The sequence below is a fragment of the Eurosta solidaginis genome, chromosome 5 (genome assembly GCF_040869045.1).
Source record: "Eurosta solidaginis isolate ZX-2024a chromosome 5, ASM4086904v1, whole genome shotgun sequence".
NCBI classification, from domain to species: Eukaryota; Metazoa; Arthropoda; class Insecta; order Diptera; family Tephritidae; genus Eurosta; species Eurosta solidaginis.
This window is the reverse complement of record NC_090323.1, coordinates 122,920,995-122,993,083: the sequence shown is the minus strand read 5'-3', so window position 1 is coordinate 122,993,083 and position 72,089 is coordinate 122,920,995. Positions and strand designations below refer to the sequence as shown.

Genomic DNA, 72,089 nt, shown 5'->3' with positions numbered 1-72,089 from the left:
AGCACACACCGCATCCTGGAGCCACGTCAGGAACTATTCAGAGTATAACACCAGCGAGAACGAGTAACGCCAGGTACGACACCCCTGGAATTTTTCAGAGTATAAAACCAGCGAGAACGAGTAACGCCAGGTACGACACCGCTGGGGCTATTCAGAGTATAACACCAGCGAGAACGAGTAACGCCAGGTACGACACTCCTAGAACTATTCAGAGAATAAAACTAGCGAGAACGAGTACGAGAAACGCCAGGTACGACACCCCTGGGACTATTCAGAGTATAACACCAGCGAGAACGAGCAACGCCAGGTACGACAACCTTGGAACTATTCAGAGTATAACACCAGCGAGAACGGGTACGAGGAACGCCAGGTACGACCCCCTGAGAGTATTCAGAGTATAACACCAGCGAGAACGAGTAACGCTAGGTACGAACACGCTGGGGTTATACTCTGAATAGTTCCAGATTCAGAGTATAACGCCAGCAAGTACGAGTAATGCCAGGTACGGCACCCCTGGAGCCACGTCAGGAACCATTCAGAGGGTAACACCACCGAGCAGTAGTAACCACAAGCACAACAGCATTGATGATAGGATCAACAGGATCAACGTGGCCTACGATGAGGACGAGGCGGAGCGAGTGCGCGGTTTTCTGGCAAAAGAGCTCCGGAAATTCGATAGCATGAGTGGGGTGACGACAATAGCCGAGCACAAGATTATCCTGACGTACGACCGCCCTATCAAGTAACGTTACTTCCCACGCAACCCAGCTATGCAGACCATCATTAACAACGAATTCGACGAGTTACTCCAGAAAGGATGCATCGAGCCGTCCCGTAGCCCACACAGCGCACCGATCGTGCTAGCCAAGAAGAAAAACGGGAAGTGGAGGTTATGCGTGGAGTATCGGCAGCTCAACGCCCGATCCGTACCCGATGCATACCCCTACCCAGAATACAAGATATACTGGACAAGGTACGACGAGCGAAGTACATCAGCAGCTTGGACTTGAAAAATGGCTATTGGCAAATACCCCTGGAGCCCCGGAGCCGTCCCTACACAGCTTTCACGGTACCGGGACCGCGGGTTATTCCAGTGGCGCGTTATGCCGTTCGGCCTACACTCCGCACCTGCAACATTTCAAAGAGCACTAGATCAGGTTATTGGACCAGAGATGGAACCCTACTCTTTCGCATACCTCGATGACATAATCGTCATAGGATCCTTTTTGGAGGAGCACATTCGCAACTTCAAAAAAAAAATGTAGTGCTACGACTGCAGCGCGCCAACCTCAAAATAAATCCGGAGAAATGCGAATTTTTCAAGAAGGAAATCCGATACCTAGGACACGTAGTAAGCGACAGGGGAATTTACACAGACCCCGAGAAAGTTGCAGCCATCAAAGACCTGAAACCACCAAGGAACGCGAAAGAGGTGCGTCAATACCTCGGTATAGCATCTTGGTACCGAAGGTTGGTACCCGACTTCGCCACGATAAGCCAGCCACTCACAACCCTGCTGAAAAAGGGCAAACACTGGAAGTGGGGGGCCGAAGAACAGGAGGCCTTCGAGGCCTTAAAGCAAAAGCACCGATACTTGCCTGCCCGGACTTCACCAAGACCTTCGCCATACAAACGGACGCAAGCAATTTCGGGCTGGGCGCCGTATTGACACAGGACTTGGCGGGTGGAGAACGCGTGATCGCCTACGCCAGCAGGAAACTCAACAAGGCAGAAACCAACTACTCGCCCAACGAGAAGGAATGCCTCGCGATAGTCTGGGGAATACGCAAGATGAGGCCCTACTTGGAAGGATACCGATTCAAGGTAATCACGGGCCATATGTCTTTAAAGTGGCTAAACTCCATCGAAAGCCCCTCAGGGGGAAAGGGAAGCTGAACTTGGTAGCGGACGCACAATCACGACAGCCACTGGAGACCCTTCGACTGGCAACGACAACAGAGCCACAATGCAAGTGGTGGCACAAGCGCGTCGGCGAAGTACGCACAAACCCGGAAAAATATGCCGACTACATAACACAAGATGGAGAACTGTACCGCCATATTCCCTGCCGGTCACACGATGAAGAAGCGGTCCCTTGGAAATTTTGTGTACCCACACCACTGCGACAACGAGTATTAGAAGAAAACATCGACATCCCAAGCGCTGGACACATGGGCATCCACCGGACGGTAGTGCGGATTGCCAACCGGTATTACTGGCCCGGCATGTTTCGGGACATCAGACGATATGTACGACAGTGCGAGTTTTGCCAGAAATACAAGGAAGCACAGCAAAAGCCAGCTGGAAAGATGCTTACACAGGTGGTCAAAGAACCATTCGCCACGGTATGCGTCGATTTCGTCGGACCACTCCCACGATCCACACACGGGAACACGATGCTATTAATATTTTTCGACCGCTTCAGCAAATGGGTGAAATTGGTCCCCATGAGGCGTGCTACAGCAGAGGGCCTTCGCCGCGCGTTCAGAGAACGCATCCTCGCAAGGTTTGGTGCTCCCAAGATACTGATATCGGACAACGGCGTTCAGTTCACCAGCACAATTTGGCAGCGTTACCTCAGGGAAATTATGATACGACAACAATTCACGGCGCCCTACACACCGCAAGAAAACCCAACGGAACGGGCGAACAGAATAGTCAAGAGGATCATAGCGCAACTCACCAGATCACAGCACAACAGATGGGACGACTTTCTCCCAGAGATCGAGCTGGCCATCAACACCAGTGTGACCGCGTCCACCGGATACAGCCCAGCTTTCCTCGTACAAGGACGGGACACGCGACTACCAGGGGCATTGTTTGACGAAGTCAACCTGGGGACGGGCACAGCCCCTACCATGGCAGAAGAAAAATCCGAAAGAATGCAAGAGGCCTTCAGAATAGTGAGGCAGAACATGGAACGAGCGGCGGCAGACCAAGCACGGCATTACAATCTACGACGGAGAAAATGGACCCCCGTAGTCGGCGAACTAGTGCTCGCAAAGGAACACCATCTCTCCAAGGCCGGTAAAAATTTCGCGGCAAAGTTGGCCCCCAAATATGACGGATCCTACCAAATCTTAAGATATGTGTCCCCAGTGATACTTAAAATACGAAAACCCAACGGAGGAAAGGAGAAAGCGGTCAACATCGCAGAGTTAATGGCATATCATGCAGCAGAGATCATCGCGGGAAATTAAAATAAATTCAGGGAGAACAATTTTTAAATTAGTATTTAATATCAAGGATAAGCAAGCATCGGTCATTCTATCGCAAACCACCGAGCTGACAACAACTTTTTCTTTTGCTACGAATTTTTTAACCAACAATCTACAATGCAGAGGTATAACGCTAAACTGACCAACAGCGTCAAGCGTATGCGCCAGCGCTACGAGGAGCAGGAAGCAAAACGCCCTAGGGCGGTACTGCTGGAAGGAGCTACTGGCGCCGACGTCAGCAACATGCGTGCAACTATACGCGCAAACACGTACGCTGATGTCGCACGCATCATTACACCATTAAACACTACAGGCGGCGACGTCAACAATATGCGTGCAACTATACGCGCAAAGACGTACGCTGACGTCGCACGCATCATTACACCATTAAACACTACAGGCGGCGACGTCAACAACATGCGCGCAACTACACGCGCAAACACGTACGCTGACGTCGCACGCATCATTAAACCATCACAAATTACGGGCACCGACGCCAACACCACGAACACCGAATCAGCCGTGGCCAAGGCCCACAATGGGACCGGAACATCACCGCTAACAGTCACACTTGGTAGGATAGACGTGGAGGCAGGGCAGGTGCCGGCAGCCATCGAGCTCTCCTCTAGTGAGGGCACAGCTCCACCGGAAAAGCCACAGTCGCCGAAAATCATCGAGCTCTCCTCGGCAGGACCAGGCGGCATACCCCTCTATACGACTGACCTCGACACACTCAAAGGATCGAAATGGTTGGCCAACATCATCATTGACGCTTGGGCAAAGGGACTGGAAGAGTAACACGGACAACAAAATACGACTCTCAGCCCGTTCGTGATCTGGCAGCTGACCCAGAAGAGGAACACGGAGGAAGACTACCAACGCATACGCCGATGCGTCCGGAACGTCGACCTGTTTGATGCTGTGTGATCCTAGCACCCCACAACACAGTTAAACACTGGTACCTACTCGGTCTGGCAAACGCAGCAGTCATCCACCACGTTGCCGACACGGAATGCTGGCAGGAGCGATATGTATGGGTACCGGACTCAATGCACAGGGCCAAAGTTCCGCCCGCAACACACGCTTGGGCAGATTTCCTCCGGTGGGAATACATACAGCGGTATGGGAACGACGGTTTTACAGCTCAGGAGCTAATACTCGAGGTGCCACAACAATACAAAAACAACGACTGTGGCGTTTACGTAGACAAGAACATGGAGAGGATTTTACGATACACGGCGAGCGGAGAAAGAATACCCGAACTGTGTAGACAGCGGTTCACGGAGGAAATGGCGAGCAAGAAGCGCACAGAAATGCTAACACGTTTCCTATGAGACGGTTGAAAACCCCAGGAGGTCATACAAAACACTACCACCACATACCACCCTCACACTGTTCCACAACCAGTGTGAGGACCAAATAAAACACCATTAATTTGGCCCACACAAGACGACCCCACAACATATTCAACACAGCTTTTACACAACAGCCAGTCACAAAAGGCCCTAGCAACACGACAAACCAACAAGTCTCAGCAACACGACTAGCAATCACAACACTTAATAGCAACACAACAAACTAACAAGTCTCAGCAACACAACGAGCGTTCGCTACATTTAATAGCAACACGGTAACCATGGCAGCGCAACCATTTGAGCTAGCAACGCCAAACACCACAGCTATAAAAGGAGCGACACAGCAATACAGCAGTTAGTTAGCATGGAGCTGTGGTCGTGATCGGAGCTACCAGTGGAGCGCCCCCGAATGTGTCGGTTATACCACCAGGAGAGGTCGTTTCATAGGAGTGAGTCGTGGCCTCAAGTGGTGAATGTGTCGGTTATACCACCAAACACCGCTTGAGACTTCGTAAGCAACGGCGCTACCGCAGTAACGCGCACCTGCGAACAGGCGACGTCCGCCCGCCTGCGACGACGCTGGCCGCAATAGCGAACACATTACGTTGGCCCTAGCAATACGCCAACATACGACGCGGGCCACAACAGCGGTACGTAAACACACTACGCCGGCCGCAACAGCACTACGCAAACGTACTACGTTGGCCACAGCAGAGTCACGATAACCTACGACGCTGGCCGCAACAGCGCTATGCAGGCATACTACGTTGACCGCAGCAGAGTTACGCAAATACACGACGTCAACCATACTAGAGTTACACACACGCACGCAGACGCACCGACATAAGCCGCAGCAGAGACAGCACAGTCGCTAGTCATACGAGAGACACGCCGACGCAGGGCGTCACAGAAATACATTTAAAAACACACAGGCAGCGACCAGCAAGGCGTCCTAACGGGACGATCCTAACGGGACACGAGGACCGTTAGCCCACCACTAACCACAGAGCAAGCACAAATAGAAGTGAAGAATACAAATACATTTTTCTTTTATTAAATTATTTTCGTTATAGTTATAAAATATATAGAGTTAACGAAATAAAGTGAATTTTATACGAAAACGAATTGCAAGGTGTCCCGAATTACAAATTGTTTGTAAGTGAACCTTGGACACGGCGAGTATACCCCAAGCAGTTATTGAAGAAGCACCGGGGCAGGAAAAAAGCTTCGTTACACCATAACGCTAACCACAAATCATCCACAGAAGATTGCGCATTGAAGAGTTCAAAATTGCTCTTTCTGCGCATATAGGTCACACTTTACTGCTTGATCGAATGAAAGAAAGACAGAAAAAAACAAGAGCTAAAGGAAAATTACGTAAAAATTGCCCATAAAAAACAGCTGATTTTTGTTTACATGGGCAATGCGCAATCTTGTTTTGTGATCTGTGAACGCTCACAAATCACTTACCCAGATTGCGCATTCACGAGTTCAAAATTGCTTCGTTCTGCGCATCTACGTCACAGTTGACTGTTTGAGCGAATGAAAGAAAGAGAGAAAAAAATAAGAGCTAAAGGAAAATGACGTAAAATTGCCCATAAAAAAGAGATGATCTAATATTTACATGCGCAATGCGCAATCTTCTTTTGTAATTTGTGGTGAACCACGATTTGTGGTCATTCAAGAGTTCAAAATTGCTTCGTTCTGCGCAACTACGTCACACTTGACTTCTTCAGCGAATGAAAGAAAGAGAAAAAAAAAACAAACGCTAAAGGAAAATTACGTATAAATTGCCTTTAAAATAATGTTTACATGCGCAATGCGCCACCTTCTGTATTCCATCATGGTGGTGAACGCTAACCCTATAACCATTGTGGATAAGTACAAGTGTATTGACCATTGTGAATGATGACAAAGTGTGATCTCTTATCTGTTAACTGATTGACAGGCTGTTCAATATGGCTACTTTTCACCGTTTTGACAGGATGTTCAATATGGCGGCGCCTATCTTCAGCGGATGATAGAAGGAGATACAGAATGAGACAGCGATAGTCAAATACGAATAGGTGATCCAATCACTTTGGAATTTTGACGTTTATCAGAAGAGATCACACTTTGTCATCATTCACAATGGTGTTGACTTCTTTCTGACAGACACTCGCTTAAGTTAGCAAAACGGGAAAATCTGGGTTGCCATTGTTGTTTCAGTTGAAAACGGTCAGTTAGGGTTCTTTGCAGGGACGTAAAAGACTGAAACAGGGTTTATCTACTCACAAAAGTGTTGCTCCTGTTACACAGCATTTTAATTTTATATCATGGCGAAAATTATTCAGCTCAGAGTTATTGATTTTTTATTAAAATCTATATATTAATACGCTAACAAAATTTCCATACAATCAATTGACACGCTGCTTCGCATACTTAGCATACGTAAAATCATGTAAAAGTTATATGAATCGTTTCGTATGGATCAGCCGCAGTCCATAGGCCTATTTTTGTTAACAAATATTACTCTACTTGTTTATAATTAATAGAACATTTTTTTATAAATTCGAACAATTGTTCTAATGCGAATTTCAAAGACCTAAACCTTTATGTATCCGCGCTAAATTCGAAAGCACAAATGTTTCACCTACATACAAAAGTGGTTTCCCATTGTTGCCACTTACCTATAATAGCATCTACCAAAATCCTAAAAAATTGTTCCAAAATAATTTGTAGCCTACCAAAAAATCTTAAATAGAATTAATTTTTGACCGACCCATTTTTTGTGGCAAATTCCAATTACACGTAAATACATAAATAACAAAAAAAAAAAGTTAAAAAATATAACATTAAATTTTTATATTGCCTTTTATGCTAATTTATTTTATTTCTTATTTTATTTTATTATATATTGTCTTATTTCAAATTGGTTTATTATTATTTAAATGCAACTTGACTGAATCGGAAAGTTTCATGGTGTATATTAAACGAAACAAAAACAATTAAGGAAGCTTAAGTTCGGGTGTAACCGAACATTACATACTCAGTTGAGAGATATGGTGACAACATAAGGGAAAATAACCATGTAGGAAATTGAACCGAGGGTAACCCTGGAATGTGTTTGTATGACATGTGTATCAAATGAAACCCTTCAAAAAACGCCAGTACTCCATAAATAATGTAAGGAATACTCGTTTGGGAGTATAGGAGTATTCCAAAACTTATCTGTATTCATACAAAAAATGTGCTCCAATTAACATTGCGATGTCCTAGGAGAGGAGTAGGTGATCCCACTCTCGCTTTGTTTGTGAGTATTCCATAGAGTACATACGTGAGAGTACTTTCCAAAGTACTTTCACTGTAGTACTCCATTGAGCACCCACAGAGGATCATATGCCAAAGTACTAAAAAGGAATTGTGTCGGAAAGAATTATCGGAGTGAATTTAATTTAAAATGAAAGTAAATGAAGAGTATTGCCCCTCTTCAACTTTTATATTTTTTACTACAAATATTCTTATGTTATTTAGCATTTGCGTGAATAAAGAAACTAATATTTCTCTATACTATAGTATGTATACATAAAACCAGTGCGCGGTTGCATTTATAGCGGCCGTATTGCATAGGCAGTATATTACCCACTATCTATATATTAATACGCTAACAAAATTTCCATACAAACAACTAACAGGCGGTTTCGCATAGTTAGCATACGTAAAATCATATAAAAGTGATATGAATCGATTCGTATGAATCAGCCGCAGTGCATAGGCCTATTTTTGTTAACAAATATTACTCTATTTGTTTATAATTTAAAGAAACAGTTTTTTATAAATCCAACAATCTCTCCAAATATCGATATTTACTTTCTTGCACAAAAGCGCGCCATCTTTGGACCAAATATGTAAGTGCTCTAAGACACAAACCTACATAAGCATACGCGCTACACGGTGAAAGATTAAAACATGGTTTCCCATTGTTTCCTCTTACCTATAATAGCCTCTACCAAAATCCTAAAAAATTGTTCCAAAATAATTTGTAGCGTAAAAAAAAATCTTAAATAGAATTAATTTTCGACCGGCCCATTTTTTGTGGCAAATTTCACTTACACGTAAATACATAAGTCTCAAATAACATTTTTGATTTTAGGTTAAAGCGGCAACCGGCATCATAGCGGCCGTATTGCATAGGCAGTATATTACGCCCTATCTATACCTTAATACGCTAGCAAAATTTCCATACAGACAATTGACAGGCGGTTTCGTATAGTTAGCATACGTAAAATCATATAAAAGTGATATGAATCGATTCGTATGGATCAGCCGCAGTGCGTAGGCCTATTTTTGTTAACAAATATTACTCTATTTGTTTATAATTAATAGAAACAATTTTTCGTAATTCCAACAATCTCTCCAAATATCGATATTTACTTTCTTGCACAAATGCGCGCCATCTTTGGACCAATTATGTAAGTGCTCTAAGACACAAACCTACATAAGGGTATGCGCTACACGGTGAAAGATTAAAACATGGTTTCCCACTGTTGCCACTTATCTATAATAGCCTCTTCCAAAGTCCTAAAAAATTGTTCCAAAATAATTTGTACCGTACCAAAAAATCTTAAATAGAATTAATTTTTGCCCGGCCCATTTTTTGTGGCAAATTTCACTTACAGGTAAATACATAAGTCTTTATTTAACAGATTCTTTGTTTTTTATTTTAGTTGTTTTCAAAAAAACATGAAATCACAAGTAATGAGTCACCTTTCGTTGAAACTAACTAATTTATTTATAACAATTAATGGCAAATTTGCCCAAAAATATTTTTGCATTTGCAGATTCAATCCTCATTTTAGATAAAGTACATCTTATACTGAACAAAAAAAAAAGTTACAAGAATATAACATTACATTTTTTATATTGCCTTTTATGCTAATTTATTTTATTTCTTATTTTATTTTATTATATATTCTCTTATTTCAAATTGGTTTATTATTATTTTCTCTTATTTCAAATTGATTTATTATTATTTAAATGCAACTTGACTGAATCGGAAAGTTTCACGTTGTATATTAAATGAAAAAAGAAAACGTCCCAAAAACGTTTTTGATTTTAGGTCAAAGCGGCAACCGGCATCATAGCGGCCGTATTGCATAGGCGGTATATTACCCACTATCTATATATTAATACGCTAACAAAATTTCCATACAATCAATTGACAGGCGAAACACGCATACTTAGCATACGTAAAATCATATAAAAGTTATATGAATCGATTCGCATGGATCAGCCGCAGTGCATAGGCCTATTTTTGTTAACAAATATTACCCTATTTGTTTATAATTAATACAAAAAGTTTTTTGTAAATTCGAAAAATTCATACAAATATCGAAATTCATTTATATGAGTTAACCGGGGATTACCCGTATCGTACATTTAGTATGAAAACTTTTATTTCAAGCAATTTTTAATTTTATAATTTATTTAATAATTTGGGAAAATTTTAAACAACGTGACATCAGGACGGACAAGGCGACAGCTGTTTCGATTATACCTTGTAAATCTCTTCAAATCCTTTTCTCCCGGGATTGGGAGTCGAACCCGCACTCCTACGATAGTTGAAATGGTTACAAACACATTCAGCTACGTCATGCCTTAGTTGTTGTAAAGTTTTTCCCAATTGCCTTCTTTCGCATATATTATCTTCTACACATCACATAATTCGTGTGTAGTTATGTGTTGAAGTTATGCATGTTTGTAAGGCGGTTTTCAGAGAAACTTGGTATTTGTTGTTGTTTTTGTTCTATTTATAGAACTACGGCGAATTAACCAAATATTGTCTACTTATATGAGTTAACCGGGGATTGCCCGTATCGCTTTAAATGTATGAAAACATTTATTTCAAGCAAATTTAAATTTTATAATTTATTTAACAATTTGGGAAACAATTTAAACAACGTGACATCAGGACGGACAAGGGGACATCTGCTTCGATTATACCTTATAAATCTCTTCAAAGCCTTTTCTCCCGGGAGTGGGAGTCGAACCCGCACTCATACGATAGTTGAAATGGTTACAAACGCATTCAACTACGTCATGCCTTAGTTGTAAAGTTTTTCCCAATTGCCTTCTTTCGCATATATTATCTTCTACACATCACATAATTCGTATGTAGTTATGTGTTGAAGTTATACTGTTTGTAAGCCGGGTTTCAGAGAAACTTGGTATTTGTTGTTTTTGTTCTCTTTATAGAACTACGGCGAATTAACCAAATATTGTCTACTTATATGAGTTAACCGGGGATTGCCAGTATCGCTTTAAATGTATGAAAACATTTATTTCAAGCAATTTTTAATTTTATAATTTATTTAATAATTTGGGAAAAATTTAAACAACGTGACATCAGGACGGACAAGGCGACAGCTGTTTCGATTATACCTTGTAAATCTCTTCAAAGCCTTTTCTCCCGGGAGTGGGAGTCGAACCCGCACACCTACGATAGTTGAAAAGGTTACAAACGCACCATCTTTGGGAACAATTATCTTAGTGTTCTAATGCGAATTTCAAAAACCTAAACCTTTATGTATCCCCGCTAAATTCGAAAGCACAAATGTTTCACCTACATACAAATATGTTTTCACATTGTTGCCACTACCAAAATCCTAAAAAAATGTTCCAAAATAATTTGTAGTGTACCAAAAAATCTTAAATAGGATTAATTTTTGACCGGCCCATTTTTTGTGGCAAACTTCACTTACACGTAAATACATAAGTCTTTATTTAACAGATTCTTTGTTTTTTATTTTAGTTGTTTTCAAAAAAACATGAAATCACAAATAATGAGTTAAGTTTTTTTGAAACTAACTAATTTATTTATAAAAATTAATGGCAAATTTGCCCGAAAATCTTTTTGCATTTGCAGATTTAATCCTCACTTTAGATAAAGTACGTCTTATACTGAACACAAAAAAAAGTTACAAAAATATAACATTAAATTTTTTATATTGCCTTTTATGCTAATTTATTTTATTTCTTATTTTATTTTATTTTATTATATATTCTCTCATTTCAAATTGGTTTATTATTATTTAAATGTAACTTGACTCAATCGGAAAGTTTCACGTTGTATATTAAACTAAACAAAAAAAAGGTCCCAAAAACGTTTTTGATTTTAGGTCAAGCGGGAACCGGCATCATAGCGGCCGTGTTGCATAGACAGTATATTAACCACTATCTATATATTAATACGCTAACAAAATTTCCATACAAACAATTGACAGGCGGTTTCACATAGTTAGCATACGTAAAATCATATAAATGTGATATGAATGGATTCGTATGGATCAGCCGCAGTGCATAGGCCTATTTTTGTTAACAAATATTACTCTATTTGTTGATAATTAATAGACAATTTTTTTTTGTAAATCCAACAATCTCTCCAAATATCGATATTTGCTTTCTTGCACAAAAGCGCGCCATCTTTGGACCAATTATGTAAGTGCTCTAAGACACAAACCTACATAAGCGTACGCGCTACACGGTGAAAGATTAAAACATGGTTTGCCATTGCTGCCACTTACCTATAATAGCCTCTACCAAAATCCTATAAAATTATTCCAAAATAATTTGTAGCGTACCAAAAAATCTGAAATAGAATTAATTTTTGACCGGTCCATTTTTTGTGGCTAATTTCACTTACACGTAAATACATAAGTCTTTATTTAACAGATTCTTTGTTTTTTATTTTAGTTGTTTTCAAAAAGACATGAAATCACAAATAATGCGTTAACTTTTGTTGAAACTAACAAATTTATTTAAAACAATTAATGGCAAATTCGCCCGAAAATGTTCTTGCATTTGCAGATTTAATCCTCATTTTAGATAAAGTACGTCTTATACTGAACAAAAAAAAAAAGTTACAAAAATATAACATTAAATTTTTTATATTACCTTTTATGATAATTTATTTTATTTCTTATTTTATTTCGTTATATATTCTCTTATTTCAAATTGGTTTATTATTATTTAAATGCAACTTGACTGAATCGGAAAGTTTCACGTTGTATATAAAACGAAACAAAAAAAACGTCCCAAAAACGTTTTTGATTTTAGGTCAAAGCGGCAACCGGCATCATAGCGGTCGTATTGCATAGGCAGTATATTACCCACTATATTTATTATTAGGCCAAATTTGTTGGATTATATATCCATTAATCGGATGCTTAGATCCCATAACCCTAATTTGTTTATGTCGCTTAAAGTTATGAAATCAATTTTATTTTATTAAATATGTTTGCGTGAATAACTTCAATGTTTTTGTTTGTTTTTCTTTTCTTTCTAATTTATTCTGCTTTGTTATATCTTAGTATTATATTGTTCACAGACGATATTTTATGGTAGATATGGTCATATATATCCATGAAATGGAGTGTTTACACTTTTAATACAAATTAATTACGTACATAGATCTCAATGGGAATCCCAACATTAAATATCCGAACATTAGAATCTTCATATTTCCACAATGATCACACTAAAACCCGGAAAAAAGTCTAAGTGTACTTATTGCGTTTTTATATGGAACTGTTTGTTCACTTCACTTAATTTTTTCGCAATTTAAGTACTTTATTCTTTTTCTTTAATTGAATGTTTTTTTAGTAAACTCTGCCTTCTTTCTCATTACATAATTTTTTTTTATTTTTATTTTATTTTAAATGAAGATATCCTCTATTCTACTCGAAATTTTTGTTTTGTGTCACATTTACATATTAGATATGTATTTATGCAAAATTAAACGGGTGGTGTGAAATAGGTTAAATTCCTTTAGCAAATTTCTTCGTTTTTAAGTGAAAGTTAATGTTTTTTTGAATTATGACACTATTGAAGTAAATGAGTGATATATGTATATAGGTGATATACGCCTACTGATGAACCGAGCTCCCAAAACTAATTTCGGTAGCGCGCCAACGGGGACCTTCCGTGGTGTGGAAAAACCTATTTTTCAATTCAATTTCAAGTCATTTCACCATAATTCTATGTCAATTTCATTTGATTTTGCATAATTTTTATATTTTTGTTTAAGAAGCTCCATACCAAAACGAAATAATTTTACATGTGAAAAGTTTGTAGAAAATTTAAGAAAATACAATCAAAAAGTACAAAGTCCTTGATCAAATTCAAAATTTTAAAGAAAATTTAAGTAAGTTAGACCAGTTTTCTATATTTCCAACACTTGATACATAGACTGAGGTGAAAAAAATACACGTTGGTCGAATGTCGACCACAGGCGATACTAGCTTAATTCATTACATAAGATTCTTCTCTATATGTAAAAAGCTTAGAAAACGCAGTTTTTCCAATTATTGTGGTAAACTTGTTAAACTCAACAAAAAAGTATATCGGTTAAATATTTTATGGGATTTCTGAATTTCTGTTTCCAAGTTCATTATATTTGTGTTATACAAAAATCTGGTAACAGTATTTTTAAATGAAAAAACAACAATCTTACACGTGTGGTGCTTTTTTGACTGTAATTTAAATAAATTTTGCTTTCCATTTGTTTCCGTATTGTTGGAGGCCACAAATCTTCTATTATTTATATTTCCGCGGAAATAGATACAACTATTTCATCTGTAAATACTACAAAGTTTTATTAAACTATCAAATGCAACCCAGCTTAAAGTAGTCTTACGTACCAAAAATGCAACCCTAGACCTGAGATTTGCATCAGGTAATCGAGGCTGTTTGTAATTTTGACTTTTATCGCTTAGTTGACATACCTGGTATTGTACACAATGCCGAAAACCATAAAATAGCCAACCAATTGGTTTTTGGTTTCTCGCTATATCCATAACTTGAAAATATTTGAGTTGGTGAATTTAATAACTTTTTGTAGATTTTATTCATTGTTTTAGATATGTTATGACTAAGAGACTTATATTTTGTGTAATATGTTTGTAATTTTTAGCGGTTCCTTCATTTTTATGAAATTTTCACGATTTTTAGGTTAAGGCACCATTAATCGCTCACATTGGAGATGGTTATGGATATGGGTATGGTTACGACTACGGCGTTAGGGTTAAAGAAAATTAAATAGCCCTTAAGTAGGTGATTTGTGGTGTGCAATAAACTTTTTTTGGCTCGATTTAATCGATTTTGGTTTGAGAATCGAAAGGAAAAAATCGATTCTCGAATAAATCTAATCGATTCCGTTCGACTAGGGATAAAACGGTACAACCCTGCAAAATTGTTGGATTACGTGTTCCACTTTCTTCATGTTGGAGTTCTCTAACAATACTCCTTTGCCATGCGTTTGCGGACCACCATCAGCCGGTCATTGCTCGTTTTTTAACGACCGTGATCACAACACCCCTGCAAAAATTGTTGGATTACGTGTTCCATTCCACGCATTTACCGTGGAAGCAGTAAGGAAGGCGGTCGGCATGATGTGGTGGTGCACATTGGCTAGTCATTGTCGGCTGGGGTGGGTCCTTGCCAACCTTACTGTTCCTGCGCCATAAACAGAAAAAAGTTCCTATCATGCCTATCAAAACTAGCTGTCAAAAAGCGCAGAGACGACTCAAAACGCGTATAATTCAAAATAAAACAACATCCGGCCGAACCGGATATCACGGACAGACCGTTACCATTCAAAAAAAATTCAAAATAAAAAAAAACTCAAAAAAATCTAACGCAAAAAAAATTTACAGAACCGGACATGGCCGGTTACTAACTCTGAAAATCAAAAAAAATACTGAAAATAAATTCAAAAGGGTATAAACAAAAAGGGCCGAATATAACTTGGGGGCGCCGCGGGTATTGTTGCGACGCCCGGTGCATATTCCCACCCTCAATAACCATGGCCACTGACGCACCTGATTTTCAGTGGCCCCTTACCTGGTAACCCTACGTGCCTTCTAAATGAGCCAGAACACCAGCATTCCCATTTTAATTAGAAAGTTTATTCAAATTTCATTATTATTAACGTATGTATGCTACAAAAAAAATTTTACGGTAGTACAGGTTTCTTAACCAGGGCTACCGCCTAGGCTCCAAAGCCAAAACAAGGCTGCTTATAGCATCGTCCCAAGACACTTCAGAACAAAAAAAAAATGTTGAACTACGAGCAGCTATTTACGCTATGAAAATGTATGTAAGTGCGTGTAGCATATAAAGGGAGAGAAAAAAAATGATCCAACAGTTTCCCACTTTATTGGGCCGAAATTGAAAACGAAATCTAATATGAATATTTAAGTCTGGCTAAGTTTGTCCTGTTGGGGGTTCCTTTCTCTTCTCTTACTTTTGCTCGTAATATTTCAAGCTATACCTATGTTTATGTCAGCCCCTTTTTTTTGATAAGGGTTATAAACGCTTGGTGAGAGAAAAAAAATGTAATTAAATGTGCTTATGGATAGTAAATATACTACATACAAAGTAAAAATTTGGTTTAATGCCCTTTTTTTTGTTATTCACAAACATATTTGAGGGCTATAAAGTTTGGATACAAATTCGATAATTGGTGCCCCCTTACAAAATTATTATGTTGTTGTAGTAGAACTTATTTTGAGTTTAACAAAATATCAAATTGGTATAACGCATAGTATAATGAACTAATATGTAATATGTACTATAAAAGCAATTAAGATTAAATTTGGGGTAAATCATACTCCTCGAAGAAATCGTTTCACATATTCAAGTAAAACGTAAACTTTTAAATTCATAGTAAATAATACTCGTCAACGAAATCGTTTTACATATTCGAGTAAAACGTAAATTTTTAAATTTATAGTAAAATTAACGGAATCGTTTAACATGCTCAGGTAAAACGTGAACTTTTAAATTTATAGTAAAATTAACGAAATCGTTTACATGTTCAAGTAAAACGTGAACTTTTAAATTTATAGTAAAATTAACGAAATCGTTTTACATGTTCAAGTAAAACGTAAACTGTTTTGCACTTACCAGTCAGTGCTGGTATTGTTTTGTTTTTTTTTTCTTGCTTCTAAGTTAATTAAACCTCTTTAACTTAACATTACGTTATGTCTGCTTTTTTAACTTTACTACAAGTGGATGCTGCTTGCTCTCTTTAATTTAGGTATATGCATGTATGTATGTGGGAATGAGCACCGATAGTGGAAATAATAAGAAGTCGTGGTGAACAATGCGCGAATAAGCAGTTGTCGTGTGAGCAAGCAGAAATAGCAAGCAGTTGAACTATAGCCGTAGACGTAGAAACAATAGCCGCTCTTCATTAGTCATTCGACAAATTAATTTTCGTGAACAACGACAACAACAACAATTCATATTCATTTGCTTCCTTATATTCCCAAATATTATATTTGTAATTTTCTTTCAAACATAAATTACATCGAGTGTATTGAACTTTTACTTTTAAATAAACACTGAATAAATAAAATAAAAACCATAACGTGGGGGCTCAACCGGGATATTCTCGTCTTAAAAGAAGCACAGTTGTTGTAGTGATACGGAAACTGAAATGAGCGGCCGTAGAAGAAGAAACCTGCAGAGCAGTAACCGTTCAGTGGAATTCGAAAACACCATGACGAACTCTAAGCGAATGGAGGAGAGAGAAGTTGGTGGTACGACAAAAATAAATTTTAATGATATTGAAGGCATAATCAAAAAATTCACCGGAGACGAAACTATGAGCGTGCTGATATGGGTACAAGATTTTGAGAGCTTCGCCGTAACTTTTCGATGGACTGATTTGCAACGCTACATATTCTGCAAAATATCCCTTAGCGGTACTGCAAAACTGTACATTGAATGTGAAGCCAAACCTCGCTCATACTCGGAATTAAAATCTTCATTATATACGGAGTTTAAACCAAGAATTAACGCAGCGGACGTACATAGAAAAATGGCACACCAAAAAAGAACCACGACGAAAGTTGCCGTGAATACTTGTACAAAATGATTGATATAGGTTCACAGGCAGAAGTAGACGTCGCTTCTATTATAAGTTATGTTATACAGGGTATCAACGATACAGGTAGCGGTAAAACGATTTTGTACGGGGCAAATTCCATAAACGAATTCAAAGAGAAACTGATAATATACGAGAAACTAAAAAAGAGTGAGAGCGTACAAAAAGATAAACAGCGAGTTACGCATGATTGAAGTTCGGACAAAAGCAAAACGATGCAGTCAAAACCTAAATCACGTTATTGCTTTAATTGTGGTTCGAGCGAGCATGAGTTCCATATGTGTCCTCAAAAACACAAAGGTCCAAAGTGCTTCGGATGTAATGACTTCGGCCATAAGCGTAGTGATTGTCCAAAAGCAACAAAGTCATCGTTGGTAAATGTTGTCGCAGTGAACAATATGTGTGTGCCAGTGAAGGTCAATGGGGTCGTCATCGACGGCTTGCTTGACACTGGAAGCGACATTTGCGTAATCAAAGAGTCCATAGTTAAAAAATTAAAACCGAAATCTTATAACAGAAGCAAATCAATATCCGTAGCTGGTTTGGGTTCTAAGGTGGGCACTAAAGGTGTTTGCGAACTCGATATGGAAATAAATGGCGATATTTACAAAGAGATTGAAACGCATATCGTGACCGACAGCTGTATGAAATATAATATGTTATTGGGGGCCAACACAATTGAACAGGCAGTAGTAAACATAAATGCCGGCAAGTTGACAATGGTGAAGAGGTTAGGTGGATCTAAAGATTGCATTCGCAATGAAGATAGTACATGTTTCCTAGCCGACATCAAGCTTGAAGCAGTAAGCAGCGAAATTGATTTTGCGGCTGTATGCGACAAATCCGTGGTAAAAGACATTTGCAAAGTGGTTAAAGAATATTCGCTAGCGGTACCGAAGCAATTACCTGTTCTGATGAAAATCATCCCGTTGGATGAAATACCCATCTTCCAGAGACCGCGGAGGTTTCCGCCCTATGAGCAAAAGATTATTGATGAGCAGGTACAAGAGTGGCTACAAAAAGGAATCATAGCAGAAAGTTCTTCCGATTATGCTAGTCCAGTGGTTCTTGTAAAAAAGAAGGACGGATCGCACCGCTTGTGTATAGATTTTCTCGAGCTTAATAAGAAAATCAGACGTGACCACTATCCGCTTCCTATTATCGAGGTCCAATTGGACAAACTACAAGGAGCTTCTGTATTCAGCACGATCGGTTTGGAGAACGGATTTTTCCATGTAGAAATAGAGCCGATGAGCAGAAAATTTACTGAATTCATTACGCAAAAGGGGCAGTACGAATTACAACGCGTGCCCTTTGGAATATGTAATTAACCCAGCGTTTTTCAGCGCTACATAAACTACGTTTTCAGAGACTTAATAAATAAAAACATAGTCATCGTTTACGTTGATGACTTAATTATATCCGCTAAAACCGTAGACGAAGGATTAGAGCGACTGACGGAGGTTTTGAAATGCGCTGAGGAAAATGGTATGCGCATTAAATGGTCGAAGTGTCAATTTTTAAGGTCCGAGGTAGAGTATTTGGGCCACCTGGTTACGGCAGGTACGATTTCCCCTTCGCCACACAAGATCAAGGCCGTTATGAAATTTCCGCAGCCGCGAACTACGAAGCAGGTGCAGAGCTTTCTGGGTCAAACGGGGTACTTTCGCAAGTTTATTCCAGAGTATCCTTTAGTAGCGAGACCATTAAGCCAGCTTTTAAAGAGCGGTGCAAAATTTAACTTTGGAAAAAACGAAATACGCGGTTTTAATGAACTAAAAATAAAATTAGTTAACCCTCTAGTCTTGCAAATTTTTGAATACGGTCGGCATACCGAACTGCATACAGATGCAAGCCAACACGGGTACGGTGCAGTGCTGATGCAGAAATGCAATAAGGACGACCAGTTACATCCGGTGTGCTTTATGAGCAGAAAAGCTAGTGACGCCGAAGCGTGTTACTCAAGCTACGAATTAGAAGTATTGGCCGTAGTCCAAGCGGTGAAAAAATTTCGCACATACCTCCTAGGACAGTTTTTTAAGTTGGTAACTGATTGTAAGGCTTTTGCTCTTACTTTAAAGAAGAAAGATTTAGTTACGCGCATTGCACGTTGGGCACTTTTGCTGGAAGATTATCAATACGAGGTTGAACATCGCTCCGGCATCAGATTGAAGCATGCTGATGCTCTCAGTCGAAATCCAGTAGTTCTTTGCGCGCAACCAGATGGCATCGCAACTAGGTTACGCCACGCACAATCAAAAGATGGAACGATATGTGCTATAATGGAAGCGTTAAAACACGGGCCTTATAAGGACTATGTAGTTCAACATGGTATTTTGTGTAAAAATGTCAACGGTTCTTTGTCATTCCAGAGCAGACGAAAAACACCTTTGTTAGGACAGCACATGAAGATGGCCACTTCCACCACCAAAAGACAAAGGAAAAAATCGAGCGTGAGTATTTTACTTCTGACTTGACCAAAAGAATCGATGCGTGCATCGCTTCCTGTGTGAAGTGTATTTTAGCGTAGCGGAAGCAAGGCAAGAAGGAGTTGTTCCGTAATCCCATACCAAAAGGTGAGCGAAACCTTGCATATTGACCATTTAGGTCCCTTATCTACAACATCGAAAGGGTATCGCTATATTTTTGCAATGATAGATAGCTTTACGAAGTTTTGTTGGCTTTTTCCAACCATAACGCTCAATGCCGAAGAGGTCGTCAAAAAGTTTGAAATAGTGGCGGATACGTTTGGTTACCCCAACCGAGTAATCGCAGATCGAGGCGGCGCTTTTATATCAAACGTGTTCAGAGATTACTGCCTGAGCCATGGTGTAAAACTTGTACGTGTAACCGCAGGTGTCCCGAGAGGTAACGGTCAGGTGGAGAGGCTGAATTCAACTATCATATCTGTACTAACGAAGCTCTGTGTAGACAAGTTAGATAAATGGTTTCAACAAGTACCTGTGTTACAAAGGGTGTTAAACAACACGTTCCACCGAGCTATTCAGACAACACCGTTCGAATTATTAATAGGAGTTAAGACGCGAGCTAAAAATGAAGAGGAAATAATGAAATTAATTGAAGAGGATTGGATCGATGATTTTAACCAAAGCAGAGAAGAAGCGCGTGAGAACGCAAAAAATGCCATAGGTAAAATTCAAGAAGAGAACCGAAAGCAATTCAATCGCAAACGCAAGACTGCAACAACGTACAAAGCAAATGACCTCGTAGCTATCGAACGTACCCAGTTCGGAGTCGGCCTTAAAATAAAACCGAAGTTTTTGGGCCCATACAGAGTGATAGCAGCGAAAGGGTTTGATCGCTACAAAGTGGAAAAGGTGGTAGATGGTGAGGGACCCGCCTCAACTACAATAAGTAGCGATAAGATGAAAGCATGGGTGCAAGACGACGAGCTATCTGATTTTGGTGACAACACTGAATTTGGAAGTAGCTCATCTGAGGCAGATGAGTAGTACAGAATGGCCGAATGTGGGAATGAGCACCGATAGTGGAAATAATGAGAAGTCGTGGTGAACAATGCGCGAATAAGCAGTTGTCGTGTGAGCAAGCAGAAATAGCAAGCAGTTGAACTATAGCCGTGGACGTAGACACAACAGCCGCTCTTCATTAGTCATTCGACAAATTAATTTTCGTGAACAACGACAACAACAACAATTCATATTCATTTGCTTCCTTATATTCCCAAATATTATATTTGTAATTTTCTTTCAAACATAAATTACATCGAGTGTATTGAACTTTTATTTTAAATAAACACTGAATAAATAAAATAAAAACCATATGTATGTATTACATGTTAAGATTCTATATTAGGGTTGTAGCCTTAAATTTGAATATGTTGGTATATTAATACTATATGTTGTTGCAGAGTCATAAAAAAATGAAAGAACAAGGTTGAGGCTACAAATACGTATATTTAATCAGTATCGGAACGAACTCACCGCTTTAACCGCTGATATTCGTTGTCGTAATCGGGATGGACGCAGGCCTAGGTTCGCTGTCCTCCGGTTGTTGTTGTAGCTGGTATTGTTACACTGGTATCGTTGTAGCCTGAATGGTCGTGGCTGATAAGGCTGCGGCCAGTATTGTTGTAGCCGGTATGGTCGTAGCTGATAATTTGGGGCTAGTATTGTTGTACCTGTTTACGCGCACAGCCGGCGAGTGTGTTTTGTGATTAGTTGAGTATCGTTGGGGAGGCGCAGTTGAAGTGAGCAATAAAGTTACTGAAGCATTATATTAACTGAGCTTGACGCCTTTGCTGTTGAAGTTGTGTCCCTAGGTGTTATATGATCCCTTATATATAATTGCAGGGCCGCCAAAAATTTTGCTCAAGCAATTTACCAACCTTCCTCCTTTTTTTCTTGCCGGAAACTCATGGCAATTTTCGCTAGTGATTGCCGGTCTGTTTTTTTCCTTGTTTTTCGATACTTTTTATCGCAACTTTCGCCCCATCAGTAGGTGTGCTCGCGCGAACACGCTCCCAAGTGGACCGTAACCGTAGACCGTAGCAGCAGACCCTAACAAGTACTCTAACAATACTCCTTTGCAATGCGTTTGCGGACTACCATCAGCCGGTCATTGATCGTTTTTTAACGACCGTGATGAGGACACGATGACGATCGAACAGAGTTGCCAAAAGTAAAATATTGCATACAAATAACTGATAATAAAATTTTACTATGGCAACTCTGATAAAATGCAACCGCGCACTGGTTTTATGTATGCATACTATATTATAGAGAAATATTAGTTTCTTTATTCACGCAAATGCTAAATAACATAAGAATATTCGTAGTATAAAATATAAAAGTTGTATTGCCCCTCTTCATTTACTTTCATTATAAATTAAATTCACTCCGATAATTCTTTCCGACAACACAATTCCTCTTTAGTACTTTGGCATATGATCCTCTGTGGGTGCTCCATGGAGTACTACAGTGAAAGTACTTTGGAATGTACGCTCACGTATGTACTCTATGGATTACTCACAAACAAAGCGAGAGTGGGATCACCTACTCCTCTCCTAGGACATCGCAATGTTAATTGGAGCACATTTTTTTTATGAATACAGATTAGATTTGGAGCAGACCCATACTCCCAAAGGAGTATTCCTTACATTATTTATGGAGTATTCGCGTTTTTTGAAGGGAAGTAACAGCCTCTTTCTGTTTGGCGAACGATACGCTCAGCGAACGATACCTGCTTGGACGATATCTTGTACTTATGGTATTCTGAATCTTACGTTGCCGTTTATCGTGTAGCTTTACGTCGTTCGTCAACTACACGATAATCAAGTGTCAAACATGCAACTCTGTGCACATATGTTTTGTTTTTGCGCACGTCCATAAAGTTAACAAAATAAGTGAAATAAAAATAAAGTTCCTAGTGAAATAAATACAGTGATATAAATATAATAAAAATGTATCAAGCTATTGCTCTATTAGTGTCCCAAGAAGAATAATTAAAAATCCAAAGGCGGATATTGAGAGACCGCTCGAACGTTCTTCACTTACCGGACGCTGAGTAAAATAACAAATTGCGCCTGTGTTGATATTGTTAACAAAATAATTTTATTTGTAGATTTGTTCAAAATTTTCGCGTTAACAAAGAAATATTTCAACATATCTTTGACGAAATACAAATATATTTCAAAGATACATTTCTTAGCACGCATTTACCACTCCAACTAAAATTATCCACGTTCCTGCGTTTTTTGGCAACAGGCAGTTATCAGAAATCAGTTGGAAATGAAAGTATTTCATCTATGGCCCTGCCTACGGTAGCGAAAGTCATTGATGAATGCTTATCCATTTTTGAGAATCATTTTAGCCAAAAGTGGGTAAATTTTGAGAGGAGTGAGGAAGAAGAACGTGCAGTAAAAGAGCACTCTTCTTTACCAAATTCGGCATACCGGGTGTTGTTGGGTGCGTGGATGGCACTCACGTGCGGATCAAGTCACCTCCTGCAGATATGAAGCACCTATATTACAACCGGAAAGGCTTTTATAGCTTAAATGTGCTGGTTGTAAGTATGTATACTAATAGGCTACGTTCACTATGGTGACAGCTTTTTTTTGTTTCCTTCTATAGATATGTGACCACAATATGGTCATAACGTTTGTGGATTCAAGGCATCCAGGGGCAAACCACGACTCATTTATATGGAAGCATAGTGAAGCAGAACGGCATATGAGAACACAATATCAAAATAAAAAAAGGAATTTTTGGCTACTAGGTAATTATAGTTTTTAATTTCTCTATGATTCAAGAAAAAACAAACAAACATTTTTTGGCAGGCGATTCCGGATATCCTCTGCAAACTTATTTAATGCCGCCATTTAGGACCCCTTCAGAAGCGGTTCAAACTCGATACAATGAGGTACATTGTAAAGCTCGAAACCTTATCGAACGCTGCTTTGGAGTGGTGAAAAACCGATTTCGCTGTATCATAGGGTCGAGAGGACTTCATTATTCGGCTGAAAAAGCAATAAAAATAATAAATGTTTGCTGCGCAGTCCACAATATTTGCGTTTCGTTTAAGCGTGAACTGCCTCTGAGTTTGAACAGCGGCAATCTCTAGGGAGTACATCACGATCTCCTACCCGATGAAGAAGCGTCGAGTGCAGCTTCGAATGTAAGAATGCAAATAGCTGAAAACATCATTTAAAAGAGATTCCGCGTGTTTTCGTGTGTTTAAAGCAACGAAATCGCCGATGGACCCATGGCGGAACGATACAAGGTGGCAGCATGGTGAAATACCTACAAACATAAATAAAAATTCCATGTACTTTGTTTTTGTAAATTCGATGGACAAATGTCAAAATCGTACTGCGTCGGAAGTTGATGTATCAAATCAAATAAAAAAGCGTATAATCACCTGTCCCATGCTGCCACCTTGTATCGTTCCGCCATGGATGGACCTATGCACTTTGATGTATTTAAATGACTTAAACTCAAGTATTTGTTTCTGTGGTGAAATATCCACAATTTAATCTGTTTGGTCAATGCACAATGTGTTCATTTACAAAATCCATTTTACAACAATAGCAAAATAAGTTGTAACATTTTGACATATAGCAAGAAAGCAATAGATTGTGTTTGCGAAGTTTCAGCCAAATTCTACTATATCTTCATGCCTTTTGAATACTTTATATAATCAAGAGCCCTATGGTTTTATGTAAGCGAGTTATCCGCGAGATTTACCTAAAAAGGAAACCAATAAACTCACAAGAGCCTAACATTTTTTGATCTCACACGATTAATTAAAAAAATCAACCCAATTACGAAGTATACAAAATCTGCTATGAAGTACTATTTCTTGTATGTCTTATGTTCGGACACCATGAAAATGATTTAAGACTTTCCTGGTTTATAATTAACTACTTGTTTATTTGTTTTCGAAATGGTACCATCGCAATATACTAGTAAATGCTTCTTTCTTTTCAGTTGCTCTTAAACAAACATAATAATTCATATTCAATAATTATAAGCTGGCGTTAAGCTCATGAATTCTTAAATATTATTATTTTTGCTATTGACCAATTTTACGCCTTTTTTGCACCCAACTCCTAAATTGATTTAACATATCTGATGGCAATGAAAGGAAAAAAAAGTGTGCATTCATTTCAAGTTTACATTCATTAAAGATTGGGAATGGTTCTTACATTCACACTCTATATTGAATTATATTTTACCATTCAATAACACACACACTTTAGCTTTGAGTTAAACAATTTTAAGCCATTCAGGAATGGCGATTTATAATATGCAACCAAAAAATCACAAATTTTTAAAGAATGCTGATAGAATGCACACTCAATTGAATCAATCTTTTTACAGCTCTGATTGATAGCTTTTATCAATTCATAAAATTCATTTCATAAAAACAAGAGCATTTATATCGACGTTGATGATAAAACTAAATCTCGAATAAAGCCTAAATCTCGAATAAAGCCTAGGTGGAAATATGGCCTGAGTGTGTGAACGAATAGTTATGATTGATAATGAATTTCTACAAATTTCATTGTTTTATTGTTTTATTTGCATAAGCTATTAAATTAATGTTTGTAGTATTACTTATATCTAAATCTTTATATCTATACTTTATATAAAATAAATATGTTGTGAGATCCATGTTTTATAGTACATATTTACTCTTCAGTTGCGAACACAAAAATACCAGTGCCAATTTTTGTCAAATTTCAGCAAGTTTCGCTTCAGTTAAAATATTTTTGCAATTTTTTTTTATAAAAATATAGGTCTATCAATAATTTTTTATCATTATTATTGTTATTATAAATTTTTTCTTAATTGAAAAAATTTTTAAACTAGAATAGAAGAAAGAAAAAATTTTAGACAACTGCCAAAGCTCGTTGTATAGATCCATTTCGGGAACTGCTAAATTCCTTCATCGGCAACGTTTAAGCGCCGCTGCTATAACCATTCAGCCACCACAGCGGTTTTTTGTTTGTCTTCATTAATCCTACTTCTATTCTGGTTCGTGCCAATTGATATTCACACCACTGCGACATCTGTTGCAGAATAGCTGTGAAAATTGGACTTGTTTGTTGGCAATGCTGCCATAGTGTCATATTTTATTGACAATTTTCCCCGTGCTCTGGGATGTATTAACAATTTTTGTTGTTATATCGGCCTACTGATTTTAAGATCGCGGGTTCGAATCGAGCTCAAGGCCTAACAATAATTTTTTATCATTATTATTGTTATGATAAATTTTTTCTTAATTGAAAAAATTTTTAAATTAGAATAGAAGAAAGAAAAAATTTTAGACAACTGCCAAAGCTCGTTGTATAGATCCATTTCGGGAACTGCTAAATTCCTTCATCGGCAACGTTTAGGCGCCACTGCTATAACCATTCAGCCACCACAGCGGTTTTTTGTTTGTCTTCATTAATCCTACTTCTATTCTGGTTCGTGCCAATTGATATTCACACCACTGCGACATCTGTTGCAGAATAGCTGTGAAAATTGGACTTGTTTGTTGGCAATGCTGCCATAGTGTCATATTTTATTGACACTTTTTTCCCCGAGCTCTGGGATGTATTAACAATTTTTGTTGTTATATCGGCCTACTGATTTTAAGATCGCGGGTTCGAATCGAGCTCAAGGCCTAACAATAATTTTTTATCATTATTATTGTTATGATAAATTTTTTCTTAATTGAAAAAATTTTTAAATTAGAATAGAAGAAAGAAAAAATTTTAGACAACTGCCAAAGCTCGTTGTATAGATCCATTTCGGGAACTGCTAAATTCCTTCATCGGCAACGTTTAGGTGCCGCTGCTATAACCATTCAGCCACCACAGCGGTTTTTTGTTTGTCTTCATTAATCCTACTTCTATTCTGGTTCGTGCCAATTGATATTCACACCACTGCGACATCTGTTGCAGAATAGCTGTGAAAATTGGACTTGTTTGTTGGCAATGCTGCCATAGTGTCATATTTTATTGACACTTTTTTCCCCGTGCTCTGGGATGTATTAACAATTTTTGTTGTTATATCGGCCTACTGATTTTAAGATCGCGGGTTCGAATCGAGCTCAAGGCCTAACAATAATTTGTGGATCAGCTCAAAATATAATCTGAAACAGGGCGTTCTTCAAACAATGCATAGTAAAGTGGTTCTTGAAAAGTGCACTGAATTAGCAAAAATCCTCGCGATTCACTAAAACTATTGTCCCTCTTCATTTGGAAATTTCGACTTTTACTTCTTTGGAATATCCACTATTGATTTCTTCGACTAATTTTCGTTTTTCTTCTGCTTTTAGTGTTGGTACTCTTTTTTGTTGCTGCTTATTATTAAGCATCTGTTACTCGTCGTTCGAGGAACCGCTCCGGTACCTAGAAACAATAAAGTTTACAACAATTAAGTTTAGGACTCTCGTACAAACTCTGTAGTCATATTTGCTACTATAGCTTCTAATGCCTCAGACTGCCGAGCAAAAATAGCAACTAGCTGCTCTAACGACTTGGCAATGGAATTTGCAGCATCTGCTTGTAGCATAGCTGCTTCAGCTAAATTTTCCATTGCCTTGGCCTGTGCCTCACCTACATCAACTAGTGCTTTGGTTGCATCGGCTTGAATTTTCGCCGAATCGGCAATGCGGTGTTGGAAGGTTTGAGTCTGAGTGGTTCTGCGCTGCACTCTGTTCGGTGTCACTACAGCGGTCGTGCTGGTATTAACTTCCTCTGTGGAATTTGGCGTTGCACAAGCAGATGGTGGCGTCGGGGATACTGGGCCTGCTATAGCACTCACTCCTGCGAATTCAACTAGCGCTGCAGCTGTGGAAGACGTTGCCCTCTATGGCCTTTACACACCAAGTGTCATTCCGCTTGGCGCTGCTCCTTTCGTCATCAGCAGCATTCTGTCTATAACCTCCTCCACTTCGTTGAGTGGAGACGGCTGAAATGGTCCGCCACCTGTAGCACTCATATTTGCCGCGTTTCCGCAATTTTTTTTTGGTGCGACAATTGAGGTCGGCAAAAATCAGTAAAATAACATAAAATAATAATATTTGGATATACATATGTATGTATATATAATACCTTTCTCCATTCACTCGCTCATCTTTGAGGTGGACCGTGGGTATTTACTTTTTGCGCAATTTTGGCCCATTGCTCATCAAATAAAGTTTTATTTGCGCCATATACCGGTGCTCCTCTGGCCAGATCCACATTTTCTTCCAGCTCATGAACAAGCACGAGGAATTGGGCGCTAGTGGTCTTTTTTGAGTCTTCTAATATAAAATACAAGTTTTTTTATACAATAATAACTAATTAATTAATAATACTCACTTTTTTTGTTTGTGTCGCTCATTTAAAACCAAAACGATAGGTGAATACCTGTTGTCTGTTTTTGACACTTTGTTTTCGTATTGGTAGCAGCTTTTCGTGATACAGAATACCAATCGACGAGCACTTTCGTTACGTAAGAGTCAGCTGTTATCGTTTTGTCTATCGTATTGCAATTCATAATACGAGAACACGAACGATGATCGTTTTGGAGGCGATATCGCCAAACAGAATGAGGCTGTAAATATCATTGCGACGGACAATATGTGGCGCATACAAGAAAATTCGGCACATCACTATGTTGCTAGGTAGTAAATCCTCGTGTTCCAATGGTACATGACCAGATACGGATAGAGATGTAACATGCAAATGCAACAACAATGTGAACTATATGATATTTGTTTCATTTTACTTGTAGTATACCATAAATGTTATGTTCAATGTTTTATATGTAGACTTGTTGTAATGTTTTGTGAAAATACCACTTTGTTCTGTGCACATTAGTACCTTTAAATGCATCACTGACGATCAGCATCGTCGTGATCGCCTAAAAATACTGTTTAAGCAATGTAACGGAGAGCCATGCTCGTTTGACTGCCATACGTGTTAGTTCGTCTAATATTGCTTTGGACAACTAGTATTAATAAAGCATACATACAAACGAAATCTTATTAAACGCATTTTTATTCGATTGTCTACAATTCTGTGTGCGACACTCGTCCGGATTATTGGACAGTTCCATTTAGAAGAGTAGACGCGTTCGCTACAACAAAATAAGGAATTGTTGGCGCTGGCAATCCTATGAGCTACAATCTTAGGGACGGCAAGACCAGCGTTTCAATTTGCTTTTTACAGCTTTAACTTAAACTTTGAATTTTCTATCACATAAATTTGTTTTATTTGTTTGCTTTGGAAATCTTGAGGATACATTTTTTGAGTTTTTACTACCACGACCCATTACACTATGCGACAAAATCAACTTTTTTTCTGGGTAGTGGACGAAACACACTTTTTTGGAGAGATTCAGACTTTAGTAGATGAAGTACTATCTCCGTTTTTCGAAGTTAGCCTCCAAAAAATAGATATCGGCTTTCAAATTTCGAAATTTTACATTTCGGAATTAAATTTTTTTTTTGTATGTTTTTTTTTTGTTAACGCGTTCAGCATTCAGGGCTGAATTCTTTTTCTGAGAAATTTAGTATAACAGCTGTTATACGAGGTGAAAGGTCAGAACTTCGAATATATGAAAAATCTCATATTTCCGAATTTTCGCAACCCATATAAAGAAACTTAATATTTCTGTGAAGGTGGTTAAATGGACTTTATTTTGATATGCATATCTTTAAACTTTATGAAGAAAAATTTTCCGAAACCCCTGTTTAAGCGAAGAAATTCCTTTTTTTACCAAAAATTTATTTTAACCAACACAATTTCCAGCTGGTAAAACTATTGAATATTCAATAAATCATAAACTTGCATTAAATGTGCTACCTTCAAATCAAAGCACTGCGTTTTTATAATTATGAGCTCTTAACAGTATTTATGTCCGCTGTGCTTCCCAAAAAATGATGGTCATCAAGTGGGCGGCCACCGTGGTGTGATGGTAGCGTGCTCCGCCTATCACGTATGCCCTGGGTTCAACTCCCGGGCAAAGCAACATCAAAAATTTTAGAAATAAGATTTTTCAATTAGAAGAAAATTTTTCTAAGCGGGGTCGCCCCTCGGCAGTGTCTGGCAAGCGCTCCGATTGTATTTCTGCCATGAAAAGCTCTCAGTGAAAACTCATCTGCCTTGCAGATGCCGTTCGGAGTCGGCATAAAACATGTAGGTCCCGTCCGGCCAATTTGTAGGGAAAAATCAAGAGGAGCACGACGCAAATTGGAAGAGAAGCTCGGCCTTAGATCTCTTCGGAGTTTATCGCGCCTTACATTTATTTTTTTTATTTTATCAAGTGTGCGATACTTTTAAAGTGAGTAAATGAGAACAGCTGAGATTTAGTACTCATTCAATAGCATCAAATATTTGATAAAAGTGTATAACACCAGCTTTAAAATAAAAAAAATGTCTGAGAAAGAATGTGAGCAATTCTGCAATCGAACTTTTGTTTTGTTAAAACAAGTTTGGTAAATACTACTCCAGTAGTGGAATCACTCTATACGCAGTATTTTGATCAGTCGATTTAAAAAGGCGAGTCGTGGGCTCCCAACAAAATATGCCGAACCTGCTATAACAAAATGGTCTACCAAAGAAATTAATCAATTGCCTTTTGGAGTTCCTGCAATTTGGTATAAACCAGGTAATTTGTGCTTAGGTACAGTATTCTATATGACCATGATATAATTTTTTTTTTTTTTTAGATGTACATAACAGAAGCACTTGTCATGTATGTTTAAATTACCATATTGGTGATAACCGGATAAAACGTCGGAAAAGAGAGTGCATTGAAAGTTTGCATGTGCGACTGCCAAGACCACATACCCATAACATTCCCGCACCTCCCAGAAGAAGCCCTTATCAAGCAACGCTGGAAACAGCTTCTGTGATTATTCCATATGAAGGTGATGAGACATTTGTTCCATCTGAATCCACTGGATTAGTGAGGCTCATTACACATAGGGAGTTAGATGAACTGGTGAGAAAACTCGCCCTATCAAAAAGACAATCCGAAGAATTGGAAAAATTTTTAAAGTATGGAAACCACTTGGTATTAGATGTAAGAACGTCGGGCTATAGTCACAGGCAAGCATCTATTAATCAATATTTTACTTTAAATGATGCTAACTTGTTTACCTATTAACATGATATCGCCCGATTGATAACGAGATGAGTATAAATCATAATCCACCTGATTGGCGCCTCTTCGTAGATTTCAACAAAGCCAGTTTAAAATCAATCTTCTTACACAAAGGCAAAAGTTTTCCACCAGTCCCACTAGCGTACAATACAGACAGGCTGGAAACATACAACAACTTGAAAGTCCTTCTCAATTATATAGAGTACGAGCAACTCCAGTGGAGAGTATGTGCAGACATGAAAGTAGTAGCCACTATCATGGGACTCCCATCGTCTGGATGGCCAAGGAATATGTGCTTTATTTGTTTGTGGGATACGCGTTATACCGTAGACCAATACAATAAAAATGATTGGCCACTTCGATACGAATATACTGAAACGAATTTTGGGAAACCCTGGTTATTGTACACCTTCTGCAAACGTTCGAATCGCTAAATTGTCGAATAAATAACTCCAATATTCAATAATGCAAAATGGTCTTTATTCGACTACTTCACAATAACACTTATACTTCACAACTAATAGCGTGCTTAAATCAAACTCATTAGTCATGCCTCAGCTTGCGCTGCTTTTATACTCTCGATTTCCTCGTTCACCCCTTTCTCCTAAGGTCTAGTAATGTTTGAGAGCTGATGGACTAGAAGATTCTGGAAATGGAAGCGCCTGGAATAGACACGTTTAACATCCAAGATGAAAGCACAGGAGGCACGTATGTCGAAGCAAATGTCATCTCAACTGGAATCGCAGGAGACGTTTAACATCCAGGATGGAAGAACAGAAGACACGTATTGCAGAAATGTCGTCAGAAATAACATCGAAGATTGAAGTACAAGAAACGCGTATTTCAGAAATGTCGACACAGATTACATCTAAGATGGAAGCCCAAGAGGAGCGCTTATCATTGCAGGTGGCACAAATGTCTTCGCAGTTAGAAGCACAGAATACAAAAATTGTACAGATCGAGGACAAAATGGATGCCGAGATAGAAGCTTTGAGAGGTCGTATACAGGAGTTGCAAAAAAATCGCCCAACTCTTTCAGCAAGCAATCCGAAGGTAGATACACCATCCTTTGACGGTTATGTTCCTTTCTAGGTCTTCAAGCTACAGTTTGAAATGACCGCAGAAGTAAACAACTGGAATGCGGAAGATAAAGTTGCTGCACTGTTAGTGGCATTGAAGGGGCCAGCAGCCGAAATCCTACAGACGATTCCCGAAGGAGAGCGGAACAACTATGAAGCATTGATGGCTGCTGTAGAACGACGTTATGGAAGCGAGCATCGAAAACATATATTCCAAATTGAGTTGCAAAACCGCTACCAAAAAGCAAATGAGACATTGCAGGAGTTTGCTTCAGATATTGAAAGATTGGCTCATCTTGCAAATGCGGACGCACCCGTGTAATACACTGAAAGGGTAAAAATCCAGAGCTTCATAAATGACATACGAGATGTGGAAACGAAGCGGCCTACATATGCGAATCCAAAACTAACATTTGGTGAAATGGTATCGCATGCACTGACTCAAGAAACAGCATTGCTTCTGTGTAAGCCAGTTTTCAAAGCACGCCGTGTGGAGGTAGAAAGGCCAGAGTGGGCAGACGCAATATTGAAGGCGCTGAAAGGATCGCAAAAGCGGAGTGAAAAAGTTATCAAATGTTTCAAATGCGGGAAGCCCGGTCACATTGCACGTCATTGCGATCTTGGTCCTGGTAGTTCCAACTTGGGTGGCCGTAAACGCAAAGCTGGAGGAGATGAGCAAGAGCGTGCCAGATGGGAAAATCGAGAACTAGCTCCAGCTATTGAATATCCTGTGATATCTGTGTCGCAAATTGGAAGGAAATCAAGCAGTCTTACGGTCAGAGGGAATGTGGATGGCAAGGAGCGTGTACTGACTGTAGATACGGGCGCATCTCATTCCTTGATTCGATCTGATTTAGTCAACAGGAGAGTAAAACCGTTACCTGGAGCAAGGTTGCGTACGGTCACAGGCGAGTATAACCGAGTCCAGGGAGAAGTGATATGTGAAGTCCTAATTGGGAAGGTCATGGTTTTACACAAATTCGTTGTGGCGGAGATCGTTGATGCAGTCATATTGGGAGTGGACTTCTTGGTTGACGATTACATCAAGATCGATATGTAGAAAAGGGTGATGCATTATAAGAACCAGGATATACCACTTAACTTCAGTTTGCAGAAAGGATTCAGTAGTAATCGAATACTGTTGGAGAAGACTCGACAAAAACCACGGAAGTCAAAGGCAAAGGTTAATAGGTCGAATGGGCCAAATAAAGCAAAATCAAAAATAACCGGCGAGAGAAACACTGGCATTGACAAAATCTAAAAGACGCAGGAAAACGAAGCAACGAATTTCCGAAAAAAAATGCGAGGGTAGTTTCAAGACGGAGCGCACTACTATTGTGAAACGTCGGAAGGATAATGATTATGCGAAGCCAATCCGTCAAGCGCAAGCTCTACGAAGTAGTTCATTGGCCAAGCAACAGAGTGCGAGGGAACGATCCAGGACAATGAGTAGTAAGATGAAACACAGGTACGACAAGGAAAATAATTCGGAAGGCTTCCGGGAGGGGGAGTTGGTACTGCTATACAATCCTCACCGGCGGAAAGGTGTTCCATCCAAATATAGGTGCAGTTGGGAAGGCCCGTATAGAATTGTGAAGACGATCAGTGATGTCATCTACCGCATACAAGCAATTGGGAAATCACGAAATAGAAGAGTGGTACATTTGGCGATGCTAGCAGCGTTTAGATCGGGAGATTTGTCTGATCGGGATGACTTAGGTGGAGGGCAGTGTTACGAATATTAGCAAAACTAAGGGGTGCTGCTATCTCTAAGCCGATGCTAAGCAGTGACGTGAATTCACATCAATAATTCAATCATTATGTATCTATATAAACGAAACAATAATTGCGTCTACACATATGTACCATGTACGTATACGAGCAGTGGAGAGTCAATGCACAAACACATGCATATATCTGAGATACTCCTGAAAGTATGCTATGAGAGAAGCTATAAAATCGTGCAATTGTAGTTACAGCTGAGAAGTTTGAGAGCTGATGGACAAGAAGATTCTGGAAATGGAAGCGCCTAGAAGATGCAACGTTGAAATCAGAGAGTATAAAAGGCAGCAAATGTAGAGGCGCTGGAATTCAGTTTGAGTTGAGCTATCAAGCAGTTATTGATTAAGCACGCAATCTGGCGGGCAATAGTGGAGTTTCATTTGAACTATCAATCAGTTTGGTTGTTAAGCAAGCTAGTTACATTTTTCCATTATTAAATATTGGAGTTATTTATTCAACAATTTAGTGATTCGAACTTAGCAGAAGGGCAAATAAGAGGATTTGCAAGTAAATTCGTTACAAAATGTACATGTGCATAATTGTGGCCGTATTTATGTACGTTGGTTTTGTGATTCTCTTACTAGGAATCTACGATCTACCTACTTTGGCAAAATGATGTAAATACTTATATTCAAATATTTTGTTATTTCAGAAGCCGACAGCCGCACGCTTCTACACAAGAATAAAATCAATGGCAAGCAGTCTAGGACCCACAGAATGGATGCCATTAAAATGCAAAATGAAATATCTCAAGGCATCGTACGTGTCTGCTGTCGATTGGAAAAACAAGACGGCGTCTGGTTCGTTGGCCAGTGGTGACGAGTCCAGTGTGACAGCATACATACAATAAATATGCCCAAATTTGGATTTTCCTACTGACATATTTGGGCAGCGTAAAAATGTAGGCCTTCCGCTTATTTTCGACAGCCAAATTGATACGCAAATGACAATCGACCATTCCTACTCAATCTCCTAAGTCACAGACACAGAACCAGAACAGGACTCCGTCTTTGAGCCTCTCGCCAGAAGCCAAACTAGTACTCCTGAGCCTCTTTGTCTTCAAAGCAGTGTTGATTTAACGCAGCACAAGCAGAAGAGAACGTGTAATGCAAAACCGGTGAATGCACAACATAGCACCTTTGAGCATAAATTGCCACAAACGAGAACGTTATCATGGATTCAACAACGAAAAACCAAACGAAAAAAATGCCTATTACTAACACCTTTAACGACCTTCTTCTTATTCTAGAAAGAAAACTGCAGTTGGAAGTTCAAAATCTTGAGCTTGAGAGGGAAAGGGAAAAAAGTAAAGTACAACTAAAAGAGCTTGAATTAAAAAATCAAATTGAATTAAGAAAGATGTAACTTGAAATACAATAAGAAGAGAAATTACAAATTGAAAAATTAAAATTAGAAAGTCAGGAAAGATTGAAGAAGTATGAAACTGACTGTAAGCTTAAGTAGTTTCATTCTTGTATTTTAAGCAAGCAGACGGACACACTGCTTATTGTCATAGTGAAGCCCACCGAGACAAAGTTTAGCTATGATACTATGATAGCATAGTTGGGAACAATGCATTAGATTTAAATTTCCACTACCACTAAATTTTTTAGTGGTAGTGAACAAATTCGGAATCCTACTTAATTTTTTAATGGTAAAAAAATTAATGCTAGTAGAGAACATTTCACTAAAATTATAATGGTAGTGGAAAATTTAATTTAACTCAAAAAATTTAGTGGTAGTAGAAATTAAAACCTAATGCATTGTGCTCAACTATGAATAAAAGTCCTTTCTGGCAGCTAGATTCACGACTTTAATTTACCTGCTTTGTTGAACAAACAATAAGTGAGTAAAATATTTTGTTTTTTTTTTAGGGTAATATAAATGTTTAGAAAATGAATTACTTAATTATATTTAATGAGATATTAATGGCAATAAATCTGCCTACATCAGCACTTTTTAAAGAAACTAAAAAATTCAGTGCAATCGTATTTTTTTTAATGAAATTCTACATTTTCAGTTCTTTAATTTAAAATTTTTTATTACAAAATAAAAGCGAATTCAAATGTAACGAATTATAAAAATGAATAAGTACAAAATGGATTGTGGAGTTTTCCAAACATATAACAAATATTAATGTGCGTGTGTGTGTGTGATTTTGCGGAGAGGGAAGGGAATAGAAATAAAAATTAGAACAGGAATAGGAATAAGGATAGGATAAGAAACAGAGGCAGTGGGAAAGACGGAGAGAAAAATTGGTGGGAGGATGAAAATTGGGGAGATGAAGAGGAAGAAGAACAAGAGAGTAAGCGGAAGGAATAAAAAGGGAAGGGGGAAGGAGAGGGGTTGGTATGGTTATAGGTGTAGAGAGAGGGATAAGGATAGAAATGCGTAGTTCTCTTAATGTGATGCTTGCATAAAAGTTAGAATAGCACGCCGTTTTGCTTCACCATCGCTGCTAGACCAATTTGTTGTTTCAGGACCCTCTTCATCCTCACCACCAATATCACCCTCAGTTATGTCGGTTATGTCAATGTTATGGTCTTTTTGCTGCATGACAATGTTGTGTCGAATTTCACATACTAATATTCACCTACAAGCAAATTTAACCGACTCATCATTTCGTATCGTAACTCTGAGCTCTTTTAAACTGTTACAGCGCTCCTTCAATACACCATAACAATGCTCAATTCTTATTCGATATTGGCTAAATTGGCGGTTAGATGCATTTCGCTGATGAGAAGTCATTTCTGTAGAGGTGGATCTGAATGAGGTTATAAGAGTACTTGTTAATTTATAAGCACTGCCGCCTGCCAGCCATTGTGCATCTGTAAACAAGCTTGAAGCTTGGGTCACTAAACTACAATTGTTGTATATTCTGGCATCGTGGACGCTTCCAAGGAAGTTGAGCACCAAATGACGGATTCGTAGCTTATAGTCGCACACAGCATGCGCTTTCAACGAATACACACGCTTCCTAGAAAAGTAAGCTTCCGGATCGTCAAGCGGTTTCTAGGCTAACTTTATTTCAGTGCCAGGCAACTCGTGAAAAGTTTCAGCTACTAAACTTTGACTTTGGAGGGTGAAGCCGTGTGTAGAAGTCCACGAAAGTGAGGAACGCTTCTGACCGCCATTCACCACGGAATGGCCAGAGCGATTCTTTTGCATGTGGTTCAAGCAGCTCACTACAGCCGGTCGCTTGCGGCCAAGTATCCTCTGGGTAGCTAAACGGATGTTTAGCGGTGAGCTAATGTGAGAAGGCCACAACCTGGCTGAGCCACTCTGACATAATCGGTTTAAGGGCTAGCCGGGGGGAGATCTCATCGGCAGCGTCTGTACACCTCTAGGTGCGGCTGCAAGCGGGCCTCTGTCTTGGAGCAAGCGGCTCGCTATATACACGTGCAAGTAATATTTTCACCCCCGCTGAGCGGGTTGTGCGCTGGGCTTGGGTCCCGCCACGTAAAACCATAGTCCAATGAAATATAACAACAAGTCTCGGATAAATACACTCTCTATTAATGGCGACCATGGCAAACGTTTGAAGGACAATGAAATGAGGGTATGCACCTGGAACGTCCGCTCCCTGAATGGGATTGGCGCAGAAGCCCGGCTGGTTGATGTACTCGTCAAAGCAAAATCTGACATTATCGCCATCCAAGAAATGCGTTGAACGAGGCAAGGAAGAAAGAAGATCAAAAATTGTGACATCTATTGGAGGGGCCATACGAATAAGCGCAGTTTCGGCGTCGGATTCGTGGCGGGAGAGAGACTTTGTCGCCAAGTTCTGGCGTTCACACCTGTGGACGAACGTCTCGCCGCTATCCGAATAAAAACAAAATTGTTTAATATATCATTCATCTGCGCCCATGCGACAGGGGAGAAAGACGATGAGGTGAAAGACACTTTTTATGAACAATTAGAACGCACATACGAGCGCTGCCCCGTCAAGATATAAAAGTCGTGCTTGGTGAATTTAACGCCAGGGTGGGCAAAGAAGGTGTTTTTGGCCCTACAGTCGGAAAATTCAGCCTACACAATGAAACTTCTCCTAACGGACTGAGGCTGATTGACTTTGCCGGTGCTCGAAACATGGTCATATCCAGCACGAGGTTCATGCATAAACAGGTACATCAAGCTACATGGCTGTCTCCTGATCGAAATACTCGCAATCAGATCGATCACGTTGTGATAGGCATGCCTCCATTGTTTTAGATGTGCGCACGATCAGAGGACCTAACATCGACTCGGACCATTATCTCGTTGCAGCCAAATACGCACCCGCCTCAGCGCGGCTAAAATCAAGGAACAAAAAACAAAAGGAAAGCTAGACAATGAAAAGCTTCAATCACAGCAGACTGCCAATGATTTCGCAACTCGATTCTCACACCTGCTCTCTGAGAGCACAACTCATCCTGAAGGAATATAGGAGCAGTGGGAGCATATCTCCAAAGCACTTCGTACTGCCGCTAAGGAAAAAATTGGTTCCCGGCATCTACGAAAAAACAACTGGTACGATGAAGAATGCCGCGTTGAAACCGAAAGAAAAGACGCTGCCTACAGGGCTACGTTAAAAGCGTGCGCGACAAGAGGAGTGTGTGAACGCTATCGTGGGTTGAAAAGGGAAGCGAGACGCCTTTTCAGGAAGAAAAGAGCAGAAGCAGAAAGGCGTGAGTGCGAGGAGTTTGAGCTGGTAGCCACCAGGAATAACGCCTGAAAATTTTACCAAAAAGAGAATCGACACACATCACCTCTTCGTCGACTTTAAAGCCGCCTTCGACAGCACGAAAAGAAGCTGCCTATATGCCGCTATGTCTGAATTTGGTTTTCCCGCAAAACTTATACGGCTGTGCAAAATGAAGTTGAGCAACACCATCAGCTCAGTCAGAATTGGGAAGGACCTCTCCGAGCCGTTCGAAACTAAACGAGGTTTCAGACGGTGACCCCTATCGTGCGATTTCTTTAATTTGATGCTGGAGAAAGTTATACTAGCTGCAGAACTTAACCGCACTGGAACAATATTCTATAAAAGCGTGCAATTACTGCATATGCTGATGACATTGATATCATCGGCTTAAACACCCGCGCTGTTAGTTCTGCTTACTCCAAACTGGAAAAATAAGCGGTAGAGATGGGCTTGATGGTGAATGAGGACAAAACGAAGTACCTGTTGTCATCGAGCAAATAGTCAGCGCATACGCGCCTTGGCAACCACGCTACTGTTGGCAGCCATAATTTCGAAATAGTAAAAGACTTCGTTTATTTGGGAACCAGCATCAACACTAGCAACAAAATCAGCACTGAAATCCAGCGATGAATCAATCTTGCCAATAAATGCTACTTTGGACTACGTAGGCAATTGAAAAGTAAAGTCCTCTCTCGGCGAACGAAAATCATACTCTACAAATCACTTAACGTACCCGTCCTGCTATATGGGGCAGAAGCATGGACAATGACAACAGCAGATGAAGCGGCTTTGGGAGTGTTCGAGAGAAAAGTTCTTCGAAAGATTTATGGACCTCTACGCTTTGGCGATGGCGAGTACCGAAGAAGATTTAATGACGAGCTGTACGAGCTATACGCAGACATCAACATAGTCCAGCGAATTAAAACGCAGCGGCTGCGCTGGCTAGGCCATGTTATGCGAATGAAAGATGATGCTCCGGCCAAGAAAGTGTTTCTATCGGAACCCGCCTATGGAAGCAGAGGTAGAGGGTGGCCCCACTCCGTTGGAAGGACCAGGTGGAAAACGATTTAAACTCCCTTGGTGTGACCAATTGGCGCCGGTTGGCGGAGCGAAGGAGCGACTGGCGCGCCTGGTTGGAAGGCCATAACCGTTTAGACGGTTAAGCGCCAATTAAGTAAGTAAGTAAGTAAACTTTGACGCTCAGCACTGTCTGGTCAGTACACAAAATGCTGTCTCAGATTTAAAATGGCTTGAAATATTCTATTAGTCATGTTCTGTATAAAGATTTGGTATTAATTATTATTAAAAAAAAAAAAAAATTTTAAGTTCTACCTGTATTGCTCCGCCATCGCTAACACCAAACAAACTCGCAATTTTGCTTATCGTGGCACCCTCCCCACTTGAGCCCAGGCGATATAAAACAATTAAAAGTTGCGTTTCTAGCGAGAGCTGCTTGCAAGAGTGCGGAGCGTCGTCTTTGATCAAGTCATTCAACACTTGGAACGTTGAGCGGCTAACTCGAGCAATTGTTCGAAACCTCCTTTCATCTAAGACAGGCCATACGTCTTTCAAAAACTGGGGAGATTTAGGGCGGAATGGTGACCAAAGTCACACCCATATCCTCCCAAATTTCGTCCTCTTTCCTTTTTTATTCTCTGCAATGGAAATGGTTATTAGACCAGCCATCTGGCCAAAAGCACAAATATTACCGTCATTTTCATCAGAAATCTCCAACATCAGCAAGTCATTTACAATAATATCTTCGTAAAGACGTTTTAGTTTTAAATTTTCACTTAATCTTGGCATTTTTTAATTAATAAAAATTACAACTTTTTTTGACAGTAGTACAGCTGGTCGACAATTCAGTTTATAAAGAATATTACTAGGTGCGTTCATATAACAATGTGTGTAAACGGATATAATTTTACACCTTATAAATTTATACGGTTAAATAATCTGGATGTCGTAATGGTAGGATAATTGGTAAGGAGCTATGTGACGTTAAGTTCTAACACCTCCAGTAAAATGTGGAATGGGGAAAAACTATGACTGCCGTAAAAACTTGGGTTATTTCAACACCTAAAATTTGACTGCATTTTTGAGTTTGGCTGTTATGCATATTGGACGTTTAGTAATCTGCCGCCGTTAAAAAAATTATTTAGCTTCAGTCTATCTACATCTTCTATAAAAATGAAATTCTGTGTGTGTGTTCCCTATGAAAACGTGTTGCCATACTTCAATCATCACCTAATTTTGGCTCCGGCTTCCTTCGATGAAGACGAAAGGTTTTCATAATTCAGAATTAAGAATTTTAAATTTAAATGTTTTTGTTTTTGGCTATGCGAACGAACTATCTTAGCTCCCGAAAATGATCATGTTAAAAAAATCAATGATCGATTTCAAAACCAATTTCCTGGTGAAGTGATGAAAAATAAATCGATCGACACAGTTACAGATGAAGATAAAATTGTGAATTATTAAAATGAATATCTAAACTCCTTAGAACCAAAAGGAATGCCTGCGAATATATCAACTTTGAAAATTGGATCACCAATCATGCTTATTGGGAATTCAAACACACCAAAATTGTGCAATGAAACCAGACTTTGCGTTTAGAAATTAATGAAGAATGTAATCGAAGCAACAATCATCAGCGGTAAAAGCAAAGGTGAAGATGTGCTCATACCACTAATCCCAATGATTCCTACAGATTTGCCTTTCAATTTTAAGCGCTTACAGTTTCCTGTACGCCTTGCTTTTGCAATTACAATCAACAAAGCACAAGGACAATCGCTCACTGTTGCAGGCTTAAATTTAGACAGTCCGTGCTTTTCCCATGCCCAGCTATATGTTGCTTGCTCTAGAGTTGGAACACCAAACGAATAAACCAAAAAGAATAAAATGTTTTAACAGAAAGTTTCACCAAATATGCGTACAAAATTCAATTCAATTTACAGAACAATAACTTAAATTATCAACAAACAAAACAGAAAAAATAACGCAACATTTATTCGATCTCGGGCGTTACAACGTACGCCGGGTAAAGGTAGTACATGTATATTTGTAGTTTGTAGCCATATGCGTGCGTATGTGTGACTACTACTTCGGCTGATGATTACATGTGTTTGTGAGTTCCTATCATACCTATCAAACTAACAGCTGTCAATTTCAAAAAAAAAAAAAACCGACAGAAGCACAGAGACCGACTCAAAACGCTTATCAATACAAATTAAAACGACATCCGGTCGAACAGGATGCCACGGACAGACCGTTAACGTTCAGAAATTTAAAAATTCAAAATTCAAAAAAAAACTGACGCAAAAATAATTACCGAATCGGACATGGCCGGTTACTAACGCTAAAATCAAAAATAAAAAAAAAAACGCTGAAAAATTAAAAGAAAACAAAAAGAGGCCGAATATACATAGGGGCCCCGCGGGTGTTGTTACGACGCCCGGTGCTGATCCCACCCTCAAAAACCATGGCCACCGACGCACCTATATTTCCATGGCCCCTTACCTGTTTCCTAAGTGCCTTCTAAGTAAGTAAGAATATCAGCATTCCCATTTTAAATTACAAGATATTTATTGACAAGGCATTATGAATAAAAAAGCACAAAATTCATTTTCTTACGTTATTACTATTTATAATCTTTAGTATTTAATTAAATTTTATTTTATTTAGAATATATCTAATCTAATTTTATGGTATTTTGGTTTTGTATATTTTCTCCCTCTTCCTGGTTTTTCCTTTCTTTTTCTTCTAATGCTAAGCTTATTTAGCTTTGTGTGTTTCTTTCATATCAATTTCGATTGTACTTTGTAGTATAGATTGGAAACAAGTAAATAATATAATTACAGTATGCGCAACAGCTATTTTCCCCCTGAATAAGCATGTAAGTGTAGGTAGTGTATAAAGTGAGTTTAAAAAAATAATTCAACAGTTCACACTTTATTGAATATAAATCGAAAATGAAATCTTGGGTTTACCTAAACAGTAAAAAAAATTTTTGTTGTAATATAACCTGATAACTTAATGCATAATAACTTTCATTATGCGTGTATGTATGTGGGGATGAATGGACATATGACTACTTAAGTCTAGCTAAGCTTATTCTGTTCGGGATTTGTTCATGATATTTCAAATTATATATATATACGTATATTTATATTTTGGAGAATCCATATGAACACGTTATGTGAAACCCCTCGAAATAATTACGAGAATTCGTTTACTTTTTTTTCTGTCCTTTTTGTTTTTGAAGGTTTTGGTGGCGCGCTGTGTTGCACGCAATAATGGTGGAAGCCCTTAGACCTGACGATACTGTTGGCTCCGCGAACGTCCAGATGTGAGGAATGTGGATATTGAGGTGCTATCAATTGTTGATGTTGCTGTTCGAAAGATTGCACACGCTGTTGTTGTTAATATGTCACTCCAGGAGTGATACGTTTTGCGTCTTGGTATATGACGATGCTGATGTGCTGGTGATGCCGGGGTTACTGGATATGGTTGAGGGTGGTGATATTGTAGTTGGTGTTGATGTAAATGACACCGCTAAACCAACACCACTATTGCTACCGATCATGAGATGAACACTTGTTGTTGATGATTATACTTATGATGTAGTAACTGGTGCTGCTGTTGTGAACCTGAAACGCTACTCACAGTTGAGGAATCATGGATATTGCGTGGCAATCGTTGGGAATATTCCAACATTCCCGTGCTCCTCGCTTACGCGGAGGAGGCAATGCCGAATTCTTTCAATTACTATTTATTAATAATAGTATTCACGATGTTTGGAAATTTAGCACGTCCTGAGAGTAAGTTAAAACAATTTCAATGTTGCCACCGGTTAATTTAATTCGTTTTTAATTGAATTCATTCATTTCAGAGACAATTTTCGGGTTAAATGTTGAAGTGTTAACTTCACGTATGTAGCTCCTCAGCCTATCAAAATTTGACTATGTATATAAGCCCGACTTTGCGTTATTCTGTTTCAATTGTTGAGTTTTAATTTATTACTGTAATTGAGTATTACATATATGTGTATCCTACAATTTCTTACCAGAAAATACGATGAAAATATGTGGAAGAGTGTTTTATTGTTGCTATAAACCGCCCGATATTTGATGGTGAACCATCTGTATTTGAGGGCGGCGCTCGTCAGTTCCACCAACTATATGTAGGTATACATATGTGTATTATCTGCCGAATGAAAAAAAATTTCGTCCACACTTTTTACCGGTAATCCTTAATTGGATATACTATTTGTTAACACTTTAGTATAGCACTCTTGATTATATTAATTAATATTTGGTGACTGAGTAGTGTATTTCTAATTGTGATCGACGTAATTTTCAGTTCGGCGACATCACCCAATCGGCGTCAAATGTACGTGTGGGTTTACGCGCTGTATCCCCTATATTCTCTATTAGTCATATATCCGACGTATTCCCTACTAGAATTAGGTGATTTTTTTTTTTTTATTTATTTTGAACTAGATTCAATAAGTTTGTCTCTTGTTCACAATTTGCACGGCACAATTTCACTTCAACACTTTTCTGACCAAAGATATTTGCTACAATGGCGCACGACGCCGTCCGGCTGCTAAAGGCTCCATTACTGATACTTAGCATAGACTTGACTTGGCTTGCGAACTGTCACTTACAGTTCTGTTAAATGAACATTGCATGTTATTGATTACTCAAAACTTAACTTGACTTAGAAGTCTGTTGAATTTTGATTTTCTATGTAAGTTCTAAGTGACGTTTACATTTTGAGATGCCATTTGTTTGTTTTCTTTTCATTTTGACATTTTGTCATACAAATTGACATTTATTTAAAAATAAATTTCAACGCTGATTATGATGCCAGATTTTATGCGCCAAGTGGAGTATAATCGTGGCTAAGTTGCCAAGTTTACGCCAAGTCAAGTCAAGTCTATGCTAAGTATCAGTAATGGGGCTTTAAGCAAAGCTTTTCTTTTCTATTTCTTTTCCATTCAGCGATGGAAAAACGCAGTTATCTAACTGTGGCGCCGATTATCGATAGGTTCATTGCTATCGTTGGCTCATCCCTACAACACTATACCGGTCGCGTTCCGATTGTCAAACACTTGTATTGATGATAGGTGGATGGAACGTAGAGAAAGCGTAAAACTTTGCCACTTTTGTGTCCTGCGAGAACGTTGTGCGCCGAATTAGGTAAAACTTTACCACCACGCAGGGCATAATTGCTAATGCATCGTTTGCATTTTGCGTTTGCCATCTCCTTTTCACAATCTCTATGCCAGTACAATGAAACGAATGAAATCAGCTGATGAGATGAGCCACCTACACCATTGCGACAGGTGTTATTGAAAATTCGTCAATGTCATGGGAATTTTTTTGCGATGCCACCCGCACGAAACTAACAAAAAGTGTTTTAACCATCCCAGGCAGACATGAGTGAGGGTGAATACTATTTTTTTCCCTATCACTAGCCACTTGGTGCGTGTTCCAACGAAAACGTTCCCAAGTGGACCGTAACCGTAGACCATAACAGCAGGCCGTAACAAACCTGCTTCGCTTTGAAGACCTGACGATGAAGCGAACAGGAAACCGCATCCTCTGTGGGAAACCACTGCCAGGGACCTCCGATGCTAATCGACGTGGGGCACAACTCACCCCTGAGATAAGAGTCTCAGCGTCCTACTACGAAGTTAGCCGGGCAATATAGGTCCATCAAAAAAATTAAGTCAAATTGGGAATTAATTCTGTTTCCTAGTTTAAAAGGGCTTTGCGGCAATTAGACATTTGTTATGGAGACCTCGTCAAAATTCCGAAAGATGATTTCTAGTGGTTATCGCCCCCACAGAAAGGCAAAACAAAAAAGAGGTGTAGACATTTTAATATGGAGAACTCGTCCAAACTCCGAAAGGCTAGCTCGACCTAAGCGTGGACTTGCAGGGTGTTCACGGTCCTCGGTGAGTACGCGTGTGAACATCCTATGAGGTCAGTGCTCGGGGAGAATACTGGGCGAGATGTCCCCGACCGCCAAAACGCCCAGACAAAAAAAGGTCCAATTGGTAGGTATATATAAAAAAAATCAAATTGTAGTTTGGCAGAAAAACCGTTCTTGTTGGTTCATTGAGGACGAATATCCGAAGCGTGGAAGCGACCTATCAATTTCCCGTTTAGGTCCTCGAGATCATACAGTGCATTGCCTATTTTTCGGAGCACGCGACACTTCAGGTATTTTGCCAAGAATTTGGCGTTAATGCCCTGTTAGAAGTTACTTAAGGCAAAGTTTTTCCGAAAAACTTCCTGACCTTCCATGTAGTGGACTTGCCTAGAGCGCTTGTTATAGGTGGTTATCCCCCTATCTTTTGCCTGATCTAAATTCCTACGGATCTGCTCACGAATATTGGTCAACATGTCCGCTCTACTTACTATCGTAACTTGGTATTCCCGAAGGCTGCCGAGCTTATCTAAAATTTTGTACGTTGAGGCATGTTGGACCATATTTTGGCCATATAATGCAAAGTATGGAGAGCACTGAATCACCGTATGAAAATCACTTCTCAAAACTGATAAAATCTCGGGTATATGCTTATCCCAATCGGTATGGTCAGGTTTATCTTTCAGGAAAATCCTAATCTTCGAAACAATTTCTCTATTAACGCGCTCGGATTCGTTTGCTTGAGGAGAATATAGCCCCGTCCTCACGTGCGTCACCCCGTAACTTGCTAAAAATTGGTTAATTTCCTTCGAGATAAACTGCTTACCACTGTCACTATGAATAAATTCACGGACCCCTACAGCTGGAAACATTTCGGAAGCGAAGTAATTTATAACGTTGACAGGGGTGGCTCTCTGCATGGGCTTTAGCCAAACGTATTTTGAAAGATGGTCTAGTACTATAAAAAGAAATTGATTTCGCCGCTTAGATCTCGGATAAGGCCCTAGAAAGTCGCAATATAGTCGCTGAAATGGCCTTTCGGATTCAAATGTACTCCCTATAGGTGGTCTCGATTGTTGATTAGTGGGTTTTACCGATTTGCAGGTGTCACAACGCTGAACGTAGTCCCTGACGTCCTTAGCCTGCTGTGGCCAGAAGTACTTTTGCCTAACACGTTCTACGGTTTTCTGCCACCCGCCATGGTAACTCGTGTTAGCGTCATGTGCTAATCTTACTGCTTCCTCAGTCAACCCTTTCGGCAACCATAAACGCCACAGCGAGTCTTCTTCCCCTTCCACCCCTTACGAAATTTAACTCTTTTCAAAATTACTCCGGCCACCACTCGTAAGTCCGGAAGCGATTCCTCGTTTTCGATGACGGTCCGAATCAAGTCTAAATATTCGTTGCTGCTAAATTCGGGAGAGACTAAATCTATTTCCCCGGGTGTGGTAGTGAAAGTCAACTCATCGGCATCAAACAGCGAAAGCGCATATGGTACTTCATCCAGGGTGCCCTTACGATGTTCCATTTTAAAATCGTATCTTTGCAGTAAGAGCGACCACCTCGCCAACCTCCCGCTCAAGTCATTTTGCGTCATCAACCACCTGAGACTGGAGTGGTCCGTGATAATCCGAAACGGTAATCCCTCAACATAGGGTCGGAAACGCTTCACGCTGATTAAGGCGGCGAGACATTCCAGATCGGTTACCGTATAATTGCGTTGGGCATTATTCAGCTTTTTTGACACGAACGCGATTGGACGCTCCGCGCCCTCGTCATCGACCTGGAACAACACTCCGCCAACACCTATTTTGGAAGCGTCGCATTGTATTACAAATTCCTTGGAAAAATCAAGACCGGAGATCAAAGCTACTTTTAGTTTTTCGAAGGCCTCTACAGCTTCGGGGGTAAGCTTGAACGAGCCTGCTGACTTACGGAGACAGTCGGTCAAGGGAACTGCCAAGTCAGAAAAATTGGTAACAAACGCCCTGTACCAATTCGCCATGCCCACAAACCTACGCACTTGCCTAGGGGATTTAGGGATCGGAAAGTTTTGCATTGTTTCTATTTTTCCCGGATCCACTTTCAGACACCCGCTGCCTATCAAGTACCCTAAGTATCGTATTTCCTTCTGACAAAATTTACTTTTCTTCACGTTTATTGTCAGCCCTGCGTCTCTCAAACAATTGGCTACTTCCGTTAGCAATTTCAGGTGGTCTTCAAAATTAGTGCTACATACCATCAGGTCGTCCAGATAGACAAAGACGTTCTCTCGCAGACGCGAAGGGATTGCCTTGTCCATCAGCCTACTCATAGTCTGCGGTCCATTCCACAGGCCAAATGGCATTACCTTGAAGTGGTACAGAGGCCTCCCCGGAACTGCGAATGCTGTTTTTCCTTGGAGGACTCTGTCAATTTGATCTGGAAGAACGCGTCCTTCAGATCAATGCCACTAATAAAATGTGTATCCTTCAGTCTGCTCAATAAGCCGTTGATATGAGGCAGGGGGTATGAGTCCTTCTTAGTCACCGCGTTGACCTTCCTCGAATCTATGCACAGCCTAACTTTACCTGGTTTCCGGACCAGTACTACAGGGCTACACCACGGGGAGTTTGATTCTTCTATAACTCCTAATTCGAGTAACCTGTCTAGTTCGCTAAAAGCTTCGGCTTGCCTCGGTGGCGAAAGAGGGAAATGTTTGCTTTTTATGGGAACTGCATCACCGGTGTCAATGTGATGCTCCACTAATTTAGTTTGCCCTAGGCAAAGGAAACGTCTCGATGATCTTTTGTAATTCTAATTTCCGGGCTGGTGACAATTCATGGAGATTAAGTTCTTCTTCCTTTTCAGGTCTAATCTCTATGCACTCTACGCTTGGGAATATTTCGGGAGCTAACGCAAATGCTCTCCAAAAATCTACCCCGTAGTACGCTTCTTGGAGAAGTGAAGGAACAAGGTAAAAACGAATAACCTTTGTGATATATTTGAAGGTGACCGGTAGAGATACTGAGCCTAAAATTTTTTGCTTGTTGCCGCCCGCGGTATATACGAACGCATGTAAGGGCTGATAATCGAAGCCGTTATCCTCCAGGAATTCTAATCCATTTTTTCCTAAGATGGAGACGTTGGCTCCCGAGTCCAACAACCCTACAAGAAAACTATCTTTAATTTTAGCCTTTACGAGACGCCTTTCATCCTCTGTAAGCGTTAACGTGGTGGCTTGCAGCAGTCCACGCTCCTGTACTCTCCTGTGGTATCTCTTCCTGCACTTCAAAATATTGTCCGATACCGGGTATTGTTCAAAAATGGGATGTCTTATTTGTTCATACCTATGTTCCCTTTTTTCTAGGTTTGGTAAAAATTGTGTTTGGCAAGCGATATCCCTGTGCTGGCATCGCAGAATCTTGATCGGCTCGCCCCTCGCGGATGAGGAAGTTTGACTCTCGGATCCAGAACTATTCGAATTGTCCGGTTAAGTTATTATCACGTTTGAGGGCTCTTCTGCCAGGGTACTATTGCACCTCGGAAGCTCACCAACTCCATGCAGAGATTCACCCTCTGGTTCGGTGCACGCGACGACCCCTCTAGCACCGGGTGGTGTGGGAGCTATGAAGCCGAACGAGGTTCCCCCGCCTTCTCGCTCGGGTACTGGTTTCCCTGCCTGCGATGGTCCCTAGGGCATTTAGGAGTAAATACACCCTTATACCCACATCTAAAACAAAAAGGATTCTTAATGGGTACCTCACAGTATATATAGGAGTGGCCCATTGCCTGGCTATTCCAGTATTGGATTCCTGAATAGTCCGGTCTCCTGTTGCATCGATATTCCAGCGCCTCTATCTGTGGATCCATTTCGCCGTCCTCGCCTTCCATCCTTATGTCCGGGGCTGTCACGCGTGCTTCGTTTACATGCCGTCCTGGGTAAGTGGCTCCCAACAGCTTGCTTTCTTTCAGCACTTGTTCACCTCTGCGTGCTACATCGCGTAGATCATGAAGGGTCCTTACATCTGCGTTAAAAAGCATCAGCTTAAGGCTACTGTTGACGTTTCTTTTTATTATGTCAATCAGTAGAAGCTCCGACATGTGTTCTCTTAAGCGCGCGTTCAAGGAAATTATGTCCGTGTGGAACACGTCATAGCACTCGCTTGCTTTCTGCTTACGCATGGAGATCTCCATCATGATCTCGTGGTCAGTTTTCAAAGTGCCAAACTCTCTTTTCAATGAGTAGCATAAAAAGGCGTATGTCGCATTAGGGTTTTCTTTTGTGAACAGCCAGTACCATTCTTCGGCCCGCCCGGACAGAAACAGGTGGAAACTAGCCATGATTTGTTCGTCCGTGCATTGTGTGCGCTCACACAAGGTGTTCAGTTTAAAAAGGAAATCGGCTACGCTCCCAGTGCCGTCGAATGAGATTTTCCACTCCTGCGGTTTCACTACTATGCTGCTCGGAGCAGGGTACATTGGTGGTACTACTGTTGAAAGTGGGTTACGGTCCATTCTATTAGCGTTCCGGTTCTGATTTATTGATTGCTGCGCATCTGTCTGCATCTCTTCCTGCGAGGTCCTGAACAGCTGGTGTAATACTTCTACCCACGAGTCCCCACGAGGAGCTTCGTGATGGAACCCCGGAGTATTCGTCCGGTCACTTGCAGCTTCTCTTATATTTCCCATTCCATAATTCGGTGGTAAAGCACCAGCTCCATCTGGTGCGTAGGTCGACACATTGGTCATTAGCCCCGAGATATCATGCGCGTTCAAATGACTGGTGCTTCCCGGTCTATCCAATTTTTCGCGGTGGTCGTTCAGGTCCGAGTCTGTATGTGTCCCCGCGGGATTTCCGTATTGCCCCCTACTGGGGTGTGCACCACCAAGGGACGATTAGCCTTGGACAAGGCCCCCTATTATTAACACCCCGGTTCTGGTGCCCTCGAAAATTTCCCGCACTCCCGAACGGAGTATTCCGCCCCGGTTGCCCAAATGATTGGTCACGCGACATTATAATCCGGTAAAAAAAAAGTTGCAGTTGTTAAATCCTAGTATGGAAAAAAAACTTCTGGCGATGGTTTGTTGAAAAAAATGTATATGTCTATATAAAAAAAATTGCGCGAGAATTAATGCAATCATTTATCGATAATCGTATCGAATAAAGAAAAATTTCCAAAAGCTGAAAAAAGGTGGTTAGTTAATAAAATATGCGATATAGGTTTTAATGGAAATGCTGACATCCCATCCTTAGAAGGCCGTAGGCTACAGGGGAAAGAAAAAAAATGTAAACACAGATCCATTCATACTTGTCCCTAGTGCTTCCAACCGCAATGCGAGGGGGTCTTAAGGCCCCCCTCCGAGACTGGTTGGGGCCACTATGGTCAGTTCCAGACACACATGGGTTGGTCTCAACACGACCAGGCGCAAGGCAGGGGCAGTCTCCAGGGGCTCGCCCCTGGGACTGGTTGGGGGTGTTTAGGCCTCCCGTCCAGTCTCACTGGACACCCCTCCTGCCTCCACCGAAATGGGTGGAGCGGTTTCGGAGCCGCTACCCAGTCTGGTGGGACAGGAAGGAGTGCCACTTTGAATCCCAGCTCAACCCGTCACAATCCAGGTGGTGTTCTGAGTTACCACCTGAGACGTGGGATGAGCTGGGGTTCTTGCAATTCACACACATACTCACACTGGACATCACAAATTCGGCAGAAAAAAAACGGATACTAAAAAAACTATAAAAATCTAAACACTAAAGAAAAATAAAAACCCAATTAGCGGACAAAATTATTCCAAAGCCGACTACGGACAACTTCCGGGAAAAAAAAAAAAAACCCAATTACTAAAAAAAACTAAGTGCGTGCAGCACTGCCTCACCGGGTGAATACAAAAATCCGGAGGACTGACGTGAAGTCCCGTGGCTCCTTCGGCCACTGAACCCGATGACCAGCCCGGACAACCCGATCCATCAACCATTCCACCGCAACGCAGGTGGCTGCTCCTGCGGCTGCTCACCTCGGACTGGTGGAATGGTCAACTTCACACGTTGCCCGAACTGACTACCGAGACCAGCGCCTCGATTGCAGCGTTGGGCGCCATCTGTTATGAATTCGCATTTTCGGTGGAAGCAGTAAGGAAGGCGGTCGGCATGATGTTGTGGTGCACAGTGGCTAGTTATTGTCGGCTGGGGCGGGTCCTTGCCAACCTTACTGCTCCTGCGCCATAAACAGAAAAAAGTTCCTATCAAACTAACAGCTGTCAAATTCAAAAAAAAAAACCGCAGAAGCGCAGAGACCGATTCAAAACGCTTATCAATACAAGTTAAAACGACATCCGGTCGAATCGGATGCCACGGAGAGACCGTTAACATTCAGAAATTAAAAATTAAAAATTCAAAAAAAAAACTGACGCAAAAATAATTACCGAACCGGACATCGCCGGTTACTAACGCTAAAATCAAAAATAAAAAAAAAAAAACGCTGAAAAATTAAAAGAAAACAAAAAGAGGCCGAATGTACATAGGGGCGCCGCGGGCGTTGTTGCGACGCCCGGTGCTGATCCCGCCCTCAAAAACCATGGCCACCGACGCACCTATATTTCGGTGGCCCCTTACCTGTTTCCTAAGTGCAGTCTAAATAAGTAAGAATATCAGCATTCCCATTTTAAATTACAAGATATTTATTGACAAGGCATTATGAATAAAAATAGCACGAAATTCATTTTCTTACGTTATTACTATTTATATTATTTAGTATTTTATTAAATTTTATTTTATTTAGAATATATCTAATCTAATTTTATGGTATTTTGGTTTTGTCTATTTTCTCCCTCTTCCTGGTTTTTCCTTTCTTTTTCTTCTAATGCCAAGCTTATTTAGCTTTGTGTGTTTCTTTCATATCAATTTCGATTGTACTTTGTAGTATAGATTGGAAACAAGTAAATAATATAACTACAGTATGCGCAACAGCTATTTTCACCCCCGAATAAGCATGTAAGTGTAGGTAGTGTATAAAGTTAAAAAAAATAATTCAACAGTTCACACTTTATTGAATATAAATCGAAAATGAAATCTTGGGTTTACCTAAACAGTAAAAAAAAAATTTTGTTGTAATATAACCTGATAACTTAATGCATAATAACTTTCATTATGCGTTTATGTATGTGGGGATAAATGGACATATGACTACTTAAGTCTAGCTAAGCTTATTCTGTTCGGGATTTGTTCATAATATTTTAAATTATATATATATACGTATATTTGTGTTTTGGAGAATCCATATGAACAAGTTATGTGAAACCCCTCGAAATAATTATGAGAATTCAGTTACTTTTTTTTCTGTCCTTTTTGTTTTTGAAGGTATATATAAAGATGCCAATACTAAAGCCGCGCATTCATAATGTTGGCGAAATGAATTTAATGTGTTTTAAATATTTATGCTTATGGGCCTATGCAAACGTAAATGTATGTGTGTACTTGCTTTAATCTAGTTAGTATACTAGTTCTATAATCTTAAATAATAAATTTCATTTGGATTTTAAATTCTCCTACGTTCAAATTTGGAATCTCTCAATTTAGTAAATTATACTGGTCCGTATTACGGAACGAACTCATCCATTGGTTCAACCTTGGTATTATTGTAGGTGGGGTTGCAGCAGGCCTATATTCGCCGGCCCTGCTGCTGTTGTTGTAGGTAGTGTTTGTAAGTCTGGAAGGGTTTTAGTTGTGGAAGTCAGATTTCTACCGCAGGCCTATGTCTGCCGGCCCTGCGGTTGTTGTTGTATCCGGGTAATTGTTGCGCATCTGATTGGCACTGTCAGTGGCGGTTGCGCTCGTTGTTGGCGCATCGATTTGGTGGCGAGCTGTGTTGCACGCAATAATGGTGGCAGCCCTTAGACCTGACGATACTGTTGGCTCCGCGAACGTCCAGATGTAAGGAATGTGGATATTGAGGTGCTATCAATTGTTGATGTTGCTGTTCGAAAGATTGCACACGCTGTTGTTGTTAATATGTCACTCCAGGAGTGATACGTTTGGCGTCTTGCTATATGACGATGCTGATGTGCTGGTGATGCCGGGGTTACTGGATATGGTTGAGGGTGGTGATATTGTAGTTGGTGTAAATGTAAATGACACCGCTAAGCCAACACCACTATTGCTACCGATCATTATATGAACACTTGTTGTTGATGATTATACTTATGATGTAGTAATTGGTGCTGCTGTTGTGTTACTGAAACGTTACTCACAGTTTAGGAATCATGGATATTGCGTGGGAATCGTTGGGAATATTCCAACATTCCCGTGCTCCTCGCATAAGCGGATGAGGCAACGCCGATATCTTTCAATTACTATTTATTAATAATAGTATTCACGATGTTTGGAAATTTAGCACGTCCTGAGAGTAAGTTAAAACAATTTCAATGTTGCCACCGGTTAGTTTAATTCGTTTTTAACTGAATTCATTCATTTCGGAGACAATTTTCGGATTAAATGTTGAAGTATAAACTTCACGTATGTAGCTCCTCAGCCTTTCAAAATTTGACTATGTATATAAGCACGACTTTGCGTAATTCTGTTTCAATTGTTGAGTTTTAATTTATTACTGTAATTGAGTATTACATATATGTGTATCCTACAATTTCTTACCAGAAAATACGATGAAAATATGTGGAAGAGTGTTTTATTGTTGCTATAAACCGCCCGATATTTGATGGTGAACCATCTGTATTTGAGGGCGGCGCTCGTCAGTTCCACCAACTATATGTAGGTACACTTATGTGTATTATCTGCCGAATGAAAAAAATTTCGTGCACACTTTTTACCGGTAATCCTTAAAGGCCATTTCAGCGACTATATTGCGACTTTATAGGGCCTTATCCGAGATCTAAGCGGCGAAATCAATTTCTTTTTATAGTACTAGACCATCTTTCAAAATACGTTTGGCTAAAGCCCATGCACAGAGCCACCACTGTCAACGTTATAAATTACTTCGCTTCCGAAATTTTTCCAGCTGTAGGGGTCCCTGAATTTATTCATAGTGACAATGGTAAGCATGAAAATGAACCAATTTTTAGAAAGTTACGGGGTGACGCACGTGAGGACGGGGCTATATTCTCCTCAAGGAAATGCATCCGAGCGCGTTAATAGAGAAATTGTTTCGAAGATTAGGATTTTCCTGAAAGATAAACCTGACGATACCGATTGGGATAAGCATATACCCGAGATTTTATCACTTTTGAGAAGTGATTTTCATACGGCGATTCAGTGCTCTCCATACTTTGCACTATATGGCCAAAATATGGTCCAACATGCCTCAACGTACAAAATTTTAGATAAGCTCGGCAGCCTTCGGGAATACCAAGTTACGATAGTAAGTAGAGCTGACAAGTTGACCAATATTCGTGAGCAGATCCGTAGGAATTTAGATCAGGCAAAAGATAGGGGCATAACGAACCTATAGCAACGCTCTAGGCAAGTCAACTACATGGAAGGTCAGGAAGTTTTTCGGAAAAACTTTGCTTTAAGTAACTTCAAACAGGACATTAACGCCAAATTCTTGCCAAAATACCTGAAGTGTCGCGTGCTCCGAAAAATAGGCAATGCACTGTATGATCTCGAGGACCTAAACGGGAAATTGATAGGTCGCTTCCACGCTTCGGATATTCGTCCTCAATGAACCAACAAGAACGGTTTTTCTGCCAAACTACAATTTGATTTTTTTTATATATACCTACCAATCGGACATTTTTTGTGTCTGGGCGTTTTGGCGGTCGTGCACATCTCGCCCAGTATTCTCCCCGAGCACTGAACTCATGGGATGTTCACACGCGTACTCACCGAAGACCGTGAACACCCTGGTAGTCCACACTTAGGTCGGGCTAGTCTTTCGGAGTTTGGACGAGTTCTCCATATTAAAATGTCTACACCTTTTTTTTGTTTTGCCTTTCTGTGGGGGCGATAACCACTAGAAATCATCTTTCGGAGTTTTGACGAGTTCTCCATAACAAATGTCTAATTGCCGCAAAGCCCTTTTAAACTAGGAAACAGAATTAATTCCCAATTTGACTTAATTTTTTTTGATGGACCTATATTGCCCGGCTAGCTTCGTAGTAGGACGTTGAGACTCTTATCTCAGGGGTGAGTCGTGCCCCACGTTTATTAGCATCGGAGGTCCCTGGCAGTGGTTTCCCACGGAGGATGCGGTTTCCTGTTCGCTTCATCGTCAGGTCTTCAAAGCGAAGCAGGTTTGTTACGGCCTGCTGTTATGGTCTACGGTTACGGTACACTTGGGCGCGTTTTCGTTGGAACACGCACCAAGTGGCTAGTGATAGGGAAAAAAATTAGGTTTCACCCTCACTCATGTCTGCCTGGGATGGTTAAAACACTTTTTGTTAGTTTCGTGCGGGCGGCATCGCAAAAAAATTCCCATGACATTAACGAATTTTCAATAACACCTGGCCAAATGGTGTAGGTGGCTCATCTCATCAGCTGATTTTATTCGTTTCATTGTACTGGCATAGAGATTGTCAAAAGGAGATGGCAAACGCAAAATGCAAACGATGTATTAGCAATTATGCCCTGCGTGGTGGTAAAGTTTTACCTAATTCGGGGCACAACGTTCCCGCAGGACACAAAAGTTGCAAAGTTCTACGCTTTCCCTACGTTCCATCCACCTATCATCAATACAAGTGTTTGGCAATCGGAACGCGACCGGTATAGTGTTGTAGGGATGAGCCAACGATAGCAAATAACCAATCGATAATTGCCGCCACAGTTAGATAACTGCGTTTTTCCATCGCTGAATGGAAAAGAAAAAGAAAAGAAAAATTTTGCTTAGAAGCCGGACGGCGTCGTGCGCCTTTGTAGCAAATACCTTTGGTCAGAAAAGTGTTGAAGTGAAATTGTGCCGTGCAAATTGTGAACAAGAGGCAAATTTATTGAATCTAGTTCAAAATAAATATAAAAAAAAAATCACCTAATTCTAGTGGGGAATACGTCGGATATATGACTAATAGAGAATATAAAGGATATAGCACGTAAACCCACACGTAAATGTGACGCCGATTGGGCGATGTCGCCGAACTGAAAATTACGTCGATCACAATTAGAAATACACTACTCAGTCACCAAATATTAATTAATATAATCAAGATTGCTATACTAAAGTGTTAACAAATAGTATATCCAACGAAAATGCGAATCCATAACAGATGGCTCCCAACGCTGCAATCCAGGCGCTAGTCTCGGTAGTCAGTTCGGGCAACGTGAGAAGTTGACCATGCCACCAATCCGAGGTGAGCAGCCGCAGGAGCAGCCACCTGCGTTGCGGTGGAATGGTTGATGGATCGGTTTGTCCGGACTGGTCATCGGGGTCAGTGGCCGAAGGAGCCACGGGACTTCACGTCAGTCCTCCGGATTTTTGTATTCACCCGGTGAGGCAGTGCTGCACGCACTTAGTTCTTTTTACCAATTGGGTTTTTTTTTGTTTTCCCGGAAGAGGTCCGTGATAATCCGAAACGGTAATCCCTCAACATAGGGTCGGAAACGCTTCACGCTGATTATGGCGGCGAGACATTCCAGCTCGGTTACCGTATAATTGCGTTGGGCATTATTCAGCTTTTTCGATACGAACGCGATTGGATGCTCCGCGCCCTCGTCATCGACCTGGAACAACACTCCGCCAACACCTATTTTGGAAGCGTCGAATTGTATTACAAATTCCTTGGAAAAGTCTAGTTGGGCCAAGACCGGAGCGGAACTCAAAGCTACTTTTAATTTTTCGAAGGCCTCTACAGCTTCGGGGGTAAGTTTGAACGGCCTGCTGACTTACGGAGACAGTCGGTCAAGGGACCTGACAAGTCACCAAATTGGTAATAAACGCCCTGTACCAATTCGCCATGCCCACAAACCTACGAACTTGCCGAGGGGATTTAGGGATCGGAAAGTTTTGCATTTCTTCTATTTTTCCCGGATCCACTTTCAGACACCCGCTGCCTATCAAGTACCCTAAGTATCGTATTTCCTTCTGACAAAATTTACTTTTCTTCACGTTTATTGTCAGCCCTGCGTCCCTCAAACAATTGGCCACTTCCGTTAGCCATTTCAGGTGGTCTTCAAAATTAGTGCTACATACCATCAGGTCGTCCAGATAGACAAAGACGTTCTCTCGCAGACGCGAAGGGATTGCCTTGTCCATCAGCCTACTCATAGTCTGCGGTCCATTCCACAGGCCAAATGGCATTACCTTGAAGTGGTACAGAGGCCTCCCGGGAACTGCGAATGCTGTTTTTTCCTTGGAGGACTCTGTCAATTTGATCTGGAAGAACGCGTCCTTCAGATCAATGCCACTAATAAAATGTGTATCCTTCAGTCTGCTCAATAAGCCGTTGATATGAGGCAGGGGGTATGAGTCCTTCTTATTCACCGCGTTGACCTTCCTCGAATCTATGCACAGCCTAACTTTACCTGGTTTCCGGACCAGTACTACAGGGCTACACCACGGGGAGTTTGATTCTTCTATAACTCCTAATTCGAGTAACCTGTCTAGTTCGCTAAAAGCTTCGGCTTGCCTCGGTGGCGAAAGAGGGAAATGTTTGCTTTTTATGGGAACTGCATCACCGGTGTCAATGTGGTGCTCCACTAATTTAGTTTGTCCTAGGCCTAACTTCTCGTACGAAGGAAACGTGTCGATGACCTTTTGTAATTCTAATTTCCGGGCTGGTGACAATTCATGGAGGTTAAGTTCTTCTTCCTTTTCAGGTCTAATCTCTATGCACTCTACGCTTGGGAATATTTCGGGAGCTAACGCAAATGCTCTCCAAAAATCTACCCCGAAGTACGCTTCTTGGAGAAGTGAAGGAACAAGGTAAAAACGAATAACCTTCGTGATATTTTTGAAGGTGACCGGTAGAGATACTGAGCCTAAAATTTTTTGCTTGTTGCCGCCCGCGGTATATACGAACGCATGTAAGGGCTGATAATCGAAGCCGTTATCCTCCAGAAATTCTAATCCATTTTTTCCTAAGATGGAGACGTTGGCTCCCGAGTCCAACAACCCTACAAGAAAATTATCTTTAATTTTAGCCTTTACGAGAGGCCTTTCATCCTCTGTAAGCGTTAACGTGGTGGCTTGCAGCAGTCCACGCTCCTGTACTCTCCTGTGGTATCTCTTCCTGCACTTCAAAATATTGTCCGATACCGGGTATTGTTCAAAAATGGGATGTCTTATTTGTTCATACCTATGTTCCCTTTCTTCTAGGTTTGGTGAAAATTGCGTTTGGCAAGCGATATCCCTGTGCTGGCATCGCAGAATCTTGATCGGCTCGCCCCTCGCGGATGAGGACGTTTGACTCTCGGATCCAGAACTATTCGAATTGTCCGTACTGTCTGGGTAAGTTATTATCACGTTTGAGGGTTCTTCTGCCAGGGTACTACTGCACCTCGGAAGCTCACCAACTCCATGCAGAGATTCACCCTCTGGTTGGGTGCACGGGACGACCCCTCTAGCACCGGGTGTTGTGGGAGCTATGAAGCCGAACGAGGTTCCCCGCCTTCTCGCTCGGATACTGGTTTCCCTGCCTGCGATGGTCCCTAGGGCATTTAGGAGTAAATACACCCTTATACCCACATCTAAAACAAAAAGATTCTTAATGGGTACCTCACAGTATATATAGGAGTGGCCCATTGCCTGGCAATTCCAGCATTGGATTCCTGAATAGTCCGGTCTCCTGTTGCGTCGATATTCCAGCGCCTCTATTTTGCGGATCCATTTCGCCGTCCTCGCTTTCCCTCTTCATGTCCGGGGTTGTCACACGTGCTTCGTTCACATGCCGTCCTGGGTAAGTGGCTCCCAACAGCTTGCTTTCCTTCAGCACTTGTTCACCTCTGCGTGCTACCTCGCGTAGATCATGAAGGGTCCTTACATCTGCGTTGAAAAGCATCAGCTTAAGGCTACTGTTGCCGTTCCTTTTTATAATGTCAATCAGTAGAACCTCCGACATTGGCTCTCTTAAGCGCGCGTTCAAGGAGATTATGTCCGTGTGGAACACGTCATAGCACTCACTTGCTTTCTGCTTCCGCATGCAGATCTCCATCATGATCTCGTGGTCAGTTTTTAAAGTACCGAACTCTCTTTTTAAGGAGTAGTACAAAAAGGCATATGTCGCATTTGGGTTTTGTTTCGTGAACAGCCAGTACCATTATTCGGCCCACCCGGAAAGAAATAGGTGGAAACTAACCATTATTTGTTCGTCCGTACATTGTGTGCGTTCACACAAGGTGTTCAGCTTAAAAAGAAAATCTGCCACGCTTCCAGTTCCGTCGATCGAGATTTTCCACTCCTGCGGTTTCACTACTATGCTGCTCGGAGCAGGGTACATTGGTGGTACTACTGTTGAAAGTGGGTTACGGTCCATTCTATTAGCGTTCCGGTTCTGATTTATTGATTGCTGCGCATCTGTCTGCATCTCTTCCTGCGAGGTCCTGAACAGCTGGTGTAATACTTCTACCCACGAGTCCCCACGAGGAGCTTCGTGATGGAACCCCGGAGTATTCGTCCGGTCACTTGCAGCTTCTCTTATATTTCCCATTCCATAATTCGGTGGTAAAGCACCAGCTCCATCTGGTGCGTAGGTCGACACATTGGTCATTAGCCCCGAGATATCATGCGCGTTTAGTAAGGGCGCGTTCAAATGACTGGTGCTTCCCGGTCTATCCAATTTTTCGCGGTGGTCGTTCAGGTCCGAGTCTGTATGTGTCCCCGCGGGATTTCCGTATTGCCCCCCTACTGGGGTGTGCACCACCAAGGGACGATTAGCCTTGGACAAGGCCCCCCTATTATTAACACCCCGGTTCTGGTGCCCTCGAAAATTTCCCGCACTCCCGAACGGAGTATTCCGCCCCGGTTGCCCAAATGATTGGTCACGCGACATTATAATCCGGTAAAAAAAAGTTGCAGTTGTTAAATCCTAGTATGGAAAAAAACTTCTGGCGATGGTTTGTTGAAAAAAATGTATATGTCTATATAAAAAAAAAATTGCGCGAGAATTAATGCAATCATTTATCGATAATCGTATCGAATAAAGAAAAATTTCCAAAAGCTGAAAAAAAGGTGGTTAGTTAATAAAATATGCGATATAGGTTTTAATGGAAATGCTGACATCCCATCCTTAGAAGGCCGTAGGCTACAGGGGAAAGAAAAAAAATGTAAACGCAGATCCATTCATACTTGTCCCTAGTGCTCCCAACCGCAATGCGAGGGGTTCTTAAGGCCCCCTCCGAGACTGGTTGGGGCCACTATGGTCAGTTCCAGACACACACGGGTTGGTCTCAACACGCCCAGCCGCAACGCAGGGGCAGTCTCCAGGGGCTCGCCCCTGGGACTGGTTGGGGGTGTTTAGGCCTCCCGTCCAGGCTCACTGGACACCCCTCCTGCCTCCACCGCAATGGGTGGAGCGGTTTCGGAGCCACTCCCCAGTCTGGTGGGACAGGAAGGAGTGCCACTTTGAATCCCAGCTCAACCCGCCACAATCCAGGTGGTGTTCTGAGTTACCACCTGAGACATGGGATGAGCTGGGGTTCTTGCAATTCACACACATACTCACACTGGACATCACAAATTCGGCAGAAAAAAAACGGAAACTAAAAAAAACTATAAAAATCTAAACACTAAAGAAAAATAAAAACCCAATTAGCGGAAAAAATTATTCCAAAGCCGACTACGGACAACTTCCGGGGAAACAAAAAAAACCCAATTACTAAAAAAAACTAAGTGCGTGCAGCACTGCCTCAACGGGTGAATACAAAAATCCGGAGGACTGACGTGAAGTCCCGTGGCTCCTTCGGCCACTGAACCCGATGACCAGTCCGGACAACCCGATCCATCAACCATTCCACCACAACGCAGGTGGCTGCTCCTGCGGCTGCTCACCTCGGATTGGTGGAATGGTAAACTTCACATGTTGCCCGAACTGACTACCGAGACCAGCGCCTCGATTGCAGCGTTGGGCGCCATCTGTTATGGATTCGCATTTTCGGTGGAAGCAGTAAGGAAGGCGGTCGGCATGATGTTGTGGTGCACAGTGGCTAGTCATTGTCGGCTGGGGCGGGTCCTTGCCAACCTTACTGCTCCTGCGCCATAAACAGAAAAAAGTTCCTATCAAATTAACAGCTGTCAAATTCAAAAAAAAAAAACCGACAGAAGCGCAGAGACCGATTCAAAACGCTTATCAATACAAATTAAAACGACATCCGGTCGAATCGGATGCCACGGAGAGACCGGTAACATTCAGAAATTAAAAATTCAAAATTCAAAAAAAAACTGACGCAAAAATAATTACCGAACCGGACATGGCCGGTTACTAACGCTAAAATCAAAAATCAAAGAAAACACTGAAAAATTAAAAGAAAACAAAAAGAGGCCGAATATACATAGGGGCGCCACGGGCGTTGTTACGACGCCCGGTGCTGATCCCACCCTCAAAAACCATGGCCACCGACGCACATATATTTCGGTGGCCCCTTACCTGTTTCCTAAGTGCCTTCTAAATAAGTAAGAATATCAGCATTCCCATTTTAAATTACAAGATATTTATTGACAAGGCATTATGAATAAAAATAGCACAAAATTCATTTTCATATTGTCCGATACCGGGTATTGTTCAAAACTGGGATGTCTTATTTGTTCATACCTATGTTCCCTTTCTTCTAGGTTTGGTGAAAATTGCGGTTGGCAAGCGATATCCATGTGCTGGCATCGCAGAATCTTGATCGGCTCGCCCCTCGCGGATGAGGACGTTTGACTCTCGGATCCAGAACTATTCGAATTGTCCGTACTGTCTGGGTAAGTTATTATCACGTTTGAGGGTTCTTCTGCCAGGGTACTACTGCACCTCGGAAGCTCACCAACTCCATGCAGAGATTCACCCTCTGGTTGGGTGCACGGGACGACCCCTCTAGCACCGGGTGTTGTGGGAGCTATGAAGCCGAACGAGGTTCTCCGCCTTCTCGCTCGGATACTGGTTTCCCTGCCTGCGATGGTCCCTAGGGCATTTAGGAGTAAATACACCCTTATACCCACATCTAAAACAAAAAGATTCTTAATGGGTACCTCACAGTATATATAGGAGTGGCCCATTGCCTGGCAATTCCAGTATTGGATTCCTGAATAGTCCGGTCTCCTGTTGCGTCGATATTCCAGCGCCTCTATCTGCGGATCCATTTCGCCGTCCTCGCTTTCCCTCTTCATGTCCGGGGTTGTCACACGTGCTTCGTTCACATGCCGTCCTGGGTAAGTGGCTCCCAACAGCTTGCTTTCCTTCAGCACTTGTTCACCTCTGCGTGCTACCTCGCGTAGATCATGAAGGGTCCTTACATCTGCGTTGAAAAGCATCAGCTTAAGGCTACTGTTGACGTTCCTTTTTATAATGTCAATCAGTAGAACCTCCGACATTGGCTCTCTTAAGCGCGCGTTCAAGGAGATTATGTCCGTGTGGAACACGTCATAGCACTCACTTGCTTTCTGCTTCCGCATGCAGATCTCCATCATGATCTCGTGGTCAGTTTTTAAAGTACCGAACTCTCTTTTTAAGGAGTAGTACAAAAAGGCATATGTCGCATTTGGGTTTTGTTTCGTGAACAGCCAGTACCATTATTCGGCCCACCCGGAAAGAAATAGGTGGAAACTAGCCATTATTTGTTCGTCCGTACATTGTGTGCGTTCACACAAGGTGTTCAGCTTAAAAAGAAAATCTGCCACGCTTCCAGTTCCGTCGATCGAGATTTTCCACTACTGCGGTTTCACTACTATGCTGCTCGGAGCAGGGTACATTGGTGGTACTACTGTTGAAAGTGGGTTACGGTCCATTCTATTAGCGTTCGGGTTCTGATTTATTGATTGCTGCGCATCTGTCTGCATCTCTTCCTGCGAGGTCCTGAACAGCTGGTGTAATACTTCTACCCACGAGTCCCCACGAGGAGCTTCGTGATGGAACCCCGGAGTATTCGTCCGGTCACTTGCAGCTTCTCTTATATTTCCCATTCCATAATTCGGTGGTAAAGCACCAGCTCCATCTGGTGCGTAGGTCGACACATTGGTCATTAGCCCCGAGATATCATTCGCGTTTAGTAAGGGCGCGTTCAAATGACTGGTGCTTCCCGGTCTATCCAATTTTTCGCGGTGGTCGTTCAGGTCCGAGTCTGTATGTGTCCCCGCGGGATTTCCGTATTGCCCCCCTACTGGGGTGTGCACCACCAAGGGACGATTAGCCTTGGACAAGGCCCCCCTATTATTAACACCCCGGTTCTGGTGCCCTCGAAAATTTCCCGCACTCCCGAACGGAGTATTCCGCCCCGGTTGCCCAAATGATTGGTCACGCGACATTATAATCCGGTAAAAAAAAGTTGCAGTTGTTAAATCCTAGTATGGAAAAAAAACTTCTGGCGATGGTTTGTTGAAAAAAATGTATATGTCTATATAAAAAAAAAATTGCGCGAGAATTAATGCAATCATTTATCGATAATCGTATCGAATAAAGAAAAATTTCCAAAAGCTGAAAAAAGGTGGTTAGTTAATAAAATATGCGATATAGGTTTTAATGGAAATGCTGACATCCCATCCTTAGAAGGCCGTAGGCTACAGGGGAAAGAAAAAAAATGTAAACACAGATCCATTCATACTTGTCCCTAGTGCTCCCAACCGCAATGCGAGGGGGTCTTAACTTTTATTGATGCGTGGAAAGTAGCATTCATTACACCTATTTTCAAGAGCGGCAATAAAAATTATATTACTAATTATAGGCCTATTTCAAAACTGTCCACCATTGCGAAGCTCTTTGAATGTATCATCCAAGATAAATTACGTTTCTGTGTAAAGAATTTTGTATGTCCTGAGCAGCATGGATTTTTTCCAGGACGTTCAACTGTGTCTAATCTGACTATTTTATCGGATGACTGCCTTGCAGCTTTTCAGGCAGGATATCAGGTTGACGCTGTGTATACTGACTTTTCCAAGGCATTCGATCGGGTTTCCCATGTTATTTTGATAAAAAAAGTTAGCCTGTTTGGGCTTTCACTCAGTATCTTTGAGTTGGATTGAATCCTACTTATTTAAGCGTCGTTGCATGGTTGTAGTTGATGGTGTTAGGTCTCGTCCATTCGTTGCTTCCTCCGGTGTTCCACAAGGTAGTATCCTGGGTCCACTGTTTTTTGTCATGTTTATTAATGATATTCGCTCTTGCTTCTCTAAAGTAAGATTCTTGCTGTATGCAGATGACCTGAAGATATACTTGCCTATTCATAGCCTTCATGATGCGGTATTGTTGCAAGAAGCTTTGGATAAACTTAGTAACTGGTGTAATAATAATCGGTTATCACTTAACCTAAAAAAGTGCTTTCAAATAACTTTTTCGAAGCGTGTCAACTTGATTGATACCGTGTATCAAATATCAAACTCGCCCCTGTTGCGGCTTAGTGAAATTAAGGACTTGGGTGTAATATTTGACACGAAGTTTTCGTTTTCAAGTCATATTAATGTGTGCATTGATAAGTCGTATGCCATGCTAGCTTTTGTTAGGCGTCATAGCTTGGATTTCAGTGACCCGTATACGCTAAAGCTTTTATATTCTGCGTTTGTGCGATCCAAACTTGAATACGCTTCTTTCATCTGGTCTCCGTATTATTCCTGCCATGTTGCAAGAATTGAACAAATCCAAAAAGTATTCGTACGCTTTGCATTACGCAGTCTGCGCTTCTTGGATCCTATCCCGACTTATAAAGCTCGTTGCTTATTGATCAACTTAAAATCATTGCAGGACAGGAGGACAATTTTATCGTTGTCGTTCGTTTTCGATTTGTTACGTGGGGTTGTTGATTGCCCTGTGCTCTTGGAGAGGATTTTCATTAATATACCGGCTAGAGCACTTCGTGCTTCTGAGTTTTTTCATATTGGTATTCTCAGGGCTCTTTATGCGCGGAATGCTCCAATTACTAGAGTCTTAATTGAGTTCAATAGAATTTCTAAATTTTGTGAGATAGATTTTTCTTGTTCGAAAGATGGCTTTCTGAGTATTTTAAATACTTTTTATAAGTAAGGTAATTTATATTATTATACATTATTAACTACTTTACACTTTTATAATTAGCGTATAAGATTCTTTTTTAATTGGCTTAAATAAATAAATAAATAAATAAATATAACCTGATAACTTAATGCATAATAACTTTCATTATGCGTGTATGTATGTGGGGTTGAATTGACATATGACTACTTAAGTCTAGCTAAGCTTATTCTGTTCGGGATTTGTTCATAGTATTTCAAATTATATATATATATAAGTATATTTGTGTTTTGGAGAATCCATATGAACAATTTATGTGAACCCCTCGAAATAATTATGAGAATTCAGTTACTTTTTTTTATGTCCTTTTTGTTTTTGAAGGTATATACAAAGATGCCAATACTAAAGCCGCGCATTCATAATGATGGCGAAATGAATTTAATGTGTTTTAAATATTTATGCTTATGGGCCTATGCAAACGTAAATGTATGTGTGTACTTGCTTTAATCTAGTTAGTATACTAGTTCTATAATCTTAAATATTAAATTTCATTTGGATTTCAAATTCTCCTACGATCAAATTTGGAATCTCTCAATTTAGTAAATTATACTGGTCCGTATTACGGAACGAACTCACCCATTGGTTCAACCTTGGTATTATTGTAGGTGGGGTTGCAGCAGGCCTATATTCGCCGGCCCTGCTGCTGTTGTTGTAGGTAGTGTATGTAAGTCTGGAAGGGTTTTAGTTGTGGAAGTCAGATTTCTGCCGCAGGCCTATGTCTGCCGGCCCTGCGATTGTTGTTGTATCCGGGTAATTGTTGCGCATCTGATTGGCACTTTCAGTGGTGGTTGCGCTCGTTGTTGGCGCATCGATTTGGTGGCGCGCTGTGTTGGTGGCAGCCCTTAGACCTGACGATACTGTTGGCTCCGCGAACGTCCAGATGTAAGAAATGTGGATATTGAGGTGCTATCAATTGTTGATGTTGCTGTTCGAAATATTGCATACGCTGTTGTTGTTAATATGTCACTCCAGGAGTGATACGTTTGGCGTCTTGGTATATGACGATGCTGATGTGCTGGTGATGCCGGGGTTACTGGATATGGTTGAGGGTGGTGATATTGTAGTTGGTGTAAATGTAAATGACACCGCTAAGCCAACACCACTATTGCTACCGATCATTATATGAACACTTGTTGTTGATGATTATACTTATGATGTAGTAATTGGTGCTGCTGTTGTGTTACTGAAACGTTACTCACAGTTTAGGAATCATGGATATTGCGTGGGAATCGTTGGGAATATTCCAACATTCCCGTGCTCCTCGCATAAGCGGAGGAGGCAACGCCGATATCTTTCATTACTATTTATTAATAATAGTATTCACGATGTTTGGAAATTTAGCACGCCCTGAGAGTAAGTTAAAACAATTTCAATGTTGCCACCGGTTAGTTTAATTCGTTTTTAACTGAATTCATTCATTTCGGAGACAATTTTCGGATTAAATGTTGAAGTGTAAACTTCACGTATGTAGCTCCTCAGCCTTTCAAAATTTGACTATGTATATAAGCACGACTTTGGGTAATTCTGTTTCAATTGTTGAGTTTTAATTTATTACTGTAATTGAGTATTACATATATGTGTATCCTACAATTTCTTACCAGAAAATACGATGAAAATATGTGGAAGAGTGTTTTATTGTTGCTATAAACCGCCCGATATTTGATGGTGAACCATCTGTATTTGAGGGCGGCGCTCGTCAGTTCCACCAACTATATGTAGGTACACTTATGTGTATTATCTGCCGAATGAAAAAAATTTCGTGCACACTTTCTACCGGTAATCCTTAATTGGATATACTATTTGTTAACACTTTAGTATAGCAATCTTGATTATATTAATTAATATTTGGTTACTGAGTAGTGTATTTCTAATTGTGATCGACGTAATTTTCAGTTCGGCGACATCGCCCAATCGGCGTCACATTTACGTGTGGGTTTACGCGCTATATCCTTTATATTCTCTATTAGTCATATATCCGACGTATTCCCTACTAGAATTAGGTGATTTTTTTTTTATATTTATTTTGAACTAGATTCAGTAAGTTTGTCTCTTGTTCACAATTTGCACGGCACAATTTCACTTCAACACTTTTCTGACCAAAGATACTTGCTACAATGGCGCACGACGCCGTCCGGCTGCTAAGCAAAATTTTTCTTTTCTTCTTCTTTTCCATTCAGCGATGGAAAAACGCAGTTATCTAACTGTGGCGGCGATTATCGATTGGTTCATTGTTATCGTTGGCTCATCCCTACAGCACTATACCGGTCGCGTTCCGGTTGTCAAACACTTGTATTGATGATAGGTGGATGGAACTTAGAGAAAGCGTAAAACTTTGCAACTTTTGTGTCCTGCGGGAACGTTGTGCGCCGAATTAGGTAAAACTTTACCACCACGCACGGCATAATTGCTAATGCATCGTTTGCATTTTGCGTTTGCCATCTCCTTTTGACAATCTCTATGTCAGTACAATGAAACGAATAAAATCAGCTGATGAGATGAGCCACCTACACCATTGCGCCAGGTGTTATTGAAAATTCGTCAATAGGGGTTTTTTTTTACGCGAGCTCTAAAAAAATGCTCCATCTAGCTAAACAATTTTATTATGTTGCTTCACAGCACTGGTATCAGGTGTCAAAATAAATGTTGTGTTTGTGAAAATTTTAAAAGAAAAACGAAAAAAATTAGTAATCCTGTCGATTCATTGGTAAATATTTGTATTTAATTGTAAATATTAAATAAAGAGTGTTTATTTATTGTCTAGTTTGTTTCCCTGCCCATTGGCCAGCAAAATGATGTATGCGAATTGGTGAACGAAATATTGGAGGCTGTATATGCTAGCTCCAGTTCATCCTCCGAAGATTCGGAAAGCGAAAATGAACAGCATGAAATGTGTAACAACTTCGAAGGCATGCTTGATGCGATGAGCGGGATGGATTTCAAAGCGCACATGAAACTCAAGCGTGAGACAGTGGTGTATCTTACCAGTAACAACAAAAGCTTTTTTAATTAGTAAATACATTTATAAACTAAACAAATATTTGATTTCTCTAGCGAGGTATTCCACATCTTCTTTTGTTGCTGACCAGTCTGTTGCTGGAAGATCACGTATCACACCCAAGAAATCCATTTACATGTATATATGGTATATTAGCAACAGCGTGACATTTCGCCAACTAGGCAATTTGTTTGGTGCAGCCACATCAAGCGCATGGTCCGTTGTCCAACGCGTTTTTCGCTATTTGGTATCTATTGGTGATGAATATATCAAGTGGCCAGAAGGCATTGAGCTACAAAAAACGACTGAAAAGTTTTACCAAAAACAACATATCCCTGGTGTTATTGGAGCTATAGACTGTACGCACATTGGTATTAAAGGCCCGAAGGATCAAAAAGAAATGTACTTCAATCGTAAAAAAAACCTATAGTATAGTGCTGCAAGCTGTAGTGGATGCCGATAAAAAGTTTGTTGATGTAACCTGTGGCGAGCCTGGGTCACTTCATGACTACAGAGTTTTGAGAAGATCCAAACTCTTTAACGATGCCGACAGACTACACGAACAAATGTTTGCAGGTTCATATTTTATAATTGGGGAATCGGCTTATCCGACGACGAATTGGTTGGTGTCTCCTTATAAAGACTACGGAAATTTGACTCAAAGTCAGCGAAAATTTAACGAAATCCATTCTTCAACGAGAATGGTTGTTGAAGATACGTTTGGACTTTTTAAAGGACGTTTCCGAAGACTTATGAAGTTTACGGAACAAACAGATTTGCAGACGATTACCAACATCGTTGTCAGTGCGTGTGTTTTGCATAATATTTGCATCACCCATGACGATTTGTGTGACGCTGAAGAAAATGAAATGGAAGATACAGTTTCCTTTGAGATTGAAGAGGAAATAGAGGAGTCGAATTCCAATTCCAACTTAGATAGAAGGGAAAATCTTTTTAATTATTTAAGGCAACACAATTTAATTTATAATAACCTTTTTACTTTGAAGAATAAATTATTATAAAAATCTGAAGATAACACGTTCATTTTCCTTCGACCAATGCTTGTAAGTATAATGGGATGCCAGAAAATTTCTCTCATTACCAAGGTGCTTTATGCGATTCGATGAGGGACTCGTAAACCTAACGGAAAACGCAGATGGCGTTGGAATTGTCATAAGTGAAAGTGTCTTCCAACGATTAGCTCTTTGATGGATCGGGCGCTTCGGGATATTCATACCTGGACATCAAATGTCGGGTTGAAAGTCAACGCGCATAAGACGGATATGGTCTTGTTTACAAAGAGGTACAAAGTCCCAAATTGGACCAGGCCTAAGTTAGGAGGGGTGACCTACAATAGAAACCTTGCACAAAATATCTAGGAATCATCCTAGACAGTAAGCTGTCATGGAAACTCAACGTGGAGGAGAGTGTGACAAGGCCTCAACGGCTTTTTATGCATGTAAAAGAATGCTGGGGTGTACGTGGGGCTTATCGCCTTCTCTTTGTCATAGCATTTACATTCCAACCAGGCTCGGTGCCTCGGGGCAGCTTGAGCGCCGACCATACGGCCATAGTAGTATAGCGTCATCAATCACAAGACGAACAGACTACCTGATTCCCTATCTGCGCTTCAAGGGAGATCTTAAAGCCACAATAGAGGTGGACGGTTGGCGCAAGGGTGCTCAAATGGCGGTTCCAAAGTAGTGGAAGAAGAAGGGTCTGTGGCACACTGTGCTGATATGCGCGGGGCTGTAAAGTGTCGAAGATTATGTGTAGGTCTTACAACCTTAGACTAACTGAGTTGAAATCTTCAATCATTCGATTTTCAGTATATATCGCACCCTAAATTAAAAAGAATCAGAACTCTAAAACATTTTATATAGATTTATTAAAGTTAATCCATTCAAGTTAATATTCCTTAACTATTAATTAGTCCCATCTGACCTATTGAAAATCGATTTTTCAGTAAAGTTCAAAGTTAATAAATAATGTTTGATTTGAAAATTGTTTGCCGAAAAATCGAATACAGGTGAAAATTGCAAAACTAAGCATTGAAAAACGTTTTCAAAAAATTGCAAAACTTAAAGTTAAGAGGTTTGTTTTTTTTAAACGGATGACTTTTGCGGTTTTCACCTAATTTTACTTTTTTATAAAAACATGTACAAACACATACGTCATAAAATGAAACGAAAGCTCATGCATCTTACTCAAAATTCGAATTCTAAACACGAATCCTCAGTTAAATTTAAAATTTTTTACTAAGATTTTTTATAATTCTTCTGAGTTTGCAGTTTTGTATTTATTTATTGAATTTAAGTATGACAAATTGTTAGTCCTAATGCAAAAAAAGTCTACTGTTTTTTGACACCTTTTTTGTCCACTCAGCTGGAGCAATTTCTTCCCTATAAAGATAATAAGTTCAAAAGAATATACTAAACTCAGCTGAAAAAGCTGTATACTCAGAAATAATCTAAAAATTCTTAGTGACTCATTTTTAAATTTTACTGAAGATGCGTATTTCGAATACAAATTCTGCGTAAGATCGTGAGCTTAACTTTATATCGACTTTATTACGTGTTTGTACATGTTATTACGATATCCGATTTTGATTCGGAACAAAGTCGTGTCAAACCTATCACACAAATTTCTTTATAAATTCGAATACAAATCGAAAGAAATGAAATAAACGAAATTAGAAATAATGGTAAAAATTTACAAAGCGGGTGGATTGCAGAAAATGACCTAGAAGGTTCAATGTAGACATATCATATCGTTTTCGAGATAGTCTCACTTATTCACCCATTTTTTCATTAATTCCAATTTCCTCTGCTCCATCTGCGCATCCTTTTCAAACTTTTCCCTCACCAATTCTTTGAAATACTGCAGGGATTCGTCTCGCGATTTCACTTTTTCTTCTGCCATTTTTTTCTTCAGCTCAAATTTTTTTTCATAGTACAGCTCCCGTGCGGAACGCTTTTTGCGTGATGATGTATTAGCTGACGCAGATGGCACTGGCGATGGCGATGCAATTGGTGGAGGTGTTTGCGTTGATGACGGCATGATCGGTGAAGGTGTTTGCGTTGGTGATGGCATTATTGGTGAATCTGTTTGTGTTGGTGATAGTATTGCTGATGGAGAAGGTGATGGCGATGACACCAACACTGTCGGTACTGCTGGCGTTGATGAGGGAGGCGGTGGTGAAACTACCGACGACTGACACGTTGATGATAGTGGTAGTTGCAGTTTTTCAACCGGCCTGCAGCCAACGTGGACGGTGTGGGTATTAGAAATTATTGGGCTTTTCCCAAATATCTCGTCCATAACTTCCATATATGGAGTAAAGCATGGAGTAGCGCCAGTTCTGCGGTTGTTGTCTTTTGCTGCTTTGTA

At 40.4% G+C, this 72,089-nt stretch overlaps 1 pseudogene; it reads left to right on the top strand.

Annotated features, from left to right (window-relative positions):
- The first annotated feature begins 43,463 nt into the window (after positions 1–43,463).
- On the top strand, positions 43,464–69,721 carry LOC137254270 (putative nuclease HARBI1; annotated as a pseudogene).
- Positions 69,722–72,089: the final 2,368 nt, after the last annotated feature.